The 57,019-nt window shown below is 41.2% G+C and overlaps 1 protein-coding gene across 2 annotated transcripts; it reads left to right on the top strand.

Annotated features, from left to right (window-relative positions):
• The first annotated feature begins 550 nt into the window (after positions 1–550).
• On the top strand, positions 551–51,276 carry RDX (radixin). 2 transcript variants are annotated; one of them, XM_061628626.1, is made up of 14 exons: positions 551–962; positions 12,392–12,469; positions 24,226–24,309; positions 27,250–27,345; positions 29,558–29,832; positions 30,285–30,368; positions 30,863–31,009; positions 31,284–31,380; positions 33,721–33,884; positions 39,408–39,538; positions 42,160–42,320; positions 43,603–43,695; positions 44,696–44,938; positions 48,914–51,276. In XM_061628626.1, the coding sequence occupies exons 2-14, from the start codon at positions 12,458–12,460 to the stop codon at positions 49,076–49,078; spliced, it is 1,752 nt and encodes a 583-aa protein (XP_061484610.1). In that variant the 5' UTR covers positions 551–962; positions 12,392–12,457; the 3' UTR covers positions 49,079–51,276. The 2 variants fall into 2 exon arrangements, with proteins under 2 accessions (XP_061484610.1, XP_061484611.1); XM_061628627.1 differs by lacking the exons at positions 551–962; positions 12,392–12,469; positions 27,250–27,345; positions 29,558–29,832 and having other exon boundaries at positions 24,251–24,309.
• Positions 51,277–57,019: the final 5,743 nt, after the last annotated feature.

Genomic DNA, 57,019 nt, shown 5'->3' on the forward strand with positions numbered 1-57,019 from the left:
TCCATCCCTATTTGCAAGCCAACTACTAAGAAGTAAGATCCGCCCGTGCTGGAATTACAGAAGGTGGTGGGGAGTCCCTTTGTGAAATCTGCAAATTCCATTCCTTGAATTTCCCCAAGTTTAAACAAATCTACCCCATGGTCAGCCTGATGGATCAGTACGCCAAGGAGGCCAGGGCCCCTCCGCAGCGCCAGTAATTCAAGAGCTGAGTTCGAATAACTCCATTCCAAATAGGGCTCAATTTATTAATAGCTACTTGGAAGTAGTTCCCATTTAATTCAATGGGATTTACTCTGTCTTTACAGCTTTACTCGGAAGTAAGTTACACTGAAATCAGTGGGACTTACTGCCAAGTAAATGTGAATATAGCCGGGCAGCCCACCGCGCCAGTTTCCTCTTTTTGGCCGTCATCTTCATCTCCTCCTCTTCCCTTTGTAGACCTTTTGTAGTAACCATCCGCAGCACCCCCCCTCCCACGTGACTGCGCTTCAGTTCTTCCCACAACGCCGGCCTTTACCACCACCGTCACCTCTTCTTCCCATTTCCCCAAATTTAGTTAAGGGAACCAGCCCCTTTCACCCAACGAAAAGCGCATGCCCCCCTCCATTTGCACATGCTCAGTACGAAAACGGAGGCGCCAACTCCTGATAGGGAGGCAAATCTAATCGGCCGCCGCCATATTGCGGATCTGTCAGCGGACGCGGCGCTGCCGCTTTTGCGCGTCTTCCCTGCAGCGGGGCTGTATCGGCACCAGGGAGCTCTGAGGAAAAGGAGAACGGGAGTGCGCACGCGCGCGCGCGCTCTACGCTTGCTGCGGGCCCGCAGCGCCTCCTGGCCGGCTGCGGAGGGGGCTGCGCGGTCGCCGTCACCCCCCCCACCAAATTCGGTTGTCGGGAGGCGAGAGGGGGGGAAAGCACCAGACGACGAGAGCTCGACGCCCCCGGGTGCCTCAGCCCCGCCAGGTGAGGGAGAAAAGCGGGCTGCTTTTGCGGACGTTACGGTGTTGGTGCCGTCGCCGCCAGGCCGCGCTTCGCTTTTATCCTCTCCGCCTCACATCTTGGGGCATAAATTGGGGAAGGTGCCCGTTTCTGCGCAGCCCTAAAAGGGGAATGCAGGAGGTGGTGGTTCGTATGTCCAGTCTGTATCGGAATAAATGGACATTACATGTATTCCTCCGTGGAGGAGAGAAGCTACTCCCTTCCCTTCGCCTGCAACGGCGGTAATTCCTCCTCTTTTCCTGACGGCAAAGTAACTCCCCCCTCCGGTCCCCTGCCAATAGGTATTTCCTTCCATGGGGACATCTTCTCTTTCCCCTTCCCCGCCTTTCCCCCTCTTTTTCTTCTCCGGCCTTGCGCCCCCCCCCCAATCTTGAGTGCCGCTCGTCCAGGCAGCCGATGGCAGACGACAGGGTGGGTGATCTGAATGGAATGAGGGTCCTCTGTCGCAGGCTGCCTCTAATGTTTACAATTTCCACCTAACATTTGCAGCTGTTGGTTTTCTTTGTTACTAAAAGCGAAAGAACTGCCACGGGGGGGGTGCGGCCGTAAGGCTGCACCCCGAAGCGTGTTTACTCAGAAGCAAGTCCACCCCCGAACGTAGTAGGATTTACTATAGTTACCTACTTAGTAGTGCTTGAGGATTTCAGCGGGGCATCCTGATCTTAAGCATGCTTCCTTGGACGTAAGTTTGGATGAACATAATTGGCAGACTGTAATTCTGGACGTGCATTACCAGGGAGTAAGCTGCCTATCGAACTCGGTGCGATCGGGCTGCGAGTCTTTTAACACCCCAAGGCTTAAGCACGTGCGCTTGGAAGGAAGCTCTGTTGCAATTATTTGCGGGGCTTGTTTTCCAGTTAAGCTAGTTTAGCAAACGGCTGCCCGAGAAGAATCGTGTGCCTGTGTATAGTAAAATGCAATAGCAGTAGAGTTATGGGAAGAGAGAGGGAAGAGATGGGGTGGAAACGGGCTGAACTTAAAAGTATCTCTGTCATGTGGTTCCGCTACTTGTTGCAAATGGGGACATTTTTAACACGTTCCTCCTGTCAGCAGCTGCCAAACTTCTACTCAACCTCCTATCCTTCACAATCTCAGCGAGGAGAGGGAAAGTCCAGAGAAGCGGCCAGCAACTGAAGGAAATGGTGACTGCTGATGCATTGGGGTCAGAAATGATCTCCAGGCTCGCTTTGTCACCCCTTGGCCTTTTTATTTTTGTTTTTCTGGGTGCAAGCTGAAATTTGGAACCTAAAATACTGCCTGCCTTTGCATAGCAGTAGAACAAAAATCAGGAGAAATTGAGCTGTTCAAAACTGAAGTGGAGGTGGACTGTATCCTGCTACTGCATTGAGAGGGAGTTTTTTTGATAATTATTAATTATTTAAAGATTGTTTAAAGTTGTACAGTTCTGCAAAATCAAAACAGAATTTTAGCCCTAGTATAGTTGGGCACTCATTTGCTAATCATGTGTTCATGATAAAAGCACCCAGAATAGACAAATAAAGAATGACATCATGTGAAACGGCTCCAAAGATTGATGCTGTCTATTGTTGAAAACAAATCTTTGTTTTAGTGGCATTTGGCTTTTTAATATATTGATTTACATAATGAATAGAATAACCGTGTTGTGAATTATTTGGGTCAATGTCTTATGCAAATTTCCTTTAGAGCAATAAGCTTCTGAACAAAGTAATTAAGGTTAAAAGTTATGGCTTGCAAACTAAGGCTGTAATTCTCCACATAGGCTTCTTAAGTCCCTTTGACTTCAGTGGGATTTATACAGCCTCTGTGCATGCAGCGTTGCAGTCTTTTAAGTCTGGAGTTCCCTTCTTAAGAACAAGATACTTTCCTAGTAACAGCTACTGGATCAGACCATGGGCCAAACTAGTTTATATGTTAAATGTGCGTATGCATTTAATGTGTCTGCTTTTTGTTACTTAAATAGCAGGTGTGTGGGATGGTTAGGATTGAGATTTTTACAAGTGTGGGTAGGAGAGGAACCCTGTCCTGCTGTACCATGTTCCTCCCCAAAAACAGATCCCCACAACTGCTGTTGATGCTTTCATTGATTTATTTGCAAAGACTCCTGTTCGGATTCTGTTAGTATTTATGTGGCTAGGATATTTTGTCCCAGTGCACATCACTTTACAAATTCATTTGCCATTTTGTTGCCCATTCACCCAGCTTGACAGGATCTCTTTGGAGTTCCTTGACTTGGTTTTCTATCTTTAATAATTTGGTTTCATCTACAAATGTCTGCCTCCACATAACTTCTGAATTAAGTTAAATAGCACCAGTCCCAATGCAAAATTCTTGGGAGGCTCCACTTCACTCCATTGTCCAATTGCTGCCGCAGTCTACACACTGTTCTTTAGCCAATTAAAGCCAATTAATGGCAGTGAAGTTCACTCAGGCATCTTTGGTGGGGGACTTAAAAGCTTTACAGAGGTCTAAGCCTACTCATGTTTACATGCTGCTCCTAGTCACAAGTTACTATTTCTTTATTAGAGTTTTTTTTAATCTGCTCTTCTCCATGAGGTCCCAGGTCTGTTTACAGCAGTTTAAAAATGCAATTTTAAAGAACTGTTAAAATAAATTACTGTCAAAAGAATAGGATAGGTCTTAAATATATATATCTCAAGTGTAAAGTGCCAGGGTAAATACACTCAAAGTTTTCTAAAATTTTGGCATGGCAGGATCTGCTGATTCTTGTCAGTATAATTAATGTGACTTAGTGGCACTTTGCATGTGGTGGCTATGTAGAATGGCTTAATGACTACTGTGTAGTTTAAGATGATGATGGAAATCATCTAAGCATTCAAAGAATTGATGTAGATGTTTTAGAATTGTAAAGTATTTTTAGCTGTTTATGATTGGCACCGAGGAAGCTAAAATATTTTTCTTATTCTGGTTAAGAAAACTTAGTTTAGAATTAGTCTAGAACTGGGAATGGAAGAAAATGAGATATCAGTGCTAATTTGCTGAAGAGCCAAGACTCAGGCTTAATATGCTTAATATTCTTTATTAATAAACTGATCCCCTATTTATAATTTTATATTATATAACAGGTTCAGTGAGCTGTTTGTAAAGTACTTGGTCAATCTAAAGCTGGGATGGGGAACCCTTTTCAGTTTGAGAGCTGCATTCCCTCGTGGGGGACTTTTGAGGGGGGAGCCACATGCCAGTGGTAGGTTTGGCTAGAGATAAAAGTGGGTGGAGCAGTAGATATAGCTCTTACCTCTTGAAAATATATTTCAGCCCTGCAAAAAATTAGAGGCCACACCATCTCTCCATCCTCCTTTCAGGCAAGCAGGAAACATTATCACAGGATACATTCCAGCCTAGCAAAAGAACTTGTGGTTGTCGAGTGGGGTCATTGAGGGTTGTGGTCTGGGCAGAGGATGTGGCCTGAGTTTGAGGGCTGGATAGAGAGGCCTGGGGGCAGCCTTTGGCTCCCAGTGCTGAGGTTCCACACCCTGATCTCGAAACTGTGATTGTTTTTGGTAGTTTCATAATGTATATGTACACAAGTATATATTAGAAGTAAGAACAAATAACAAATGTTAACATAAGGCCTTATTCTATAAACTACAATTAGCAGCCAAATAGACCGTCCTCTTTAGCCACAAATATGCAAGGGAAATTCCACATTGGAAAACAGTAAATAGCTAAACAAAATACTCTCTAAGCATTAGGAAATAAAATATTAAAAAAGGAAAACCAACTAAAAAGAATGAATTTAAGATTTATAACATGATTGAAAGCTAGGCATAAAAGTGAACTCACTCTTTCAAACCAGCATATGCTCAGTTAGTTGCACAATTAAATAAACCAATCCAATTTAACTCCGAGCCCCTATACAATAATAAACACAACTTAAACTAACTACAGCTAAAAATGCATTCCATTCAGTTCCATTGAAGCATATAATGGAACTCTCAAATCAAATACATAAATGCTCTAAATCAATATACTCAAACATCCGGGTTCGCAGATGTCCGTGAGCTTTATTTTAGTGGTCTGTGGCATGTCTGAACAGCAGTGGGAGCAGCAGCTGTGAACAGTGGGTGCAGTAACTGTTCTGTCATTCTTAGAACCCAGGTGTCCAGTCCGCCGACAAGGTTAGAGGAACAGGCCAGAAGTGAGAGGGAAAGGAGACATTTGGAAGATTCTGTGGAATTTAAATTGTAACACAATAAAATCCAATATATAAGAAATGAAATAAGAAAAAAATGCTATTAAAAACCATACAGTATCTAGCACAGCTACAACAGGCAGAAAAAGCATTAAGTGGTCCACCAAGATCCTCAGCGATTTTCAAGTGATCCATGGAGAAAAAAAGTTTGGGAACCATTGTTCTAGCACACTCTGCTGCCATTCCTATAATTCTATCTCGCATCCTCAGTCAGCAACCCACTTGCATGTCTACACCACAAGACCTAGACAAACCAGGACAAATATTGACATGCAAGCAAGCAACAATATACAAAAACCTTCCTAAATAAAATATTCATGGCAAGCAGTCTCCCTGTCTCTCACTCAAGCGTGGGGGAGACTGAATCTATCCCCAATAGCAGGCTCCTGTCCTGGAGAGTATAGAAACCACTTTCTTCAACTTTCAACAATCCAAGTAGTGATACTTTATCTATCCCCCCCCCAAAAAAAAAAGAGAGAAAAAGGCTGCTTTAAATGTCTCATATAAATACCACACATTTCCCTTGTCTCTCACCTGAGGGACCAAAAGCTATCCCAGCATCCCTGCCTCACAAGCACACTTGCTATAGTATATAAGGCTTGAAAGTACTAATTGTGGAGAGCCAATCCATTGATTATAGATTTAAAATACTTTAAATTAGAGGATTCTGCTAGAATCTTTGGTTTTTGATTCCCTAGGTTACTGCTGTTTACAGAGGGCAATACCCTTCCTTTTGGGAATTTAACTAAAAGCCTACCAGGAAACAGTAAAGCCATGTCAAAACACGACTGGTGGGATGATGACAGTGTACTGTGGTGCAACCATTTAAAGACATGGTTTTTTTTGGAGGGGGCTACAAAACGCACCTGGAATATTGGTATCCCCTGCACAGTACAGGTGCATCATCACAGTAGGAGAATATTGTGTTCACTCATTAAGGCATGATAAATGTGGACTTCCACATTTTCCAATAATATAGACGCATATTGAATTTGTAAGTAGTGATGAAAGATTTAATGGCAGGTAGTGCAACATTATTTTTTATAATTTTATTAAAGCAATTTGTTATCCTCCTTCCAGTGCTCAGGGTGGCACAGTGTAAAATCACAAATATATCAGATAAAAACAGGTTAACTGACAGAAATGTCAGAAGGAAAACAATCTAGCTAGACCAGCCGAATGGAAGAGATGCATTTTATTCCCCCTGTGGATGTCCAATAAAGAGGATTTTGTGTACTTCAGGGCTGTATTCACACAACAACCTTGAGGCAATTGATGTAGCTTCTCAGTACAGGGCCTTTGAAACAGGACCTGTGAAGTTGATTGAGTGGTGGTAGGGACAGCATAAGGAAAGGTGCTATCTGAGATACATAGGACCCAAGGCATGAAGGACTTTGTAAATGACCACCAGCAGCTTGAATTGGACCTAGAAAGCATATTGGCAGTCAGTGCAGGTTTTCATCAGTGTTCTTTTCCTCTGCAATCTTCCTTGCCATCTCCCATGCTGTTCTACGGGTCCCATCTGGAGCAGTTTTTTCAGAGGGGCTGCAACGGGAATGTGCATCTGAAGATTGCCCTGTTCTGCCCATGAAAGTCTAGATCCAACCCAATACATTTTTGTAAGTAAAAAATATATAACTTAAACTATTCATCTTGGCATTGGGTACTTTTTACTATTAAAAGCAATGCAAACATTCCTAAATTACATTTATTTTGAAAAGAGTGCTGTTCATTTATTTCAAAGTAAACATTTAATCACAGCTGAAACGATTGAAAATTGACTTTGCTTGGCAGCTGTGTCTACGTAGGATGGATGGTTGAAGAGGTTTATGCACAACTTTTCACCTCCCCCCCCCCCGGCCAAATAACGTCCTGCAAAACAGCTTGGCTGTGTCTTAAGGAAGCACATTAACTTTACTATTGGATTATATCTGTGCTTTGCTAGCTTTATTTATTTATTTATTTATTTATTTATTTTATTATCATTATTTTTACCCCGCCCTTTTTCCAAAACTGGAACTCACGGCGGCTTCCAGATAAAAGCACACATATAATTAAAAACATACAAAAGTCTAGATTAAAATCAAATTAAACAATTTACAGTATTAAAACCATTCATACATACAGTTAAAATAATTCAAACTCAGTTTAAAATAATACAATTAGGCAACAGCAATGCAGCACCCTTCAAGACCTGTCCTTAACAACTTTCAGTTCCAAAGGCTTGTTGAAGTCTTTGCTTGCCGACGGAAGGACTGCAAGGAGGGGGCCATTCTTGCTTCCCTAGGAAGGGAGTTCCAAAGCCTCGGGGCAGCCACCGAAAAGACCCTATCTCGCGTCCCCACTAGTCGTGCTTGTGAGGATGTAGGTATTGAGAGAAGGGCCTCTCCTGTGGATCTCAGGGCCTGGGCAGGCTCATATAGGGAGATACGGTCTGACAGATAGCCTGGACCTAAGCCATATCGGGCTTTATAGGTCATCACCAGCACTTTGAATTTTGTCTGGAAACAGAGTGGCAACCAGTGGAGCTTTTGTAACAGGGTAGTCGTATGGTCCCGGTAACCAGCCCCAGTTAACATTCTGGCTGCAGCATGTTGCACCAACTGAAGTTTCCGAACAGTCTTCAGAGGCAGCCCCATATAGAGCGCGTTACAGTAATCTAAATGGGATGTAACTAAGGCATGTGTCACCGTGGCCAGACCGCTCAAGGAACGTGCGCAGTTGGCGCACTAATCTTAATTGTGCAAAAGCACTCCTGGCCACCGCAGAAACTTGGGCCTCCAAATTTAAAGCTAAGTCCAGGAGCACACCGAAACTGCGAACCTGCGTCTTCAGGGGGAGTGTAACCCCATCCAGCACAGGCTGAATCCCTATTTCCTGATTTGCCTTTCGACTGACCAGGAGCACCTCTGTCTTGTCTGGATTAAGCTTCAATTTGTTCGCCCTCATCCAGTCCACCACTGATGACAGACACCGGTTTAAAACTAAGACAGCTTCCTTGGAGTTAGGTGGAAAGGAGAAGTAGAGTTGGGTGTCATCAGCTTACTGATGGCACTGAACCCCAAACCCCCGGGCAACCTCTCCCAGTGGTTTCATGTAGATGTTAAATAGCATGGGGGACAAAACTGAGCCCTGAGGGACCCCACAGGCCAACGGCCAAGGAGTCGAACAGGAATCCCCCAGCACCACTTTCTGGGTTCGTCCCTCCAGGAAGGAATGGAGCCACTGTAAAACAGTGCCCCCAAGTCCCATCCGAGCAAGGCGGCCCAGAAGGATACCATGGTATGTAAATGCTGCTGCTTGTTGTTGTGCTTAAACATGGATTTAGTTTTGTCACTAAAAATACACATGGATGGTATGTGACTTGCAGGAATTTAAAACTGAACTTATTTGTCTTAATGCATCTGTGCCCTGCAAATGTGCAAAGCCACGTGATTCTCTATATGTATTTTAAGCTGTATTGGCCACAGAATTGGACTGAAAATAATTTTAGAGGAGTTTTTTAAAAACTTGATAATGTTAATCTCCGCCATGAAAACTGCAGTGTACAAATATTGCCACTTATTTACATAACTTCAGAGGAAGAGGAAGGTACTACTTCTAATTTAATACAGATTTGAGTATAATTTCCCATGATTCTATATGGTAACATGATGAATAACTTGTCTGCTTAGAAAACCTGAAGGTGGAATCTTTTCCTTAGTTTTTTACAAACGTCAAAAACAGCTATTCTGGCCTAGCCACATCATCGAATTGTTCTGTCAAGAACCTATGTCTGAGTTTATTGAAAATATATTGCTAGAATTTAAGTTTTCAAAAATGGGGGATTAACCTTTGCATATGTGTGTCCCACCAGCCCCAGATGCACTCTGAAACCTGCATGGCTCCTGGTTGAGTCTACATCTAGTCTAATGAAGAGTTCTTCAGAACTCAAAATCGTACTCCCTATTCTATGTCAGTTTTGGTTGTTCTTCTGTGTCATGCACATATAAGTACATCCAGAGGAAAAAATTGTAAACAGTGGGGCCAGATGACCATGGAATGCAAAAAGTACAGCCACTGACAACTCTATATTTTTTACATCTCATAGTCATTTGGTCTTGCTGTTTATAATTTATTTATTAATTAAAGTATTTATAAGCCATACTTTTCATAAAGGTACATCAAGGCAGCTTACAACATACAAAGACATTATAAAATTAAACAATAAAATGTCATTAAAAATAATAATAAAAGCATCAACAAATACTGCAGTGGTTAAAGAAAAAATTCATGTTAAAAAGCCTGCCTAAAAAGTTTGGTTTTCAAGAGACACCTGAAAGAAAGGATAGTCCTTCTGAACCTCTGTTGGTAGGGAGTTCCACAGAGGTTACATGTCTTGTAATTTAAGTAAGACCAGCATAGGAACGGGTGGGGGAAGAGATCCACTTCTGTAACCTTTCTGGCATAGAGGTTGACAAGGTATTTGGTACTGGATTTTATTACTTCTTTTGTTTTAATTTTTTTGTTTTGTTTTTATGAACATTTAATTGGAAGCTGGCCTGCATGGATTTTTATAACTGAAAGATGGCATATAAATGTTCTAAATATCAAGATAAGTACTGCTTAGGTAGAAAATGTGGACAGATTAAGATGGTCGGCCCCCGGAGACTAATAGAATCCACTGGATTCCTGAATCCCCTGGGGGAGTTCCCAGTAAGAAGAGCAGGTGACCCTGTTGAAGCCCTTGTCACGCTGTGGAACAGCGAGGCTTGCCCAGTTTGCACCTTGGTACACCAGTGAGCTAAGGGCAATGAAACAGGCTGGACGATGGCTAGAGCGCAAGAGGTGAAAGACGTGCTGTGAAGCTGATGGGGCACAAGTAAAACATCATAACCGTGCCTACTGTGTGGCAGTGAGGGTGGCAAAGAAGCCCCACTTCTTTGTCTCCATCGCATCCTCAAGTAGCCGTCCAGTGGAGGTTTTCTGTATTGTTAGGGGTCTGTTGACATCACCTCCAGGAAATGGAGTCTTAGACCTGTCGGAGGCCCACTGTGAATTGTTTGCAAGGCACTTTTGAGGGTAAAGTTGCTCGCCTCTGTAGCAGTCTTGATGCTTCATCTACATCTACTGTAGTCCCCAATGAGGTGTCCAGTGCAACGTCTGCTGCAACTTCTTGGGAATGGTTTCAGTTGATGTGGCCTGATGACGTAGACAAGGTGCTTGCGATGATGCGGCTAGCAATGTGTCCTCTCGACCCTTGCCCTTCTTGGCTTATTAAGGCTTGCCGAGGGGGTTTGACTGAGTGGATCCAGGGTGTAGTCAACGCATCATTGCGGGAGGGAGTGGTTCCAGCCGCCCTGAAAGAGGCGGTGATCTGACTGCTCCTGAAAAAGCCCATCCTGGACCCATTGGTCTGTGACAATTACTGACGGTCGCAAATACCCCCTTTTTAGGGAAGGTGATTGAGAGGATTGTGTTGCAGCAGTTGCAAGTACTCTTGGATGAAACAGATTATCTTGACCTGTTCCAGTTTGGGTTCAGCCTGGTTAAGGGACTGAATCAGCCTTGGTCGCCCTGATGGATGACCGTTATTGGGAGAAGGACAGGGGGAGTGCGGCCCTGTTATTCTTACTTGATCTCTCAGCTGCTTTTGATACCATTGACCATGGTATCCTTCTGGGCCCACTTGGAGAGATGGGTATTGGAGGAACTGTTTTACAGTGGTTCCAATCCTATTTCTAGGGTCGTTTTCGGAGAATAGCACTGGGTGACTGTCTTTCGGCCCCCTGGCAGCTGTGCTGTGGGGTGCCGCAGGGTACCATCTTGTCCCCCATGCTGTTAACATCTATATGAAGCCCTTGGGAGCAGTCATCAGGAGATTTGGGGTGAGCTGTCAGCAATATGCTGATGATACGCAGCTCTATTTCTCCATAACATCTGAATCAGGAGGGACTGTGCAAGCCCTGGACTGCTGCCTGGACTCTGGTGGGCTGAATGAGGGCCAGTAAACTGAGTCTGAATCCTAGCAAGACGGAGGCGCTGTGGGTTGGTTCAGATAATTGGTCAGTTGCCTGCTTTGGACTAAAGTTTGGTTATATGTTGTATTCATTCTATTTATGTACGTCGCCTAGAGTGGCCGTTGACTTACTATTATTATTATGGGGTCATACTCCCTCTGAAAGAGCAGTTCTGTAGTCTGGGGGTGCTTCTGGATCCATCTTTGTTGCTAGAGGCCCAGTTGACTTCAGTGACTTAGGAGTGCCTTTTACCAGCTTTGGCTGGTAAGACAGCTGTGGCCGTTTCTGGACTGAGATAGCCTGACCACTGTTGTCCATGCACTGGTAACTTCTAGGCTCAATTACTGTAACATGCTGTATGTGGGGCTGCCCTTGAAGTTGGTCCAGAAGCTGCAGCTGGTGCAAAATGTGGTGGCGAGACTGCACACTGAGGCAGGGTATCGCCAACATGTAACCCCGCTGCTGAAAGAATTGCACTGGTTGCCCATTTGCTACCAGGCCAAGTTCAAGGTTCTAGTTTTGATGTACAAAGACCTATACAGCTTGGGACCAGGATACCTGAAAGACCGTCTTATCCCTTATATACCCAGTCGATCACTGCGCTCTGCAGGTGAGGGCCTCCTGCAGATATCCTATCAGGAGGTCCGTTCCGCACAACATAGGAAACGGACCTTTAGTGTGGTGGCACCTACCCTTTGGAACTCCCTACCCTTTTTAGACAGGCACCATTTCTGTTATCTTTTCAGCGCCTATTGAAGACCTTCCTCTTTTTTTTGTTTGCTGCCCTGGGTTCCTGTTGGGAGGAAGGGCTGGATATAAATCAAATAATAAATAAATAATAAAATAATATGGATTTTCTGAAATATCTTAGAATGTTTCCAGCAGCCTTTGCATTTAATTTTTATGCAGAGCTATCCAGCTCCAAACAACCCCCCCACCCAAAGTTTCCTTGTTTAGGTGTTTCAAGCAAAAGATTAGGACCAAGTGACAATTGTAGAGACTAGCATTTTCTCATTGTGCTTAATTAGAAGTGTACACTCTTCTGAACCTTTCATGTATCAATTAGTTCTTGTTCTTCCATGTACAATCCATGGAGCCATAGCTAGATACATATATACTTACAGCATATTGGAGAGTTAGTATTCATGAATCGGTGAAATGCGAAATACGTGTAGTTATAAATAATTATTCTGTTTTAACAGAAAAGGACAAAGGTTGTGGTCCAGCTGATGATTTAACTGAACAAGAAGCACAGAAGAGAGGGGAAAATGCCGAAACCAGTAAGTAATCTACTTCTAGTACTTGATAGGCTTTCAGTTGTCTATAGTCTGGTGGTATGCATTTTTGCAAGCTAACAATTGTAGCTGAACCTTTCTCTTCCCTCAGTACTGGCATGCATAGGAGACCTTCCAAAGATAGTGTTATCCTGTACCTGGGGGTGCAGAGTATAGAGGCTATGTCTTGGAAGATAGCAATTCAAAGAACAAAAGGGAGGGGAAGTGTGAAGCTGCTTCTGTTCCTAATGTGATTAACTTGCATTGGGAGAGACTGGGACACTGGATATACACAGATGAGGAGTGTATGTACCATCAGATGCCATCGCTGAGCAGCAAAAGAGCTGGCCTGTTACCTCTCTTCCCATCTTTTGCTTTCAGCCACTCCTTACTTTCCTGTTCTCTGAGGGAATAACTTTTCTGTCCTATTCTGAATGACTGGATTGTAGTAAGGTATTAGTTCAAGGCACCAATGGAAAGGGGATGTTCTTCAGAAGTTATCTTATCTGGTGAGTTGCTGCTTCAGACATTCCAAAGAAGCGAAGATGGGAAACATACCATGCATCCTCTTCTCACTCCTCCAAATAGTGGAAATGATGTTTTGTCCCCAGATCTCTCAATGGATTTGTGCATTGAGGAAGTACCTCACTCATGCTGCTGCTATTAAATATCTAAAGCAGTACTGGGGAAAGCAGCCAAACATTTTTTAAAAGTGTGTGGAAATCATTACAAAGAGATTCTGTTGTGATATTAGCTAGTTGTTGGTTTTATTATTATCTGCTGAAGAAAGGAGGACCTGTTTGGTACTACACATCATAATGACTCCTGGTTTTTTTGAATAAATTCCTGTTCTTTTATGAATAAATTGACAATGAGCTTGATTCGTAAGAGATTAACAGGATTGCGTTTTCCCACCTTCCTGCTGCAACCCCCTCTGTCTTGTGGAGTTGGGGTAATCTCCAACAGCATTTAACAGAAGGTTGCAGCTGTGCAAGGGGAAAAAAATTATCAGAAATGAGATCCTTCTGTTGGTCAGACAGAAATACCTGGTGCTCAAGAAAGTACTTTGATGGATCCTGGCCAGTAAAATTAACTTTTCAGCTTAGTGTGGTGGCATGTAGAGCAGGGGCGGCTAACTTGTGGCCCTCCAGATGTTGCTGAACTACAGCACCCAGCAAGCAGCCCCTGTCAGCATGGCCAGTGGTCAGTTGTAGGTAGGGATGGGATCTGTTGGCTGGTGTGGGTTCAAAAGCATTCTGTTGACCTCAGACTGATATCGATTCAAGTTTGTTCTTTGTCCGCAAGCTGCTACTTCTACCAATCTGGTTTTTTCCCTCGGTAAAAATACTGATATTAATATTTTTAAAGGAAACACTGTTTTAAAGGAAATGTTGATAAATTAAAGGAAACATCACTAAATTGAAGGTAATATTGATAAAAATATCAGTATTATCAGTATTTTAGACACTGATTTTTTAAAAAAGAATCCGTTTAGCTAAATTACTTGCAGAAAATCACTACCAAAAAATCAGATTCACAGCTATGCTGAATAAGTGAATTAATTGAAAATTTGGTACCAAATCCAAAATGGGTGGAATTCTAGCACATCCCTAGCTGTAGGTCAGAGAGCTGTAGCAAGTATAAAAATGAGGACAGCTGTGTAGTAAGTATGTTTTGGGTAATTTTCTAAATGATTAGTCCTTTGTCAAGATTCTTCTGCATGTGTGTGTAGCAAAGATATTACTCATTGAGATTTAATTTTCTTTTGATATTATAGAACGTGATGAAAAACTAGTATTCCACTACTGTTGTACTTCCTAAAAGTGCTACTCCTCCGACATGGTTTCTGACATCTAGTTTTTTGTTCCTGTGTTTGCTTATATGCAAATCTGGTTTGAGAATATCCTACTATGCCTATGGCCTTGAATCGCCCATTCTGATTGTAGCTTCACTAGCTATATATTTAAAAGGCAATTGAACAATATTATTGTCTGGGTATTATAAAGACACTTTTGTTCTCATATATAGAAATAAAGAAGTCTTACTGTTGGGGCGAGTACAATCTTGTTTTGTTTTCCTTATGTAAGTCCATGTCCAAAAATAATGAACTACTATAAGGACCTGGTGTAGAGTACCACACCCTTTCCATAGAAAGGCATGTATTCAGCTTAATGAACTGCAGCGATGATTCATTCATCTATGTTGAAGATTTCTGCGGAAAACCTTTTGGTTTAGAGCGCAACACTACTAGTGCTGCCAGAGGGCAATGTCTGCAGTTTTCATGAGTATGATGGGTTGTGACAGCTGTACAAATAACATTTTATAGTTTGTGGCCAACCTTTCTGGCACATGCCAGTGGTAGGTGGGGCCAAAGGCAAAATGGGTGGAGCAACTAATGTAAATTTTAGCTTTGTACTGTAGGCTAGTTTCTACACACATGCACACACCCCTCTCTCTCATCCATTGTGACAGGCAGGAGGCATTTTCAGAGTTCAAGGACTTATTCTAATCAGGCAAAAACACCAAGAGTGCGAAGCAGGACCAATGAGTGGTGTGACTTGGGAAGAGTTCCAAGGACTAAATTGAAAGGCCTGGAGGGCTGCATTTGGCCCCTGGACTTGAGGTTCCCCACTCCTGATTTAGAGTTTTGGCAGTTATATTTAGCATTTGTTTGCCTCTGTTTCATTGTCATGGAACATAAGGCTATAATACATTTTAGTTATTTGAATTACTACATCGTGAAGGGTCCTGCACTGATAATTGATACATGGAAAAACACTCAGGTGGTCGACTTCAACTTTTCTTTTTATGTGAGGGATACTGGGACTTCATCCTTTCTTCCTTGAAGTCTAGTAGTAAAGGTTTGGATCATGAGACAAGTTAAGAAAACCAATAGAAGGAAAGCTTTTTGTCCTTTTCTCCTTGCTGCAGCCAACTACAACTGCAGAAATTATCTCTGGAGGACTGGGGGCCCCTCTTGAACAATGCGGAATGGGATGCAAAGGGCTGCTGAGGGAAGGGAAGATTATCCAAAATTGTGTGGACCTCTGTCCAAATTTGGATGATGGCTTCCTACCCTTTGGTGAGGCTTTTTTTGGGGGGGGGTCTGGAGGGAGGAGGAGAGGAAAGGAATCTTTCCTTCCATGAATCCAACCTAATGAGTGTTCTGTATGTATGCCACCATCAAGATGGAATAAGTACTGATGATGAAGTCTTACATTTGTAATTCTCTATTACATTATTAATAAACAAAGTGTTCTGAAGACTTATGAGACTTTCAGGCTGTGACTGAAATGACCTGCTCTAGCAATATCATCTGAAAGAATGTTTGCTGCTAGATCAATATAATTTCCGAGCGCTGTGCCTTCCATATTCAGCCAGTGTCAAATGCTACACTTGATAGAGGAGATCTTCAGTCAAGCCTCACACTTCTTTGAGAATATAATCACTTCTAGATTCACCTATGTGGCATGGCCTGCTCTTGGTTAGGAAAGAGTTACATAGTCAGTGTTGGGAATTATTCCAGTGATGTAGGAAGAGTTGAATAGAGAGTCATACATTTTGTGAGGATACAGCAATAGCTTGTGTTTAGTTTCCTAAGAGTCACTATCTGTGAGAGGGTAGTAAGCAGCAAGGGCATGTAGAGCCATAAATGAATCTCTCATATTTACTAGGGCAGATTGGAACCATCCACCTCTGCATGACAGTTTTGATAAGTTTAGTCAGTGTCAGAAATATGACCCAGAGTTTTAGGAGGACAAGTCATGTTGTATCAAGTGCAAGAATCCTTGAACATAACCTATACTTCTGACAGATCTGAAGCTTTGTCTGTAGACATGTATTTCAACTTAAAAAATAATTCAGAAGGGACATATAATGTCTTTCCTTAATATAAGGATGCATGCTGTCTGCTTGTTACCTTGGATTATTTCTCCACCTTGGATTATTTCTCCACAGTGGCTTTGAGTCTCTTAACGTGATTGTATGCCAGGCAGTATTATGTTCAGGATATACAGTCTTATTTTATTTGTGGCTTGACATTACCTGCCTTCTAGCAGCACTGCAGTCACACTTTGCTTTTGGATTAGCACACAACTTTTTTTATTTCGTGTATCAACCCTAAATTGTGGAAGCCTTTCCCTGGCAGTTTTTCATAATAAAATTTATTAGATTGCTTATCTACCTTATCCTATTATTTTCAGTTTAACAGAATGAAAAGCATTTGCCTTTTCAGATGTGGTTTGGATTTTATAAATTATGTTCAAGTTCTACTTGGCTAGGTGCACGTTTGGATGCTTCCATTGACATTAAAGGATTTTCAGGCCTTAAAGGTTAGAGGGCTCTATCTTACCTGGCACTATAACTTAGCGGGTACAAGAGAGAGGGCATTCTCAGTGGCGGCCCCCACTCTTTGGAACTCCCTCCCACAAGATCTCCGGCATGCCTCTTCCCTAAATGTATTTCGGAAAGCCTTAAAGACCTGGCTTTTTCAGCAGGCCTTCGGGGTATCCGGGGAGGGTTAATCGATATAATTGTAATGCCTCCTACCCAGTTTTAATATTGTTGTTGCAGATTTATTGTTTTTATTGTATTACTGTATTTTATTAATTGTATTTTAATAATTTTGTAAGTCGCCTAGAGTGGCCATTGGCCAGATAGGCGACGAAGAAATTAAATTTATTATTATTATTGTTATTATTATTTAAGTACTTCTGCATTTTACAAAGGCTTGTGCGATTGAATATATAACTTTTCTGTACTAATTTAAAACAGAATGTTTGGAATCTAAATGTCCTACCAATTGTCTCAATTCTTGTGTTTTGTCTGGTGTGTAAATCATTTCCGTTTGAGGCTCCACGGTGCCTGGAGGCTGTGAAGGGCTGGATGTGGGCTAACAAAAGGAAACTTAATCCAGACAAGATGGAAATACTGTTGGTCAAGGGAAAAACTGCACCAGGGACGAGGTTGCAACCTGTTCTGGATGAGGTTGCACTCCCCTTGAAGGAGCAGGTCTGCAGTTTGGGAGTCTTCCTGGATCCTGCCCTGCTGCTTGAATATCAGGTGGCTGCAGTATCCAGGAGTGCTTTTGGCCAACTCAAACTGGTCTACCAACTGCGTCCATTCCTGGAGACAGTTGACTTGGCCACAGTGATACATGCATTGGTGACATCGAGGCTTGATTACTGTAATGCACTCTATGTGGGGCTGCCTTTGAAAACGGTTCGGAAATTACAGTTGGTTCAAAATGCAGCAGCCAGAATGTTAACTGGAGCACGGCACAGGGAGCATATCACCCCTGTGCTTTATCGACTCCACTGGCTCCCAATTTGCTTCCGGGCCCAATTCAAAGTGCTGGTTCTGACTTTTAAAGCACTAAACGGCCTTGGACCAATGTACTTGAGGGATCGTTTATGCCTATATGTACCTGTCTGGGATTTAAGATCATCTGCCTCTGGTCTCCCCTGCGGGCCTGGAGTGAAAGACGTTAGACTGACAGGCACGAGGGAGAGAGCTTTTTCAGCTGTGGCCCCCAAGCTTTGGAACACCCTACCCCAAGAAGTCTGCTCTGCTTCCTCCCTGTTGGTTTTCTGGAGACTTCTGAAAACGATCTTGTTCTGGAGAGCCTTTGGGAGGGACTGAAGGTAGAGAGCCTGACGCTGATTTTATGATTTTATGCCCTCTACGTTAAATTTTACCCTTGTAGTCCCCTTTAGTACCACTCCCTGTATGTATGTGTGTGTGTATTGTATTTTATGTATTTTAATGTATTTTAATGTTTTTGTGATTTTATTGTTTACAATTTTATTATGTACATGTTGGATTTTATTTTTGTAAGCCGCCCTAAGTGCCCTATTATAGGGTAGAAGGGTGGGATACAAACAAACGAGTATATAAAGCACACAGTTCCCTGTGGAATGCATACATATAAAATGAGTTCACCTACTCTTGAAATACTTGCTAATTAAGTCAACAAACAAACCGTGTATTAAAATTAAAAGCCCTTTTTGGCTTTAGCAAGGCATTTATTTCCAAGTAGTATGCTGCTTGTGCATTAGAGAAGCATTTATATAAAAAAGCATTGCAATTAATGCAAGCCAGCAATTAAATACAGCTGTTAAACTAGGATTTTAACCACTCCAGGAGGCAAAATATTGTGATCACTCTTTGATAAAATGGATTGTACTATAATATTGCTAAATGTCCAAGATTCTATCCTGTTATAAATATTAGCGCACAAATAGTAAAGGGAGAATCTTTTATCTGGTTTGAACATAACACGCAGAGTGGTAAGCAGCCGAAATCTCTGCTCACGGCCGGAGGTCGATTCCAACGGAAGGAGGAAGTCGAATCTCCAGTAAAAGGGGTCGAGGTCCACTCAGCCTTCCATCCATCCATGGTCGGTAAAATGAGTACCCGGCAAATGCTGCAGGGGTAAAGAAAGGCTGGGGAAGGAACTGGCAATCCCACCCCATCTATACGGTCTGCCTAGTAAACGTCGCAAGACGTCACCCTAAGAGTCGGAAACGACTCGCACTACAAGTGTGGGGACACCTTTACCTTTATTTTTTATTAAACCATGGCTTAGCGTTCTATGTGAACCCAGCCTAGCAGCTTAACTGTGGTTTATTTACTGTAGTTAAAGGTAGCTTGTTAACCAAGGTTTGTAGTTGATTTATAAACCTTAGGTAGTTTAACTGCTGTGTGTGAACCTGGACTTCCTTCTTAAATATGGTTGAGAAGCCATAGTTTTTGCTTTGTACCCCCAAAAAAGCTACAGAGCTGCGAGTGAAGAGCAGCAAACAATTCAAACTGTTCTCAAGGTTTGGATGCTCTTACTAGTGATTTTAACTATTCTGTGACATAATAAACCAAGGTTTAAGTGATCAGATGAGTTGGCTTTAAGTATGGTTTATATTCACCAAGTTTTATCATCATGTATGAATCAGTCCCTTGTATCACCTTATCAGCTTACTAAAAACATTCTGGAAACATACCCAATATGAAAAACATAGGAAGCTGCCTTATACCAAGTCAGACCATTGGTCCATCTAGCTTAGTTTTGTCTACACTGACTGGCAGTGGCTTTCCCGGATTTCAGACAGGATTCTTTCCCAGCCCTACCTAGAGGTGCTGAGGATTGAACCTGGAGCCATCTGCATGCATTGCAAATGCTCTACCACTGAGCTGTGGCCCTTCCTCACCCATCAACTGTGGTACAAGTTACACAGCTGAGGTTCTTGATTCATCCTGTATAATTGATTCAGTGTAATGTCTTTTTTGTCACTTACTCTAAAATACTAGTCACCTGCTTGATTATAAATCCCAGCCAATACAGACTCCTTTGATGGAAGAGAATATACTAATTATTGTTGGAAGAGGGGCAAGAGCAACTCCTGTTCGGGTACTTTTGTTTGTATCCCAGAAGGAAGACAGAGTTAGGGTCGTCCAGCTGGCTAGGCTTGCCTACCTTTACCTGTGCTGTTCTCTACCTAACTTCCTTCCGTTGTAAACTGATATGCTTAGGGAAGCTTATTTGCCCCTCCTTCCTTTGTCTTCTTTGACTGCCTGAGGACAAAGAAGACATCTCTGTCTTTTGTTCTCTCTGCTGAACCATGAGGGCAATACCCAAGTCTGGGCATGAATTTGTGCCTCCAACTTAGTTAGCTAGAACTAAGTATGCCTTTCCTGTCTGCTATGTATTTCTATAAATAAGTCTTTAGTAAGTCTTAAGTCTCAGTGATTTAAATGCAGGGTAAAAGCCTGCTTCTTAGGTAAATACACACACTGGCACACACATCTCAGACTGCTGAGTTACTTTGCTCATATTCATAACAGTTATAGTTAGGCATAATGTCATCATCAGCAAATACTACAGTATTGCTATTCCACAAGAAAAGTTCTCTGACTGTATAGTTAACAATGTCTTTTTGCCAGTTTCAGCAGCATACTGAGATCATGTTTGAAGCTTGTTTGTGTGCAGTGACAAGACCTGTTGCCATAATATAGACAGTCTTTTAAGAGAGAGGCTCACAAGTAGTATGACTGAGGACCAAAGGTCCAGGGGGATTGTTGGGGGGCAAAGGGGGTCCAAGCTCCATTTATTCTGTCCCTTTCCCTGTTCTACACTTTTCTTTTACTTTGCTTACAAGGCAATGGGATACACTACAAAGTGACATGCTGGTGAGACCCACATCCACTCGCTATCTTAACTTGCCTAGGGGCACTTGTTTTGATTTTCATATGTACATAAGCAGTAGATTGCTTGCCAGTAGATTGCAGGTGCAGTGTACTAGACCCAGAAAATCCTGTTGACAACCTGTAGATCAGACTAAGCCTTTACTGCCAGTTTGATTCCTCGCTTCTCTGAGGCATAGCCAAAATTTGCACATATACATAAAAACTAGCTTAGCATATGAAAAAATTATGAAAATTTGTGTCATAGGTCAGTGCTCCAAATCTTTTAAGTACATTGCAATCCTTCCACAAAGAGTTCAGGATGCACAGCAGGGCTTTTTAGTGCCGTGCCACTGGCTTTTGAAAGTAGTCTAACAAGGAGCAACTGCAGCTTAGGAATTTTGGGAGTGGCCTCTAATACAACAAGGTGGCTATAGTTAGCGGGAAACCAGGGAGGCCCTGAAGTATGCACACTTAAAGTGTCTTTGGATCTTGCCAGCAATATTGCTGGACATTATGAGGCCAACAAACTATTCCTGTGCTCTTCTTAGAACAGAACAAAGTGTTTATTTGTTGGGAAAGGCAGCCAAGTTGCAAAGCTTACGATTGTCTACTAAATTCAATAGGCCATCATTTCTGTGGTTGTCACTGAAGGCAGCCTACTCGCATAACAGCCCCTGAGAACCATGTTGGAGACAAGGGTAAAACAAAAATACAAAAAAAAGTTGCCATTGTTCAAAGAGACAATGTATATACAATGCATTCATGCACCCTGTTAAGTCATTAGAGAAGGAAGCATCTTATTTACAATGGGGGCAGAACCTTGACACTCTTGTACAACACAAATGATCTGTCTGAGGCAAGCTTCTTTGACTTCTCTTCCTACAAAGCAAGCCATCATTCCCAGCTAACTAAGAGGCAAGTTAACTCTGAAGTAGGGCTAACTTGCACTGTGCCTATAGGCATTTACATTTCTAGCTTCATTCTCCTTACTATGCTATCTCATTCACTGGTCTGATTTTTTTTTTTAACTGAAATGCATGTACGTGGTTGGCTCTTGTGTTTGCCTGTTGTTACCCTGGGCTTGGGAGGGAGAAACATCAATAATTTAAGATACGCAGATGACACCATACTAGTAGCAGAAACCAGTAATGATTTGAGACAAATGCTGATGAACGTTAGAGGAAAGCACAAAAGCAGAACTACAGCTGAACGTCAAAAAGACTAAAGTAATGACAACAGAAGATTTATGGAACTTTAAAGTTGACAATGAGGACACTGAGCTTGTCAAGGATTATCAATACCTTGGCACAATCATTAACCAAAATGGAGACAACAGTCAAGAAATCAGAAGAAGGCTAGGACTGGGGAGGGCAGCTGTGAGAGAACTAGAAAAGGTCCTCAAATGTAAAGATGTATCGCTGAACACTAAAGTCAGAATCATTCAGACCATGGTATTTCCGATCTCTATGTATGGATGTGAAAGTTGGACAGTGAAAAAAGCGGATAAGAGAAAAATCAACTCATTTGAAATGTGGTGTTGGAGGAGAGCTTTGCGCATGCCATGGGCTGCGAAAAAGACAAATAATTGGGTGTTAGAACAAATTAAACCAGAACTATCACTAGAAGCTAAAATGATGAAGCTGAGTTTATCATACTTTAGACACATAATGAGAAGACATGATTCATTAGAAAAGATAATAATGCTTGGAAAAACAGCAGGGATAGAAAAAGAGGAAGGCCAAAGAAGAGATGGATTGATTCCATAAAGGAAGCCACAGACCTGAACTTACAAGATCTGAACAGGGTAGTTCATGACAGATGTTCTTGGAGGTCACTGATTCATAGGGTCGCCATAAGTCGTAGTTGACTTGGAGGCACATAACAACAACCCTGGGCTTCTACTGGGAGAAAGGGTGGGATATAAGTCAAATAAATAAATATTTTTCAAGGTATGGAACATCCTTTTTAAGCATGTCTTTAAAATCTAAGCAGCTTTTTTCCAGATACTTTCTTGGCTGCTGTTTATCTCCACTTCACATATTAAAATTGGCTATAATTAATCCCTCAAATCAGAATCTGAGATGATTTGTGAATTTAAGCTCTTCTAAGCATAAGGTATTGTGCCCACTGTTATTGAAGCACCAGGCTAAAATCCCAAATAAAATGTATGAACACTATTGCAATAATAGCCATCCAATCTATTTTAGGTATAGTAATCCTTTTTTGAGTACTCTGTTAGTAAACTTAGGCCAGTGTTTGAACTGGTTTATATCCTAACAGCAGTGATAACTGCATTCAGATAGTAAATGGTAAATATATATCTTTTATTTTAAAAAAAACTTCTAAAAACCTACTGAACAGAAGATATAAACAATAATAAAAGCAACTGAGAAGACTCACATTTATTTGGGTGGCGGCGGCGGTTAAACCATTCGTTGCTGTTAAGTTCTTTTGTTATGTTTGCAGCCGTGGGCTCTTTTGAGAGGAAGAGTGGGATATCAATTTAATAACAACAATCCATTAATGAGAATATGATGGATTTTAGTGGGTGCCTCATGAACATGACTTCCACAATTTGAGTGCCATCAGGGAAAAGGCCATGCACTAAACCTCAGATGGTGGAGGCACCAGAAGAAGGACCTCCAAAGAAGATATTCTAACAAAGAGGAAAGTTCATGTAGAAGGCAGTGCTTGAGATGCCCTGCTTCCTGGCCATTTGCCTTGAATTTGATCCAGAAGCTAACTGGTTGCTAGTAAAGCTCTTTACTGGCATATGTTTACAGGGGCCTTCTCAGTTAGTCCCACGCTTTGTTTGTACATTGCTATCCTGACCCCTTGGATGCCCAGTGGCAATAGAATGGAATAGCAAGTCTGTTTCTTGCTAATCTAATCAAAGTGACAGGTACCTAGCCATTAAAAGCAATAAAATGCTGTTAGAACAGCAGAATACCAACAAATGCCACTCAGTTACCATATCACAATAACTGACAATTGTAAAAATCATGTGGAACTATATAAGCTGATTTCTCAGTGCAACAAAGTTGGTTGGTCAAATATATTTAATTATGAATGGATCAAAACATCTTTAATTATGAATGGAGCAGAACATCTTGTCCCCTACTTTTATGATACTGCAGTCTTGTTTGTTGGCTACAATAGAATACATCTTTCAAGCCTAATTTCAGTGGGGGGAGGGGTCTATGGACACCAGGGAAGGTCTGGGTGGGCACGTTTGTGCCTGTGGGAGCCATGTTGGTGGCCCCAACCACAGAGGGTGTTAATTGCAAATCCAAAAGAGTAGGGGCTCTTTTTTAGAGTGAGTTTGGATAGATCAGTTAAATACATTTTGTGATAGTAATGGAGTTTATTTGTTGCATACCAGGTTGCAATGTTTTACACTTGCCAATGGACATAAAACTTTGTGTTTAAAAAAAGCAGCAGCAGCAGCAGTTTTCATTCTACCAATTTGATTTTTGTTTAGTTGGCAGGAATTATGAGATGTCATGCCAATTTATAGCTTGGCATTGCAGTGCTGTTCATAATATGAAATTGTATTTAGACTTATGCGTTCTTATTTTGTGCAGATTAATGTAAGAGTCACCACGATGGATGCAGAGTTGGAGTTTGCCATCCAACCCAACACAACGGGAAAACAGCTTTTTGATCAGGTAACCTACTTACTATGGCTCAATTCAGACATGACATAGCAAACTGTGGCTTATGGTTAGAGTGAGTAGGTTTGGACTTTGGACCTATGTGCTCTCTCCTCCTTTGCATTGGTTGTGACTGCAGTTTTCAACATACTAATTTCAGCAACCATAATAGATTCAATTAAAATTCTATTTATATTCTGCTGTTGAATATGAAGATTTTCCTCAAATCACAGCAGAAGTTTCACAATGAATTCATTTTTTAAAACTTTGTTGCATAAATATACTCTGCATGTTTAGAGTTCTTGTCCATATATATATATATATGAATATATATGCATTCAACAAGTTGTCGAACTAAAAAAGTAAGTTGGGGAGGAGAGAGTAAATTTCTATTTGCAGAACTTAACTTTCTGTGCTACTGAAATGGCAATGGATGTCACAGTTGAAATGCAGTTAAAATTTACACTGACCCTAAGTGAATCTTTACACTTTTGTCAGATTTAGTGTCTTCACATTTGCTTCTTACATTCAATTTTAAAGTTATTCCATGATTTCCAGATGAGAGTTTACACTACTAGTGATTGTTTCCAATACCTGAACTCAGATTGTGGCTTACTGCAAGTCTGAAACAAACTATAGATTACTGTGTATTAGCAGCATGCTGGTACATGCTACTCAAATTTTGCCCACCAAACTCTTCCGTTTGCTGAGTCAAGAGGAAACAAACTATAACAGTAGCTTAGCATTAACATGCAAGCCAGTACTCACATTTTGCTTCTCTCTGAGCAAACTTCCCCTCGTGTGCGGTGTTTTTTTTGAGAGAGAGAAACAAACCACAAGTGCTGGTTAGCATCTAACACTAAGCCAGCACTGTGGTTTGTTTTCTCCTGGTTCAACAAAGGGAAGAGTAGAGCAGGTGTGATTTGAGCAACATTCACTAGCATACTGCTTGTTCACATAAGCCATTGTGACTATGGCTTACCATGATGCATGAACCAGATCAAATTCATGGATGATAAGACTATCAGTGACTACTAGTCACATTGACAATATGCTCTCACCAGGATCAGAGACAGTATGCATCTGAATCTCAGTTCCTTTGAAACAGTAGCGGAGGGTTGTTGTCCTCATGTCCTGCTTGTGGTCTTCTCAGAGGCATCTGGTTGGCCACTGCAGTAAAAGGGAAGTTTGTCTACATAGGCCTTTGGCTTGATCCAGCAGGGCTCTTATTTTAAAAAGAGGGTGTGAGGAAGAACCAAACATATCATTTCAGGGTTCCCAGGAGTCACTTGTTCCATTTAAACCAGCTTGCCTGTACCAGCATGTGCAGCATTAGTATGCCAAGACGTTGTACACCTAACCCCAAATCCCTAGCTGCTAATGCTGCACCTTTAGGTACTGGTGCCTTGTTTAAAGATTGCAGTGAATTGTGCTCTAGTAAAGGTGTCTTTAATGGGAAGTTGGCTGTCACATTTTAACCAGCTCTGGGTGTTGCTACTTAGCAGCAAAAAGGCTTACTTCTGGAGTCATTCTTGCCCTGTAAGTGCTGTAATGTTGGCCAGCCATTTGATTATTCAGCTGTTGTGGGCCTTAATACCTGTTTTGCTGTACTTGAGATTCTCTTCCAAACGTAAGTCTTTTGCTTATTTTCAGACAGGCTAGGGCTTTTCTCATTAAAGAAAGAGGCAACAATTCTTGGGTATAAAAGGATATCTGGCTTTCCTTGATAATGCAACCAAGTCCTAATCATGAAGTTCTAGGCAGTGCCTAGACTTCATTACAATGCCAGAAAATAGTTGTTTCTTACAGCTTATTTGAAAATCTCATAAATTGACAAGCTGCAATTCCTGTCCAGAGATTTCTTGGACTGTGACAGAGGTCTGAACTTTGGTTCTAACACAAAACAACTGATGGAGGATGAGGTGGTGCTGGACAGAGGAACCTCCTTCCTTAAGCATGTGTGCGATGATGAGGAGGTGAAAGGTCATCATATGGTCTACATTGGGGTTCACGTGCCTAAGAGTTACCGGAGAAGGAGATGCCATAGAGGAAGGCTCAAGGAAGAGAAAGAAAAGGAGAAAATTTCTGAAACCTCGGACAAATCTGATGTTGAAAATGCTGATGAGACGAGCATTAGCATTCTCAAGCCTCTCAAATCCAAACAGTGTACTGGAGAGACCCTGCATGGAGCCACAATGAGGATGCGTGCCTGGGAGAGGCTGAGGTTGGATTTCTCCCGCTGCCACCACCTCCTCCTCCTCTTGCTGCTGCTGCTGGCTGCCCAACTAGCTGGTGCAGACGGAGATGCCGGCAAGGAAGATTTGGAGGGGGGCCCTTCGGAGGCAGGCCCTCCTGGCCATGGGACCAGTTACAGGAGCTATGCAGACAAGGCAGAGTGGGCCTCTGATTTTCCCTATTGTGGGGGTCACATACAGTCCCCCATCAACATCAACACGATGCCCACCCTCTTTATCCCCCAGCTAAAGCCTGTCCTGCTCTCTGATCACAACCTGCCTCCCAGAGAGATGCTCCGCCTTCAGAACAATGGACATACAGGCCCGCCGAGGCTTGAGTCCTGGAGCCTTGCAGCTGGTGGGCACTCCCACAGCCCCACCCCGGAGGAAGGACAGACTAGAGAAATGGTGGCAAGCCGCACCAGGGGAGCAATAGTCTTTTACCTGCTTGTCAACATAATTTCAGTTTTCTGACACTTTCATAGAGCGGGGAGGGTGGCGTACGGGCTTCCCTTGGTGAATTCTGACTTTTATACTGTGTTTATGTATATGGATATTGTTTATGTGTTTTGTTTTGTAAAGTAATTTGATTTTTTTTATTGTACCTTGTGTATTCTATTGTAAACTGCTTTGTTTTTTTTTAGATAGTAAGCGGTCTATAAATGGAAATAATAATAATAAGGTTTACTTGATTAATACTAATGTAGTTCTACTTTTTAAGGTTGTAAAAACAGTTGGCCTGCGGGAAGTTTGGTTTTTTGGCCTGCAATATGTAGACAGCAAAGGATATTCGACTTGGTTGAAGTTGAATAAAAAGGTAATGTATGATTTGTCTTTTACTTAAAATAATTCAGTTTTACAAGTGTGAGATTTGTACCAGATTAAACACATCATAATTGCAAAGTTTAGAAATCACTTTCTTTTAGAAGAAGAAATGCACTTTCATGTGGTCGTGTTAGCTGACCAATTTGATATCCTCAGTTTAGAACATCCATCTTTTCCCCCAGTAGAGTAAGCGACACGATCTGCCACACAGGGCCTTCTCTCAATCCCGCTGACAAAAACAGCTCAATTGGCGGGAACCAGAGAGAGGGCATTCTCAGTGGCGGCCCCCACTCTTTGGAACTCTCTCCCACAAGATCTACGGCACGCCTCTTCCCTAAATACATTTCGTAAAGCCTTAAAGACCTGGCTCTTTCAACAGGCCTTTGGGACTTCCGGGGAGGGTTAACTGTTATGATCAAATGCCTTATACCCTTCGTTATTATTATTGTTGCTGCATTGTCCTATTTTATTATTGTATTTTATTGTATTGTATTTTAACTCTTTATGTACGTCACCTAGAGTGGTCTTTGGCCAGATAGGCGACATATAAATTAAATTTATTTATTTATTTATTTAAGCATTTTAGTGACTGAACTGATGTACTCTGAAAGCCATGCTGTAAGCCAACCTAACTTAGATACCAGATCAGATGCCCATTTTCTTTTCTTACTTTTTATGGTGGCCAACTCCAAAGAAGCCCTGTTGTGAACTCTCCGACCGATCCCAAATAACAGAAAAAAGTAATGTGCTGTGCTGATCTTGTTTTAGGAGGGAGGAAGCAACAATATTAAAACAGTTGATATAGTTCAGATAGTCACTTTAAATACATTTGATATACTTTGCAATTTTAGTGAAATCTTCTATAGTAAATCATTTTCTTTTGTTTCTGTGAATATGTGAAGTACAGCAACACTTTAGAACACACAAAAAAGCTCCAAAAACAATGGTGGAATAATAGCACTGACTGTTCTGCAGAATAGTTTCCAATGGACATGAGGAGTGTCTCAGTTTGCACAAGATAAAACAGTGGGAGGTGAAATATATTCTAGCAAAATTCTAGGTGAAATGTATTCTAGCAAAATTCTATGTTTTTAATTGACCGTGCCCATGTTTCCTTAAGTGGAGTAGTTTAAGCATAGCAGGCTGAAAACATGCATGTTGGGCAGGCTAAGTTTGTTTTTTCCAACAGCTAGAGTCATTCCTGAAGTAGCAACATATTGTAATCAGTCTGATTTTACATCAAACTGCAGTTTCAGATTCAACTGTTAATGCGCCCAAAATAGAAATAAAGCAAACCTCCAGTTTGAAACACAAAAGGCTGTTTTCACCATCATATGACATTGACCAATAAAAAGGCTTTGAAATTAATAAAAATAAAGTTGACATCGATTTCTAGGATGAGTAATGAGAGAAATCTAATTTTCTCGGTTAGATTCTGTGTAGAAACAATAGTAACACAGGAATGAGACAAAGTAAGAGCAACACCCAACAAACATACAAAAATGTAATTCTCCATCTTTGGAGATGGCAGGTATTGCCACCACTCATCATATGCTCAGAGGCGCATGTTACCATATTCTTCCAAGCTACACAGCAAGTGAATTGGGCTGTGAAAGACCAACCCAAATTGTGTTTCCACAATTGTGTTTGCTCCGCTGGTGCATTCACTATAGGTGCCCAATTTCCCTGCTTTTTAAAGTTTGAAAGAAATATCTGTTGACTATAGGTATGTTCTTATACCACAAGGTTTTTTGCCTGTTAGTGAATAAATAGTTAAGAGCTTGCCACCAGATATCAGTTAATGCACTTTACTTCAGAAATCTGGTGAACACAGTGCTCATTAGTTCATCAATATTTGGCAATATTTCTGCTGGTAAACTTTTAAAACTACACCTCTATAATGTAAATCTTTAAATCTAAAGTTGATTTCACTAAATCAACCTGCTGTATAGGTCGTCAGAACGGAATACGTATAATGAAAATTGGAGTAACACAAAAATACAATAAGGACATTTAATGGCTTTATGTAGCCTCTGAAAGCTGTCGTGTTTTCCTAATTCCTAATTATTTAAATGTCTGCGTGAATCACAAGTCCTTCAGTGTTGTGCTTCCTAGAGTTGAATTGCAGTATGTAACAACCAGTGACTAGATTGCTTTCCTGACACTCTTATATTCTTCTTACCCTTCTACAAATTCCATTTCAGGTAACGCAGCAAGATGTAAGGAAAGAAAATCCTCTTCAGTTCAAATTCAGGGCAAAGTTTTTTCCTGAGGATGTGTCTGAAGAGTTGATTCAAGAAATAACTCAGAGACTGTTTTTTCTGCAAGTCAAAGAAGCCATCTTAAATGATGAAATCTATTGTCCACCTGAAACTGCTGTCCTGCTAGCGTCTTACGCTGTTCAAGCCAAATATGGTGATTACAATAAGGAGATACATAAGCTAGGATATTTGGCCAATGACAGACTTCTTCCTCAGCGGTAAGTAACTTCTATGCTACATCAAAAGTCTGGCAAATTCTGTTGGGTATATCACATCAGTTTGATATTAAAGCATGTCTAGTAGCCTACACTATTGGTCTTTAACTTGGCATTTAAAAAGTCCATCCCAGAAACTGTTTTCTTAACTAGCTTGACTAGTAGCATAAGCTAAAGCACTTTTTGTTACAATTGACCTGTTTATTTATTTATTTATTTATTTATTTATTTATTTATTGTTTTAGATCTTTGTAAACTATCTCGGATGCTGTGAATACAGTTGATGGGCAGGATATTATAAAGCTTTCTAAAAAAATTTTTTTTAAATGTTGGTTGCTGACTGCAGCTTTAAAACCGCCCAGAGAGCTTTGGCTATGGGGTGATATATAAATACAATCAATCAATCAATAAAAATAGTAAGACAAACTTTTCATGATTATTCTTTATTTTGACAGTGTTTTGGAACAACATAAATTGACAAAAGAGCAGTGGGAAGAAAGAATACAGAACTGGCATGAAGAACACAGAGGGATGTTAAGGTAATTTCCCTAGTATAATTATTCTTACTTGAATTTAGCTGCCTACAGAATAAGTGTCTGTAACTGAAATTTATTACTCCAAAGAACCATTTTAGCTCACTCCTGTACGTAACTAGCTTAGCTTTTTTATAACTTTTCCCTGCTTCTATTTTAAATCTATAATAAAAATATAAATAAAAACATTGGGCCCAATCGATTAGTAAGTAATTGGTTTCTGTTAAGACTACAATCCCATCTGCATATACTTAGGAGTATGCTGTATTGGAATTACTGGGAATTACTTCATAATTGAAATAGATGGAATTGCTGTAAGTTCTATTGAAATTGGTGGATGAAAATGCACAAGGAAGCATTTTGCATCCATTGATTTAAATGGGACTTCGTCGAGTATAACTTTTGTATAGCTTGAACTTATGATCTTTACTGTTTCTGTCTACAGTAAATATAAACCTGCATTTTACCTGATTTTAAATTATGCTCTTTTCATTTATCAGAGAAGATTCTATGATGGAATACCTCAAAATTGCACAAGATTTGGAAATGTATGGAGTCAACTATTTTGAAATAAAGAACAAAAAGGGAACTGAGTTATGGCTTGGTGTCGATGCTTTGGGTTTAAATATTTATGAACATGATGATAAGTAAGTAGTTTTAAAACTCTTTTGATGCTCTTGAAATACTGTCCAAGGATCAAGGATTCTATGTACAATTTTAAAGCGTGGGGTCTTAGGAAACTCTGAGCTGTAATAGTTAATTTGGGTGGAGGAGAAGAACCTGGTAGATGGGTGGTCTTGCCTTTGGATATGGGAAGATGAGATCATACATTGTCCTTTCTTTCCATAACTTATATTTGTACTTTAGCTATGGTTTTTCACAAGGCATGTGTGATTAAGGCTTCTTTCATGTTTACTAAAGGTTGACTCCCAAGATTGGCTTTCCTTGGAGTGAAATCAGAAATATTTCATTTAATGACAAAAAGTTTGTGATAAAGCCCATCGACAAAAAGGCCCCTGTAAGTAAATCTTTTGAAATTCAAATTTAAGCCTGAAATATCATTATAGGGCATCTCTCTTACCCTATCCTGTCTAGTTCTTAATTTTCTGAAGAGTTTGCTTGCTTTATCAATGTAACTTTTGCCATATTTATGTGTGAATTTCTCAGTTGGATTGGTTTTACTTACTTATGTCCCAAATGTTAATCTTTCCCTGTAGGGTTAAAACTAATCCATGTCTCCTGTTCCCCATACTTGCACTATTGCTGGCCACTTTCTTTTGAATTAGAATTATTAAACTCAGATTGGTTTATTAATGCAGATTATGTTCATCTTGGCCTATCACAAGTAAATTGTAAGTGAATTCTGTTTGGTCTTGAAATATAAACTTAAGGTCTTTCTGGTTAAGACCAAGATCTAGTCCAACATTCTGTTCCCAACAGTGGCCTGCAAATATATAAATATATTGCCCCCAGAAGTGTCCAGCTGGGCTAAGGAGGATGATAACTATCTCCCGTTTGTTCCAAAAATGTGGTAGCTCCCGGTATACTGCTTCTGGATACGGAGGGTCCATTTAGCTATTACGGCTAATAGCCACTGGTTTAGATTGCTTTTAAAAAATTGGACAAACTCATGCAGAATAAATCTGTCAACAGCTATCAATTCCATATTGTTGGAATGAATTCCATAACATAGTTTAATAGTCGGCTTAGGGTCAGTGATGTGGGTTGGAATTTTTTCCAGTACTTTATATTTCCATGGAAAAATTTCTGTTTCATAAATTCATCAGTAACAACGAATGTCAGTTGAAAATGGAATATTAGACAAGTTTAGCAGTTTCAAAATTGTCATTAATGCTTCCCATGTGATTATCACTAGAAAGTATGTGAACAGCAGATCATGTACAGTTCTTAGGGATGTGAAAACATTATTAGTGAGTCAGCAGTTTTCACTACCTTTGTTTAAAAACAATGTAAGAGATGTACATACTATTGTCTTTAAATTTTACAAGTATTCCTTTAAAAAGTTTTTTATAAATACTCCAATAAAAATTTCTACATAATATTTTTTATTTATTAACATTTATATACCTCGATTGTAAAGACCTAAGTGGTTTACAAAAGATACTATAAATTATCAGTAAAACAGTTAAAAATTAACATTTTAAAAACTAATTAAAACCAGCAACAGACAAAAAAAGAATTAATTAAAACACATCTGGATGCATCTGGATAGGCTTGCCTAAACAAAAAAGTTTTAAGTAGGTGCCAGCGAAGGCACCTGCCTGATGTCAATAGCCAGGCACTGCCACACTAAAAGAATGATTTCTTACAAGTGCAGAACGGATATTATGCAGCACCTGTAACAGTGTCTGTTCTGCAGATCAAAGTGATTGACTGGGCATATATGGGTAAGGCGGTCAGACCAGTAAACTGGACCCACTACTACAGCATCCCTGGTAGGTTGCCTTCCAGCCTCTGCTCAAAAAGGAGAGTTCACCAACTTATGAGATAGTCTGTACCATTGCTGAACAGTTTGTACCATGTTCTACCTAATGTTTAGTCTAAATCCCTTTTCTTGTATTTGAACCCATTGGTTTGGATCCTACTGTCTGTACTGTAACATTTTTCCCCACTCCCTTTCTATTCTCACTACATTAGTATATATACTTTATTCATTTTTTTATTAAACTAAAGAGCCCCAACCTCTCTATGCTTAAGCATAGGCAAGGCTGTCCAGTTCCTTGATTATTTTAGTAAACCTTTTATGATCCCTTTTCAACCCCAATACTCTTTCTGAAATGGATATTGGAACTGCAGTGCTATTCTTAAATGCAGCTATACCATAAAGCATCTCCTTTTAATTCTTAACATTGAGATTGCTTTTTCATTGCTGTAGTATACTGAGTGGACATTTTTTACCATCACTAAAGATTTGTTTTCGGTGTAGCTATACCCAGTTTAGGCCCTGCAGTCTTAATGTAAAGTTGCAAATTTTCTTGTCTCCAATGTATGTAACTTTCAAAATTCCCCTCGGAGTTTCCTCTGCCATTCTGTTGCACAGATATCCAGTTCAGAAATCCTTTTAGAGTTCTTCCCATTCTGGTTGGGATTTCATTATTCTTAATAATTTGGTGTCCTGTGCAAACTCAGTTCTTTCACTGATCACACCTAATTCCAGGTCATTTTTTAATCTATTCTGAAACATTTAATGACTAGTCCCAAAGATTGCTTTCTTGGAGGGTCGTTTGTGAAAGCTGGAATCTCATTTAAGAAGAAGCTAAGAGTCTGTGTTCTTCATAAACCTGTGTTTCTGGAAAATAAATGGGATTTCAGTAACGTTAAAAATGTTTTTCATTAGGATTTTGTGTTTTATGCACCACGTCTGAGAATTAATAAGCGGATATTGGCCCTGTGCATGGGCAATCATGAGCTATACATGAGAAGGAGAAAACCAGATACCATTGAAGTTCAACAAATGAAGGCACAAGCTAGGGAAGAAAAACACCAAAAACAGTTGGAGAGGTATGATATTGACACTTATTTATGAACAGAAGTTGGGGTTCTCTTGTCATTTAAAATTGTCTTCCAAAAACACTAGCACATCTGAACTTGAGGCAGACTTGAAGAGGAAAAAGTTTTACCGCATTAGGCTTTGTTTTTGCCCTCATGGAGAGAATTCTCTGAAAACAATTATTGCCCTTAAAAAATCAGTGCTAATAGTGCAAACTATTGTTGTTTCAGTATCCTACTTAGACCTGTTATGCATGGAATATGCAGTTCTAAGCAATGACACATTGGATTCATGAATTATATAGCGAGAAGGAAAGGATGTTTGTCAAAACTCCTGGTTTTCTTTAGCCCTGGGTAGTGTATATGAAAGCTCATGTACTTTTCTAGCCTTGTGTCACAACTGGACTTGTCCTCCAGCAAAGTGCATTGAGAGCAGGCTGCCTACTTAATTGGAGTCTGATAGAGTACTAACACTTTGGGGAAAAACAAGCTGCGTGTACTGGCATGTTTACCACATGTTTCCCCAGTGACTTCAGAAGATTTGTTCTAGGTAAGCTGAGTATTAACACTGGAATTACTGTTAGTGAGCGCAGCCAAATATGTAACTGCCACTTTGATGTTACCATGAGTTAGCTACCATAAACTGCCGGTGTGCAAACGCTCTCAGTAGAGGTAAGGAGGAGATTGGGAGAGGGGGGGGACCCAAGTACTTAAGCTTCACAAGTTGGATCGGATGTTAGTTGTCTTGAATTATTTTATGAAGTACCTAATACTGTGTTAGTGTATATCATAAGGATGATCTGTTCCCAGTACAGTATTTCAGTATTACGTACTACCTGGCAAATTACAAGTACTTGATTGTCGTGTAGAACATAGGAGTCCTGCTGGAGGAGACCAAAGGCCCATCTAGGCCAGCATTATGTTGTCTCAGAGGCCAACCAGATGCCCATGCGAAGCCTGCCACCCTGGGCTCCTTTAGGCAGGAAGGGCAGGATGTAAACTTGAATAATAATACTTTAGGAGCGTTATCTTAACATTGCATCATTCTGATCTTCAGCTAAAGTGTTTGCCTGTTACTCTGTTTAATTTCAATTTCCACCTTGGCATAATGCTGTGAGTTGGACCTTGGTTCTTTTGGACACTTAGGATAAAACTTTGACCTCATCGGCCAGAACAAACCTAACTTATTGCAGCAGGGCTTCCACCCAGTAAATCATGTAATGACTTGTATTGTCAGAATAAATTTGGCATGCTTGGGTAAATGGATTTTCTGATGCACTGTAAACTCAAGATGAGTATCACTTGCTACTCTGCTATATCGATGCCTACATTTCTTTAATTTAGGGCTCAACTGGAAAATGAGAAAAGGAAGCCAGTCTTAAAACTCTAACTTTGGCTCCTGATGTCTCTTATTCCCTTAGCCGATCATCAGATTGTTCTTCCTCTGATGAAAAGAAGGATGATTGCACACATTGGAAACTACAACTTAGCTCCAAGTCGTTAATCTTATCTCAAGTGCCATATCCTTGTCAACTAAACCGTTTTAATAACCATAAACTCTCTAACATCAAGACATATATCCAGCATTTTCTGCGAATTCAGAATTTAAATTAATTTAATTCCAGAGATCTAATTAAAGCAGAAATCCTGTCTAAAGCATGCTCAGGTATGTCAGTTCTACTCACATTCAATACCAGCGAAACCGTTACCTTACTTTTAAAGAGAAGACGCTGTTTTAGCAATCTGGATATAGGGCTCCACAGACATTTTATTAATGTAGCCGCCCCATATTCTCTAATACCGGAACGTCCTGCTTTTAATTCGCAAACATCTCCAGTCAACCACTTGGCTATGACGCCAGAGATATCGGACACTGCTGTCCCAGGATATACTGCTTTAATCTCTGATTCCCAAATAAATAAGACAACCTTTCAACTGCAAAAGACTACGGCCTATAAGACATCAGGGAATTTTGATGATAAACAACTGCAATCTTCCATTTTTTTGGATAAAAACATCGATGATTTAATATCTAAATTCCCCAATTTTTCTGTTGATATCCAAAGTGAGATCATTGATAATTTACAGAACCTTCTCTTAACTCTCCAGAATAAGCTTCCCATCTCTAATCCTGAGATGGTTGTTGCAGATACTATGTTGACTATCTCCCCAGCATTTCCTTCCTCAACCATGGAGCTTGTAGATGCAGAATACCTTAAGTCTATTACTCCAATTGCTGAGCCATCTCAATCTCAACACTGAACCATTGAGCAATGGTGGCCTAATATTTATGGAACCCCTTTAGCACCAAATGGATCCAAGAATGAACAGGCCAATAGTATGATCGTCACTCCAATATCAACAATTTTAGGACAAGGAAAATATAATCGTCCAAACACTTCTCATCACTTTAAGAATTTTTGTTTGCCACGTTGCCTAGTAACTCCTACTGGAGTCTCACAAAGAACCGAAAACTCCGTTTTGAACATACCAATACATAGGAATTATTCAACGTTACTTTTTAATGCGAGATCAGTAAATAACAAGACGGCTTTCATCTATGATCTGATTAAAGATGAATGCGCTGATTTCGCATGTATAACCGAAACTTGGCTTGAAGACTCAGGTGGAGCTAATCTAAACGGCCTCTGCCCTCCGGGATACGCTGCTCTTCACCAACCGAGACTAGACAATCGAGGGGGTGTGTGTAGCCTTTATTTATCGCGAATCCATCTTGTTATCTAGATTACCTTACAAAAATTATCCAGGTTTTGAACTCCTTGGCCTAAAGCTTGGTTATCAGGATCCTATTGTAATCTTATTAATTTATCGTCCTCCTCACTCCCCAACTGATTCAATGTCGGAACTGTTTGATTTAATCTCAGGACTGATGTTGGAATCCCCCAAACTTTTAATATTGGGAGATTTCAACATTCATGTAGACTCCCCTTCTCTTCGATCAGTACAAGATTTTTTGACTATGATGTCCCCACTGGGGTTACAGCAATTAGTACAGGCCTCAACTCACACTGCAGGCCATACTCTTGATCTCATTTTTCAATCACACCTAGACTTAAACGATTTTCGTATAGATAACATTACGATCTCTCCACTACTATGGTCTGATCATCATCTGATTCGATTTAAATTATCAGCATCATTTTCGTCTCCCAGGATTATGCCTCCTACTAAACTATACCGCCCTAAAAGATTATTAGATCCTGATACGTTTATAACCAAGCTTAAAAATTATACAAGCCCGTCTATGGGAGTGCACATTGATATTGTGACCAACTCATGGAACAATATGATGACTGAGATAGTGGATGCAATAGCTCCTCTCCGTCCTCTGAAAACAACCAGGTCTAAATCCGCCCCTTGGTTTTTGAGTGATCTTTTGAAAATAAAACGTTCCTATCGATGTCTAGAAAGGCGTTGGCAAAAGACAAAAAGTCCATCTGATCGAATACAAGCAAAGAAATTTGCCAAATGCTACGCCTCGGCCAGACTGACAGCCCAAAGACGTTTTTATTCGACAGCAATTGCCTCAGCGGGAAACCAACCAAAAGAACTTTATCGCATAGTAAATGGTCTTCTGCATCCGCCTCAATCTGCTTCCCACTCAAGTTTATTCCCAGGCCCGTTGCCAGGAATTTGCCACATTCTTTGAGGCAAAGGTTGAACAGATCCGATCTACCTTAGATCATACGGAGGTGACAGACGCAAATACTGTCATATCAGAAACGGTCTGCCCTTCCGTCTTTTCCACTTTCCAACCTGTTCTCCCGGATGACATTCCTCAGTTTCTCAGCAGAATGAATCCAACTACCTGTTTACTTGATCCATGCCCCTCCTGGCTTATAAAAACATCAAAAGCTGAATTGGCAAATTGGCTTAGTATAATTGTTAATTCTTCTTTACAACAAGGCCGCTTACCTGAATGTCTGAAAGAAGCTATTGTTATACCACTATTTAAAAAACCCTCTCTTGATCCCACAGTGCTTAATAATTTCCGACCGGTGTCCAACTTGCCTTTCCTGAGTAAAGTCATAGAAAGAGCCGTAGCTACACAGCTACAAACGTTCATTGACACCATCGACTGCTACGACTCCTTAAAATCAGGTTTCAGGCCAAATCATGGGACAGAAACAGCCTTAGTCGCATTAATTGACGACCTTCGGCTAGAATTAGATAAGGGTAATCTGTCACTACTAGTTCTATTAGATTTATCAGCCGCTTTCGACACTATCGATCATGACATCTTGCTAGGTCGTCTCTCGGAAATTGGACTTAAAGGCATGACCCTACAGTGGCTCCGCTCCTTCTTAGAAGGCAGACTTCAAAAAGTTGCCCTCGGGGATTACTGTTCAGAACCCTGGCCTTTAAGATATGGCGTTCCGCAGGGCTCTGTCCTATCCCCGATGTTATTTAACATTTATATGAGGCCTCTAGGCAAGATCATTCAAAAATTTGGAATTCATTACCATCAGTATGCGGACGATACACAGCTTTATTGCTCTTTTTCACCAAATGACAAAGAGGCTATTCTTCCTCTTAACTTATGTCTCACGGCAATTCAGAATTGGATGACCAGAAACAAATTGAAGTTAAATCCAGAAAAGACAGAGGTCATCCTGATTGGAAAAAGTTCTCCTCAAGAAACTGAATTTTTACCATCACTGAATGGAATACTACTCCCGCTGAAGACTCAAGTCCGTAGCTTGGGCATAATTCTGGACTCAAATTTGACCTTAGAACCTCAAGTTGCGGCTTCTCAAGAGCTGCATTTGCCAAATTAAAGCTGGTCCGCCAACTGCAACCATTTTTAGGAATGGCTGATCTAAGAAAAGTAACCCAAGCCTTGGTAACTTCGCGGCTGGATTATTGTAATTCCTTGTATGTTGGACTCCCGATTAGATCGCTTCGACTGCTCAAATTGGTACAAAGAGCAGCGGCAAGGATGATCACAAGAACTGGCCCTTGGACCCATACCACGCCTCTTCTATATCATCTACACTGGCTCCCCATAGAACTTCGACACCAGTTTAAGTTACTGGTTCTAACATTTAAAGCCCTACATGGATTAGCACCGGCGTATTTAGCGAACCGTCTCTTTAAATTTAAAACCCATCGACCCATGAGATCAAGTGCCGAATACACCCTTAGGGTTCCATCAACTTTTACCATCTGCCAAATGGCCGTTAGAAAACAAGCTTTTTCTGTCGCAGCACCTACCTTTTGGAACAATCTACCACTTGAGATACGGCTCTCTCCCTCCCTTATGGACTTTCGTCGTCGGACCAAAACTTTTTTATTTTATCAAGCTTTTAATTGTTAAAGGGAAATGTCTCTGACTTTTTAGTAATTATTGTTATACTTTGTTTGATTCTGTACTAATGAATTATTTTACTTTGTTCACCGCTCTGAATTTGGATTTTCTGAACTAGAGCGGGATATAAATCTGTAAATAAATAAATAAATAATAAATATCACTTGCTACTCTGCTATATCGATGCCTACATTTCTTTAATTTAGGGCTCAACTGGAAAATGAGAAAAGGAAGCGGGAAATAGCAGAAAAAGAGAAGGAAAGAATAGAGCGTGAAAAGGAAGAGTTGATGGAACGACTAAGACAAATTGAAGAACAGACCATGAAGGCCCAAAAAGGTAAGGACTTTCATCGTACCTTTTTGCTTTGATAAATAACAGGCTTGGTGTGTGTTAGAAGGCTTACTCTATTGTGTTGCTTACTATGTTAGACTGCAATCCACTACACGGTAACCTGTGAGTAAGTCCCATTGAACCCAGTGGAGCTTACTTCTGAGTAGACATGTATTAGATTGCAACCTTGGTTTTAGAAAGTTGACTGCTAGCTTCGTAATGCATGGATTTTAACTGGCATACTATTTTAAACTCCAGCATTGTGCTCGTTTTGCTTTTGTGAAATTTATGGACAGTGGCATAAAGACCTTATATGACATTGTGAAGAGTAAGAATTTACAGTGTCTAATGCTGATTCTGGATGGTCATTTTATAAGAAATTAACAGCTTAGATTAAAACCATATTCAGTTATGTTATGGCAAATGCTTCATATAATATTCTGCTGCTAGGTGTGCAGTAAACTTTAATTTCTGAGTGAGTTGTTTACTGGATTCAAAAAATAGATTTGCCTATAAACCACAGTTGTGGTAAAACTGAAAGAGGCCCATTTTAATTAAGATTTTTTAATTTACTTGATATTGAAAAACTTTTAATCTCATTTGTGTAGGTCAGATACCTAAAATAGTATTAGAAATCTATATAAATCATATCCAAAGGAAGGGGGAAACAAAAGCAAAGGGAGAAGAAAACATGAAAGAAATGTAATAAATATAAGCCCCTACCCATAATGAGGTGCTCCATTTTCCAATCTGCTAGAAAAGTACAATCGGATTGGATTTACTTCTGTCCCATTTCTGATCTTTAAAAATAAAGTCTTGGTATTTGCCATGGACTGCGAAGAAGACAAATAATTGGGTGTTAGAACAAATTAAACCAGAACTATCACTAGAAGCTAAAATGATGAAACTGAGGCTATCATACTTTGGATACATAATGGGAAGACATGATTCACTAGAAAAGGCCATAACGCTGGGAAAAACAGAAGGGAGTAGAAAAAGAGGAAGGCCAAACAAGAGATGGATTGATTCCATAAAGGAAGCCACAGACCTGAACTTACAAAATCTGAACAGGGTGGTTCATGACATATGCTATTGGAGGTTGCTGATTCATAGAGTCTCCATAAGTCGTAATCGACTTGAAGGCACATAACAACAACAAAACAAATTGTTAAATGTATTGCCTTTTGCAGGATTTCATACAGCTTTTTCCTGGTACAGCCAATTACCCTTGTTGAACTTGATTTTCTGAATCATAGCACAGCTATCCAGTGGTGTGACTTGACTGGTTCCTTACAGTGAACCATTTTAATGTTCTCCTGTCTCTTTTAATAGTTTACGCTAAGACGCTAAGCCAGTAATTCCCAAAACTGTGTGCTTCGTGAGAACTGCAGTGTGCTGCAAGAAATAAACAATGTAATTAAAGGCGCCTGGGAACCCACAAAAGGCAAACGCAAACCGTACTTTGCTGATTGAAACTTATGGCAAACTAGGTTTGCCCAAACCTGGATGTTGGAGACGGAATGAGTGCTGAGTTTCATACATTGTACAGTTCAGGTCAGAATACTTGGAAGAATTACAAAACATTACAGTCTACCCATAACTAAAAAGCTTTTTTCCCACCAGCATGTGCAAGCCTGGTACCTTTAAAATTAGATACAGGTGCTTGACGATTGGTATTTTTAAAAAAATCCTTGAAGGAAACATAGGAAGTTGTCTTTATGTTATGCTAGACAATTTTCCATTTAGTCTAATATTGTGTATTTTAGCTAGCAGTGGCATTCCAGGGTCTCCATCAAAGGTCTTATCTGTTTCATTTAAGTGGAGATGCCTGAGCCTGGGGTCTTCACCATGCACAGCATGTTCTCTGTTAATCTTTACTGCTTTAGTTCCTCCATGTGCTTGTGTGCCTACTCTGCCAACATGACTGCCATATATTTGTTGAACTGGCTTTTATATCTGATTTTTCCCCCTTTTATGTCTGATACTTTTGTTCTCCTGACAAAAAAATATTGACAGTTTTGACAGTGTATTTGCAAGAGTGCCAATTCCTTTTGTAATCTAGGCAATGATTTTCTTGAATATCTTGGGGGGGGGGAATTAAAATGCATATGTATGTATCCTTTCAAGTAAGCAAGTTCTACGCCGACAGGGTAAAGTGGAGATAACGTGGGAATAGCTGGTTGTCTGGTAAAATTAACATTGAATTATAATCTGACATGTTTGAGTTGCAGTTCAAATAAATCTGGGGACCTAGTCACCTAGGTCAATCGATCCCTGCAGAAAGCAGGATTGAACCCGTGTTCAATACTGCTTGGTCATTATCTCCCCACCCCCGCTGGCCAACTTTGACACCCACCTGTCAGAGTTGGCCTGCATTGTTGTTGGGAGATAAAGATCTAGCCCACCCATGTCCTAGATCATCTCTGTTGAAATCAATTGACACCTCCTGCTCTTGCTCCTTAGAAGGTAATGAGGAATTCTTTAATTTTTGCAGTCTTTTATTGGCAATCCAGGCCAGCCTTTGAACTTACAGCTGTTTATCTTGGTATAGCACAATTTTAGATGATTAAACTGCAGGGAGAAATCTGATCATTCAGTTGTTTGATCTTTTCTAAACTTCTGAGCAGAATTGGAAGAGCAGACAAGAAGAGCTCTAGAACTGGATCAGGAACGAAAGAAAGCAAAAGAGGAAGCAGAGCGACTGGAAAAAGACCGGAGAGCTGCAGAAGAGGCAAAAGCTTCTCTGGCAAAACAGGCTGCTGATCAGATGAAGAATCAGGAGCAACTAGTAAGAAATTACAAACAACCTGATTATGTTAGAACGTAGTTTGTTAAAGTTTATTAAAAGAGTTAAAACGGAGGCATTGAAAGAGGAAACTAAATTATGGAAACTGTGCAGGTTCATAACCATATGATGTCATCTAATCACAAAAAAGTAGATTCATGTAGTTGCTGCTCATCATACTGAGTTGTACTGTGCCAAGGGAGATAAAAGTGAATACCACATTTTGAGCCAGAGGGTTGGATCCAGAGAAAAGTGCTGGCTTCTCTGCACCCTCTTCCCCCAATAACCCCCCAAACCCTCCTCTGAGCTCCACTCACAAAAGTTGTCTCTACCCAAGCTTTAGGGAACCCCTCAGCCACCTGTGCTGTAGCCCACTCCTTTCAGCAGGTTCCCCCAACCCTCGGGAGAACCTTTTCAAGGGCTCCAGGAGCTATTTGGTGTGGCGTAAGTGTGGCGTAGTGGTTAAGATGTTGGACTACAACCTGGGAGACCAGGGTTTGAATCCCCACACAGCCATGAAGCTCACTGGGTGACCTTGGACCAGTCACTGCCTCTCAGCCTCAGAGGAAGGCAATGGTGACCCCCCCCCCTCTGAATACCGCTTACCATGAAAACCCTATTCACAGGGTCTCCATAAATGGGGATGGTCTTGAAGGCAGTCCATTTCCATTTTTCAAGAGTGAGGAAGTTAGCTTCTCCCAGTCCCCTTACATCTCTCTGGATCCAACCTACTTTGTGTTACAAAGAACATTGGAACTCAATAAGTGTTGTTATATCATCACCATCCAAGTGGTGGCACTATCCTTATGGAATGCTTTTTTTCCATGGAAGCCTTCCTGACTCCTTTTCTTCCAAGTTCTGGAGTCGCATGAAAAATGTGTTTGTTTTGCCAGTCTTCTTTTTTAAAAAAAGTTTGTATGATTGACATTAACTGGGTCAGTATTAAGGGACTATTAAGTGGCTTTATAGTCTTACTGTTTTCTTGTTTACCTATGTTAGTTTTGAATGGTTGGCTGCTCATTACATTAAGCTTATGAAAAGGTGACTTACAAGTTTCATACAAAATGAATCTTCTAATATTTAGGCAATTAGCCTTTGGGGTAATATTTTTAACACTATTTAGTAGTCCTGTACTGCTTCTAGAGATTAAGGTTATAGTGCAGAAATGTTTGCTAATTTACCTGAAATCTCAAAATTATGTAGAGTAGTTCACAGGTTCATCTGTATTGCAGACCATTACATGAGGTTGCCGTAAAATTAATAACATTTTCTTTTTCCTTCCTAGGCAGCAGAACTGGCTGAATTCTCTGCTAAGATTGCACTTTTGGAGGAGGCCAAGAAGAAGAAGGAAGAAGAAGCGTCAGAATGGCAACACAAAGTAATTATTTTTATGCACTAAAGGTTGGATTTGTGAATGGGCAAAGCATCCTGAACTGCGTGCCAGAGCCCAGAACAAGGCATTTCCAACAATAGATGTCAAATTCTCTGCTGGAAAATGTTTTTTTAAACCTTTGTCAATCTTGTTTGTAATAATAGTCTCCACCGCCCACCTCCAGTGTGAGAAAAGAGCAATACTCTGGCTTGTACAGGCATACCCCGCTTAACGTTGCCTCGCTATAACGTACATGCTCCATCCATCCCCATACCCTGCTTAACGTCACGCGCTTCGCAATAATGTATACTTTATTGGCATGACGCCGCTGCCATCTAGTGGTGATTGCGTGCACTACAAGTGAAGACAATTGGTTCACTTAACGTTTATTTTCGCTTTAAGTATACTCTCCGGTTCCATTGCGAACGTTAAAGCGGGGTATGCCTGTATATGCACTGTTCTTCTCTCCCTGGGTAGAAAGAATGATCTGATGCAATACAGATTCATCCAAACCTGGGAAAGATACAGATACCTTCATAAACGTACGTGTACCCAAACCTTTTATTTATTTCAGCAGTTTATATGTCTCTTGACACGCAGGTTTCTAAGCATCTTTACCTATTCTTTATGCTTTTCTGAAATCTCAGCCTAAATGAGTGTCTTATTTTTCTCCTAGAGATAAAGACAGAAAAAGCTGTTCTGTCATACTCTATCTAATCATTATGATGAGTGTTTGGGGTTCGGAGATGTATTGCAGATCCTTTGTATCTGTTGACCACAACTGACTTAGTAATCAGAAAAAAATGGCTGGCTGATGTATAGAGCTGCTTAAGTTGTCTTCTGGTCTGCTCTTGAGACCTTGAACTGTAAAGACTTGGTCTGTAAAGAGTGAAAAGTATGGCAGCTCAAGTGGGTTCAGTCCTATTGACACCAACCTGTTAGTCTGGCAGCTTTTGGTTCTTTGTGGACCACAAGTATTGAGTAATGTTTATTGCCACCATTTTAGGCTTTTGCAGCTCAAGAAGATCTGGAAAAGACCAAAGAAGAACTGAAGACTGTGATGTCTGCTCCGCCCCCACCTCCCCCCCCACCTGTAGTTCCTCCAACGGAAAATGAACATGATGAACAGGATGAGAATAATGCTGAAGCTAGTGCCGAGTTGGCTTCTGATGGTGTTGTGAATCACAGGAGTGAAGAAGAGCGTGTAACAGAAACACAGAAGAATGAGCGTGTCAAGAAACAGCTCCAGGTAATGTAGGCCACAAGCCAGAAGGCACTGTGCTTGGGGGTTATATATGTCCATCAAGATGATGATTTTTCTCCTTCTCTCCCCAACACTCTCAGCTTCTCCCAATGTGGGGGTGGGGGTGAATGTAGGGGGACGTTTCTGCTGAACTTGTAGAGTTAGTCATTCAGTTCAGTGGACTGAGCAATATTACACACTACTTTATAAAAATCCATAATATATACCTTCACGCATCTTTTTATAAGGAAGCATATTTTCAAAATTTAACCTACATTTTGAAAAATGTAATGGGAGAACAGCTTATCTGTTTTGCTCTATGAATTTTGTTTCAAAACTGTATAGACTTAAGAATAAAAGTAAATCTGCAATATTAATTTTCATGTAGAGGAACAGGTTTGTGTTTAGAATTACTGGCATTTTGCCATAAACACACAGGGCTGCAGTATTCCATTTGTATGTTGAACATTCAACTAGTTAACACTGCTTTAAAAAAAGCTAGCTAAAATCATATTACATCTTAATTGAATCTCTTGGAGTGGACTATTCTGCTGAGCTTCCTTTTTTGTTGAGCGTCCTTTTCAGTGGTCTTTAGGCCCTTTTAATAATGCATGAAAAGACGCTGTTTATTTTGGAAGGACATCAGAACCAATAAGTGATCTTCCGGACAATATTGTTGTATGAATATTGTTGCAATATTGTTGCAAGTATAAATCTATATGATACATTGAGAAGCAGATGATTTTTTTCGTCTGGGCATAATATAATTTTCCTTCTCTCAAAAAATAAATGCCTTAGCCTGCCTACATGTATCTGTGTCTTAGGACAGCCTGGGCAGTGAATTTGTCACCTCCTGTTGTAATTCTTCCCAAGAATGCGAATGAGGAATTGTATATGTGAAAGACTTAAAAACTGCTTTCTAGAAAAAATATTCCAAACCATGAGTTGCTGTGGTTTACAGAAATTCCATCTCTGTCACCAGGAAACCACTCTGTCTTGGAGCTGGCTGTGAGGGCCTGCACCTAGTGTTGGGCCAAGGAGACAGCAAACTAGGGTTGCTGCTGGTGTACCGTCCACCCTGCTGCCCAGCAGCTTCTCTGACCGAGCTGGTAGAGGTTGTTTTGGCTGTGGCATTGGAGCAGCCCAGAACGACAGTCCTGGGTGATTTCAATATCCATGCAGAGGCTGCCTCTAGTGTTCTGGCTTGGGACTTCATGGCCTCCATGATGAACATGGGGCTGTCTCAAGTTGTTACTGGCCCAACACATAGGGCAGGGCACACCCTCGACTTGGTTTTTGCTCCAGATGAAGGAAGGGGTGGTCTGGAGATGGGGGGGTAGATGTCACCCCATTATTGTCATGGTCAGATCACTTCCTGGTGAAGTTTAGACTTATGGCTCTGATCCTTCCCTGCAGGGGGTGGGTGGACAGATCAAGATGGTCCGCCCCCGAAGACTAATGGGATCCTCTGGATTCCTGAATGCCCTGGGGGAGTTCCCAGTAGATAGAGCAGATGACCCTGTTGAAGCCCTTGTCATGCTGTGGAACAGCGAGGCACGTCGGGCTTTCAACACGTTGCCCCCAAGCGCCCTCTCCAGCACTGTGGAGCCCGGCTTGCACCTTGGTACACCAGTAAGCTAAGGGCAATGAAACAGGCTGGACGACAGCTAGAGCGCAAGTGGCAAAAGACATGCTGTGAGGCTGATCAGGCACGAGTAAAACATAACCGTGCCTACTGTGTGGCGGTGAAGCCCACTTCTCTGCCTCCATCGCATCCTCAAGTAGCTGTCCAGTGGAGCTTTTCCATATTGTCAGGGGTCTGTTGACATCAACTCCAGGAAATGGAGTCTTAGACCCTTCGGAGGCCCACTGTGAATTGTTTGCAAGGCACTTTGAGGGTAAAGTTGCTCGCCTCCATAGCAGTCTTGATGCCCAATCTACATATACTGTAGTCCCCAATGAGGTGTCCAGTGCAATGTCTGCTACAATTTCTTGGGAACAGTTTCAGTTGATGCGGCCTGATGACGTGGACAAGGTGCTTGTGATGATGTGGCCAGCAACATTTCTTCTTGACCCTTGCCCTTCTTGGCTTATTAAAGCTTGCCGAGGGGGTTTGACCGAGTGGATCCAGGGTGTGGTCAACACATAATTGCGGGAGGGAGTGGTTCCAGCTGCCTTGAAAGAAGCGGTGATTCGACCACTCCTGAAAAAGCCCACCCTGGACCCATTGGTTTGTGACAACTACCAACCGGTTGCAAATACCCCCTTTTTAGGGAAGGTGATTGAGAGGGTTGTGGCGGAGCAACTGCAAGTACTCTTGGATGAAACAGATTGTCTTGACCCATCCCAGTCTGGGTTCAGGCCTGGTTATGGGACTGAATCAGCCTTGGTCGCCCGATGGATGACCTTTATTGGAAGAAGGACAGGGGGAGTGCAACCCTGTTATTCTTACTTGATCTCTCAGCAGCTTTTGATACCTTTGACCATGGTATCCTTCTGGGCCGACTTGGTGAGATGGGTATTGGAGGCACTGTTTTACAGTGGTTCCGATTCTATCTCCAGGGTCGTTCTCAGAGAATAGTATTGGGTGGCTGTCTTTCGGCCCCCTGGCAGCTGTGCTGTGGGGTGCCGCAGGGTACCATCTTGTCCCCCATGCTGTTTAACATGGGAGCAGTCATCAGGAGCTTTGGGGCGAGGTGTCAGCAGTATGCTGATGATACGCAGCTCTATTTCTCCGTAAGATCTGAATCAGGAGAGGCCGTGCAAGCCCTGTACCGCTGCCTGGACTTGGTGGTGGGCTGGATGAGGGCCAATAAACTGAGTCTGAATCCTAGCAAGACGGAGGCACTGTGGGTTGGTGGTTCCCAAGTTCGGATAATTGGTCAGTTGCCTGCTTTGGATAGGGTTGTACTGCCTCTGAAATAGCAGGTCCATAGTCTGGGGGTGCTCCTGGATCCATCTTTGTTGCTAGAGGCCCAGGTGACCTCCGTGGCTAGGAGTGCCTTTTACCAGCTTTGCTGGTGAGACAGCTGCGGCCGTTTCTGGACCGGGATAGCCTGACCACTGTTGTCCATGCACTGGTAACCTCCAGGCTGGATTACTGTAATGCGCTCCGTGTGGGGCTGCCCTTGAGGTTGGTCCAGAAGCTGCAGCTGGTGCAAAATGCGGCGGCAAGACTGATCACTGGAGCAGGGTATTGCCAACATGTCACCCAGATACTGAAAGAATTGCATGGGCTGCCCATTTGCTACGCGGCCAAGTTCAAGGTTCTAGTCTTGGTGTACAAAGCCCTATACAGCTCGGGACCAGGATACCTGAAAGACCATCTTATCCCTTACATACCCAGTCGATCACTGCGCTCTGCAGGTGAGGGCCTCCTGCAGATACCATCTTATCAGGAGGTTCATTCTGTACAACATAGGAAACGGACCTTTAGTGTGGCAGTACCTACCCTGTGGAATTCCCTCCCTTTGAATATTAGGCTATCTTTTCGGTGCCTTTTGAAGACTTTTCTTTTTCAACAAGACTTTTAAGTTGAGAGCTATCCCAGTCTGTGTCTGTGTTAGAATTGCTTAATATGTTTTTCAATAATTAATTTAACCCTTTTTAAAAAAAGTTTTAAGAATGTTTTTAACGCTGTTTTAATGTATTTTAAGATTTGTTTTTATGATGTTTTAAAGTGTTTTTAGTGCCTTGTTTGCTGCCCTGGGCTCCTGCTGGGAGGAAGGGCGGGATACAAATTAAATAAATAAATAAATAAATAATAATAATATTTTAAGTGCAAATTGCTGAGAATAGTCTACTACAGGAATATATCCTTTCCCTCTCTGCACTTGTATGTCCCTTGTTTTTTATATACATACTGGCTGTTTGGTTGGAAGATTAAGGCATAGGCTCAGTTAATCCCGTGCAACAAACGAAATGTTGAACTTGACAGCTAGAAGTGGCAGTGTCTAAACTTGCAATTCTTTTGTTCAATAGGCCCTGAGTTCTGAGTTGGCCCAAGCCAGAGATGAAACCAAGAAAACCCAGAATGATGTGCTTCATGCAGAGAATGTTAAAGCAGGCCGTGATAAATACAAGACTCTTCGACAGATCCGACAAGGCAATACAAAACAACGCATTGATGAATTTGAAGCAATGTGAGAGCTGTTACTTTGCATATATGTTCTTCATTAAGCTTGAACCACCAGCAGAGAAATGCAGGCCTTTCCACATGTGAAATGAACACCCCCAACCTTGCCAAAGCATTTATACCAGTTTGTGGTTAAAACGCATTACATGAAAGTTGTTCAACAATAAGGCAGCCTGTCCGCTATGGCTCTCCTGGAGTGGTGGTGGCCGTTTCCATGATTTCATATCACATGTTCCTATTCTTTGTCCTCTAAAGGACTAGCACAGTCTTATGCTGACAAAGCTGTTAACCTAAACATTGATGATTTGAAAGAACGCTAGCTTTTCCCTTGTAACAGGCCACAGTTTTTGGCATGGGTGCACTTTGGAATGTTCTTTTCATTTTAGGAATTTGCAAGAACTTGCTGAATTTATCATGGGTTTTAGTGGTGTTTGTCTCTTGTTAGGTGGTGTTCTTTGGAGTTTCACGTCCTGTCATCATTGATGGTTTTCTTTGCCTACCTGTTCACAAAGGTCTAGATGCAGGTAGCTGTTCCAGCATACCTTTTTTTCCTTAAAAAAAAAAGTGGAACGTTACCTGTGGAAAGTCTTCTTTTTAGGTCTATTTTACTGAAGTCTTTAATTTTTTTTTAAAAAAAGTAGGAAAAAAATAAACTCTCAAGTTCTCCTCCCGTTGCGTTTTATTAGCTGTCTTATGAATTGCACTGTGGGAAACCTGGACCTTTCTGGCAAGGGAGCATATGAAAACATCAGTCCCGTGAAGGGGACAGTATCCTACCTCACTACTATATACATGATTACTGGTCCTTCAGACACCATATTGAAATGCTAACTGTATTAAGCTGGATTCTTCCATAACTAAACACTACACAAATCTAGGAGCCTTTACTCTTTAAATATTTTGATCTATAACAATGTAGATTTATAGCATTCAAACAGTGTTCAGCTGCCTTTTTGTTGAGTAAAATTGTGCATCATATATCTTCCGCCTGGAACTGGTATACTATCCAATGAGAGGGTGTGAAATGTTTGAGCATGTATTCTGGGTTCCTTTGTAACTAAGTTAATATTGCTATGAGGCTCATTTCTCAGTGAAGTCTGTGCATAAACAATGCTGCCTTGCACTCGCTTTTAGGGCCCATTTGTTTTTCAGGGAATCCAGTCACAGGAATTGTGGCAGAACAGGGGCAAATGAGTTGCATAAACAAACCTTTAGGTCGAAGTTCAGCATACACCAAATGAATATTGAACATATGTTTATAACAAGCATTGACTCATACTTACCTGGTGCTCTTTGGAATGACTAAAATTGGCATGCGGAGTTTGAGGACCATGTTTATAGAAATGTAACTGAAATTATGTACCATTTTTATAAATCTTTAACTAGTAGTTGGGAGAAAGAAGCCCTTTCTCTGAGGATGGTTCAGCTAACTCTTTGGTATTATGCACTCAAAATTTACACTTTCCTATTCAAATGGCTGTTTTATTAAATATCTGTACACAAGTTCCTTATGAAACCCTGTTGAGAGTTGCCCCCCCCAAAAAAAAATTTAAGGGAAATCTGTAGAAGGAGGGCATCACAAAAGGGACACACATGCACACACTCTGGTAGCTAACCTGGCACAGACTGGTGTGCAAAAGCTGTACACATGCTCAAATGTTTGCCCTGGGCATTTCTGCTTGCAGTAGGAGAAAATAGGGTGGATGTCTTGCACATTTTTCATGCAGTGAATCATGAGACCTGTATGTCCAAAGTGTTCAATTTTTTTGCCATAGCAGGTGAAATGCAGTGTATGGCTCTCTCCTGAAATGTGTGTGCATGCATTGACATGCCAGACTATCAGTGTAAGGGAGAAAAATACATTAGATTTGCTGTTCATAATCTACAATGTATAGATTAGAATTTAAATTGATCTAGTCCATATATAAAACTGTGTGAATTTTTCTAAGCAACCAGGAATTAACATCTGTAACAAGGTTTTTCACTGTGAACAAAGTGGTGGTGATGGTTGTCACCATCTTTTGAGGAAACACTTATTGATGCAGAGGCATTAAGAAAATACTTGGTGAAGTAATTTTCAACATGCTTCCCTTCTTCCCCCTCCCCTACTTAGCATCATGTTTTGTGTTGTAAAAATTAAGGTACAGTTAAATAACATCTATTATTTTGGATAACATTCATTGGCTAACAATAAAGAGACTACAGTTCATTCTTTTGAGGTTCATTGTTGTTATTTAATCCATCTTTCCCAAGCAAAATTGTTTGGTTTTGTTGTAAAATCCGAATTTTCATAGAATAGTTTATGAATGTCTGAAACATACATGACAAAGCTTGTAAAAGAAATACATTAAAATGTAAGCAGAAATTACACCTTAATAGGGAAGGAGCACGAGCTGTTCTCCTGCACTTCCAAGGAAAAGGGGTAACTGCAGGTTCAAAAAAGACTAATCATTGGCACAAAATTGCTCTTGAGGGCAAAGAGCTGATCCAAACTGCAGGTGCTCATTTGGTGACGTCTGCAGCTTTTCCTTCGTGTTTTTCACACAGTAACCTGAGTGGACTGATGAGTGCCTACATGCTTGAATCTACTCCATTTTTGCCACATGGAGATGTATGAGCAGTACAAGATCTCACTAAAAGTGCCACATGCAGAATTAAGGGGGAGTTCATCTGAATGTCATTGACTTACAGTTGTGCAGAAATCTTGACTTCACTTGTTCATTTTTTAAAGCTGTGTAGTTTGAGAAATTCAGAATGCCTAACATAAGAACATAAGAAGAGCCTGCTGGATCAGGCCAGTGGCCCATCTAGTCCAGCATCCTGTTCTCACAGTGGCCAACCAGGTGCCTGGGGGAAGCCCGCAAGCAGGACCTGAGAGCAAGAACACTCCCCTCCTGAGGCTTTCGGCAACTGGTTTTCAGAAGCATGCTGCCTCTGACTAGGGTGGCAGAGCACAGCCATCACGGCTAGTAGCCATTGATAGCCCTGTCCTCCATGAATTTGTCTAATCTTCTTTTAAAGCCGTCCAAGCTGGTGGCCATTACTGCATCTTGTGGGAGCAAATTCCATCGTTTAACTATGCGCTGAGTAAAGAAGTACTTCCTTTTGTCTGTCCTGAATCTTCCGACATTCAGCTTCTTTGAATGTCCACGAGTTCTAGTATTATGAGAGAGGGAGAAGAACTTTTCTCTATCCACTTTCTCAATGCCATGCATAATTTTATACACTTCTATCATGTCTCCTCTGACCCGCCTTTTCTCTAAACTAAAAAGCCCCAAATGCTGCAACCTTTCCTCGTAAGGGAGTCGCTCCATCCCCTTGATCATTCTGGTTGCCCTCTTCTGAACCTTTTCCAACTCTAGAATATCCTTTTTGAGATGAGGCGACCAGAACTGTACACAGTATTCCAAATGCGGCCACACCATAGATTTATACAACGGCATTATGATATCGGCTGTTTTATTTTCAATACCTTTCCTAATTATCGCTAGCATGGAATTTGCCTTTTTCACAGCTGCCGCACACTGGGTCAACATTTTCATCGTGCTGTCCACTACAACCCTGAGGTCTCTCTCTTGGTCGGTCACCGCCAGTTCAGACCCCATGAGCGTATATGTGAAATTAAGATTTTTTGCTCCAATATGCATAATTTTACACTTGTTTATATTGAATTGCATTTGCCATTTTTCCGCCCATTCACTCAGTTTGGAGAGATCTTTTTGGAGCTCTTCGCAATCCCTTTTTGTTTTAACAACCCTGAACAATTTAGTGTCGTCAGCAAACTTGGCCACTTCACTGCTCACTCCTAATTCTAGGTCATTAATGAACAAGTTGAAAAGTACAGGTCCCAATACCGATCCTTGAGGGACTCCACTTTCTACAGCCCTCCATTGGGAGAACTGTCCATTTATTCCTACTCTCTGCTTTCTGCTTCTTAACCAATTCCTTATCCACAAGAGGACCTCTCCTCTTATTCCATGACTGCTAAGCTTCCTCAGAAGTCTTTGGTGAGGTACCTTGTCAAACGCTTTTTGAAAGTCTAAGTACACTATGTCCACTGGATCACCTCTATCTATATGCTTGTTGACACTCTCAAAGAATTCTAATAGGTTACTGAGACAGGACTTTCCCTTGCAGAAGCCATGCTGGCTCTGCTTCAGCAAGGCTTGTTCTTCTATGTGCTTAGTTAATCTAGCTTTAATAATACTTTCTACCAGTTTTCCAGGGACAGAAGTTAAGCTAACTGGCCTGTAATTTCTGGGATCCCCTCTGGATCCCCTTTTGAAGATTGGTGTTACATTTGCCACTTTCCAGTCCTCAGGCACGGAGGAGGACCCGAGGGACAAGTTACATATTTTAGTTAGCAGATCAGCAATTTCACCTTTGAGTTCTTTGAGAACTCTCGGGTGGATGCCATCCGGGCCCGGTGATTTGTCAGTTTTTATATTGTCCATTAAGCCTAGAACTTCCTCTCTCGTTACCACTATTTGTCTCAGTTCCTCAGAATCCCTTCCTGCAAATGTTGGTTTTTGTTGTTGGTTTTTATGTTCTTTTTTAGCATCCCTTATTGTCTTCTTGCATTTCTTTTGCCAGAGTTTGTGTTCTTTTTTATTTTCTTCAGTCGGACAAGACTTCCATTTTCTGAAGGAAGACTTTTTGCCTCTAAGAGCTTCCTTGACTTTGCTCGTTAACCATGCTGGCATCTTCTTGGCCCTGGCGGTACCTTTTCTGATCTGCGGTATGCACTCCAGTTGAGCTTCTAATAGAGTGTTTTTAAAAAACTTCCAAGCATTTTCGAGTGATGTGACCCTCTGGACTTTGTTTTTCAGCTTTCTTTTTACCAATCCCCTCATTTTTGTGAAGTTTCCTCTTTTGAAGTCAAATGTGACCGTGTTGGATTTTCTTGCCAATTGGCCATTTACATGTATGTTTAATTTAATAGCACTGTGGTCACTGCTCCCAATCGGTTCAACAACACTTACATCTCGCACCAGGTCCCGGTCCCCACTGAGGATTAAGTCCAGGGTTGCTGTCCCTCTGGTCGGTTCCATGACCAACTGGTCTAAGGAATAGTCATTTAGAATATCTAGAAACTTTGCTTCTTTGTCATGACTGGAACACATATGCAGCCAGTCTATGTCAGAGTAGTTGAAGTCACCCATTACTACCACATTTCCTAGTTTGGATGCTTCCTCAATTTCATATCTCATCTCAAGGTCTCCCTGAGCATTTTGATCGGGGGGACGATAGATCGTTCCCAGTATTAAGTCCCTCCTGGGGCATGGTATCACCACCCACAACGATTCTGTGGAGGAGTCTGCCTCTTTTGGGGTTTCGAGCTTGCTGGATTCAATGACTTCTTTCATGTATAGAGCGACTCCGCCACCAATACGTCCTTCCCTGTCCTTCCGATATAGTTTATATCCAGGGATAACCGTATCCCACTGATTTTCTCCATTCCACCAGGTCTCCGTTATGCTCACTATATCAATGCTCTCCTCTAAGACCAAGCACTCCAGTTCTCCCATCATTATACATATATAATTTAATATATGTAAACCAGTTTGGAATATAGGAAGATTGTTAGTCCATCAAGCTCAGTATTGTATACATGGACTGACAGTTGCTCTTCAGGGTTTCAGATGGGATAGCTCCAGGCCTACCTGGAGATGGTAGGGATTGAACCTGGGACTTTCTGCATGCAAAGCAGATGTTCTTTCACCAAGCGATGACTTTTTCCATCCTCACACGTTATCAGTTTTGTAATATAGAGATTATTCTCAAATTCTTGCAGTCCAAGTGCACAAATGAAAGCTGGTCACCAGAGTTCTGTCTGCCTTGAAAAGAAAGACTCCTTAGTTTCTGTCCTTCACTTGTCCATGTTTCTCTACCTTTTTCAGTGCCCATCTTCTCCTTCCAGGGCAACAATGGCAAGGGTTGATTGGACCACCAAAAGGCATTTAGCAGAAGCATATCAGAAATGTGTGTTCCAGTGGTAGCTCTCAGTATGCTTTTTTTGGCTAAGGGAACTATCCCACAATCTTCCACCTCATGTGGAGAACAATGCATTGTCTGCATCCTTCTCACCTACCTGCCCTGAGTGGCCTGAACAAACCATGCAGATTGCTGTATGGCTGGAGGTTGCTCCATATAGCCTGTGTTTGGGACTTGTTGGCAAAGAACACCACACAGACATTTTTATCAATGTGGAGGTTGGGAGGGAACATGTTGGGGAGGGGCAAGTTTCCTGCATGTGCCTTTTGGGGTTCCATCTTGAGTCAAATACCTTGTACTAGCCACTAAAGGACCAGAAATGTTTCTACCAGCATTTCTCAGAACTTGGAAATGGTATCCGCATGTCAAGTCTTCCACCCAATAATCTTAGCCAGTGCTCTCCTTATCCCACCCCCTCAAATTGTTGCAAGAGGAGAACAAAAGCACAGCCAGCACCAGTCCCTGCGGTACAAATGAAGGAAGCCATCCTGGCTGTGCGTACAAAACAGTTGGGTGTTGCTCAGTATAAGAGACTAGTGGGCTGTGTGCAGAGATTCATCTTTGGATTCATCATCATTCTTTTGCTTGCAAAAACAAAAGACAAGTTTCATCTTCCTCCCTTTAAGGACATGTCTCAGTTTTAAGTGTAAAAAAAGTGCAATCCTCCTGAGCATTCAGATGAAGGCTCCCCGACCCTCATATAATGGTTGTGGGTAGGGTGCTTAAGCTTTCTGCCCGGATGCAGTCTGGTCGGGGATGGTTTCCCACTCCCTCCACCACAGTCCTTACTGGACAGAGATGAGAACAAGCCCTCAAACTCAAGCTAAATTGAGGATAGCCAAAATTTCCATTTGTTTTTTAACCCAGATGGCTTTGTCCCTGCCTTCATAGATCTTCAGTCAGCTCCAGTCAGTGAACAACTGGCTTCTGGGGAACATTGGTGATTCCTGTGACTAAGCCAGGACCAAGACAGGTACCTTTTCCCCCTTGTGTTGAGGAGCTCCTGCTGACTGAGTAAACAACATTTTTACAGAGTGACCACACTAACAAAAGTTTTCCAACATTTATACACACTGCTTGATAATATGGAGGTCTTGAAGCTTTTGTTGGTTAAAGCTCCAGTGACAGCCCTTCTTTCCAGAGCAGCAATTCCAAAAGATGGAGATACATCACTCAGGGATGCAGGGGAGTGGAGGTTGCATTTGATCTTAAAGAAGGCCCGTGAAGTGGAGGCTTTTTTCTGCAAGCTATCTTCACAACCTTGGTTTTTGCTTGCGCTTTGCTTCTTTGGGTAGAGGATCCTTTGAGTAGAAGAAATTGATGAGGCTGTCCTGCACTGATCATTGAACTAACTAACTTTTATAGCTGACTCATCTTGGATTTAGTGCAGTTCACTGCCAGGAGCTTAGCTGGCAGCCAACACAGTGGCAATGCAAGCTATTTGGCTCAATCATTAGAGCTTGGACAATGTGGCTAGATCAAATATGACTTCTGTACCCTTTAAGGAACCATGCCTCTTTATCAAAAAAAACCTTCAAGGATGTACTTAGTTTCAATCAGGATAAAAAGACTTATGCTGCCTTGTCACAAGAGAGACAACAAAAAACAACGGAGCTTTTTTAAAAAATGAGAAAGGCTTTTCCTGCTTTTGTGGGTCCAGGCAGCCTTTTCAAGCTAGGGACTATAAACATAACCACCTTACCCGTTCAGAACCAAACTCCCCTCTCACTCTCAGACAACTCAGGATGCCGGAGCCTCTTAGCTCACTACATTTATCCCTGATGCCAATATGCCCTTGGTAGGGATTGTGTCTAGGACTTTGTTCAGGTATTGGAGGAAACATCTTCAGTGATCAACACTATACCTCACAGTTACCTTGTAGTTATCCTGCCCTTGAAATTATATTATCCCATCCCTGTCTTCCAGCCTGCTATGAAGGTGCCAATATCACATTCTCT

The sequence above is a fragment of the Rhineura floridana genome, chromosome 5 (genome assembly GCF_030035675.1).
Source record: "Rhineura floridana isolate rRhiFlo1 chromosome 5, rRhiFlo1.hap2, whole genome shotgun sequence".
NCBI classification, from domain to species: Eukaryota; Metazoa; Chordata; class Lepidosauria; order Squamata; family Rhineuridae; genus Rhineura; species Rhineura floridana.

What these genes read in the sequence shown, in the direction of transcription:
- RDX (XM_061628626.1), top strand. An exon ending in GAACACAGAGGGATGTTAAG is followed by an intron (nt 30,369 to 30,862) that starts GTAATTTCCCTA and finishes TTCATTTATCAG; the next exon opens with AGAAGATTCTATGATGGAAT. An exon ending in TGAAGAATCAGGAGCAACTA is followed by an intron (nt 42,321 to 43,602) that starts GTAAGAAATTAC and finishes TTTCCTTCCTAG; the next exon opens with GCAGCAGAACTGGCTGAATT.